General features: G+C 46.4%; 4 protein-coding genes across 6 annotated transcripts in view; 3 read left to right on the top strand and 1 right to left on the bottom strand.

Moving 5' to 3' along the window:
• Positions 1 to 2,449: 2,449 nt before the first annotated feature.
• AKAP5 (A-kinase anchoring protein 5) lies at positions 2,450 to 4,975 on the top strand. Its single transcript, XM_040332183.1, has one exon. It carries the CDS (start codon positions 2,571 to 2,573, stop codon positions 4,107 to 4,109), a length of 1,539 nt encoding a protein of 512 aa, XP_040188117.1. The 5' UTR covers positions 2,450 to 2,570; the 3' UTR covers positions 4,110 to 4,975.
• A 16,112-nt stretch (positions 4,976 to 21,087) lies between these two features.
• Positions 21,088 to 33,449, bottom strand: ZBTB25 (zinc finger and BTB domain containing 25). 2 transcript variants are annotated; one of them, XM_040332260.1, is made up of 3 exons: positions 33,344 to 33,449; positions 28,356 to 28,533; positions 21,088 to 22,357 (listed from the first exon to the last, which is right to left on the bottom strand). In XM_040332260.1, exons 2-3 carry the CDS (start codon positions 28,526 to 28,528, stop codon positions 21,247 to 21,249), a joined length of 1,284 nt encoding a protein of 427 aa, XP_040188194.1. In that variant the 5' UTR covers positions 28,529 to 28,533; positions 33,344 to 33,449; the 3' UTR covers positions 21,088 to 21,246. The 2 variants fall into 2 exon arrangements, with proteins under 2 accessions (XP_040188194.1, XP_040188195.1); XM_040332261.1 differs by having other exon boundaries at positions 33,362 to 33,426.
• Positions 33,450 to 41,020: 7,571 nt separating this feature from the next.
• Positions 41,021 to 49,640, top strand: ZBTB1 (zinc finger and BTB domain containing 1). Its single transcript, XM_040331931.1, has 2 exons — positions 41,021 to 41,251; positions 47,311 to 49,640. The coding sequence occupies exon 2, from the start codon at positions 47,330 to 47,332 to the stop codon at positions 49,394 to 49,396; it is 2,067 nt and encodes a 688-aa protein (XP_040187865.1). The 5' UTR covers positions 41,021 to 41,251; positions 47,311 to 47,329; the 3' UTR covers positions 49,397 to 49,640.
• A 19,232-nt stretch (positions 49,641 to 68,872) lies between these two features.
• HSPA2 (heat shock protein family A (Hsp70) member 2) overlaps positions 68,873 to 72,089 on the top strand; it is a 15,829-nt gene continuing 12,612 nt past the window's right edge. Inside the window, exons 1-2 of one of the 2 annotated variants that reach the window (XM_040333324.1) lie at positions 68,873 to 70,386; positions 70,433 to 70,518. In XM_040333324.1, coding sequence (XP_040189258.1) covers positions 68,945 to 70,386; positions 70,433 to 70,439 — 1,449 coding nt within the window. In that variant the 5' untranslated portion in view covers positions 68,873 to 68,944 and the 3' untranslated portion in view covers positions 70,440 to 70,518. Of the gene's footprint in view, positions 70,387 to 70,432; positions 70,519 to 72,089 lie in introns of those variants that run through there. The other variant, XM_040333323.1, reaches the window with a different exon arrangement.

The following is a 72,089-nucleotide window of genomic DNA, read 5'->3' as shown; positions in this document are numbered from 1 at the left end:
AAGGGCTCTAAGTGGAAGTGGCAGTAATGTGTGCGGCCAGTGGTGTGATTAAATTCCTGGTCATCCTTCTGAGACGAAGCTTCGAGTGGTTGAGTTTTAGTGCCAAGTTTGAAGAGTTCACACTGCAAGGTGAAGTTATTCCACACATAGCCCCATTTTTACAAGCATAGCCCAGTTTTTCGAGTAATGGTCAGAGATACAGGGTGACCCTGTTTTACCTGTCTATGATGCTGGTCCAGGCTTTGCCCCTCCTGGCAGGCATATCCCTGAAGGGGTATTCAGGGTCTTGGTTCCATAGGACCACAGCCTTGGACCTCTATAGCATCCCGCAGCTAACTCAATGCTTATCACCAAGTGAAAAAGTGAGTGCCAGTGTAGGATTCAGTTCTAGAAGCAACATCACAGGCTGTCCTCACAGCTTGAGGCCCGGGTTAGGCTTCCAATGTTTTACTGAGGCTGCTTTTAAGTTGGCAGTAGAAGACAGTGAGGGGTTGATTGAAGAAATCAAAAATAAAATATTGACGGAAAAAAAAAATAGTTAAGCTAAAGGAGATTTTCTCAGTGAAGGAGAAAAGATCCATCACCTTCAGACCCAAAACTGAAGACAAACAGAGTAAGGTAGAGTTTTAGGGGAGGCGCTCAGGGGGGACATGTCCTCTAAAGCTTGGCCAGTGACCAATCACCTTGAAGGTATACGTCTAAAACCCATGGTGCATAAATACTCTGCCTGTGCTGTACTGTACTGCCTGATTAAAATAATATTTTTAATGATGTATTCATGAATACAGAGCTGCATTAATTTGTGTCTTTTATATCTGCCAAGAGTTCATCCCTTACAAAATATGTTATAGTTTTTCTTTTATTATAGCCCTGGTGATCATAGGGATAGACTAAAATAAAACAACACTGACGGCTAATGATATTAAGATGTTTATGGTGCCAAATCAACACTTTGGCAAGAATTTGGTTGTCATGGCTGTACAGCTAAACAATCGTTTCCTACCTGCAGGGGATTGTTTTTGCACATATGGATTCTGCAACATGTTGGAAAATCTTTGAGCAACCTGGATGCTCATTTACTCTTTTTATTGGGAAGAGGCCACTAACAGAAAGTCCTTGTGTGATAATGGACAGGTAGATGTCTCTTTATCCATTCCATCATATGTTGTACTTGGGTAGGCATCTGTCTATGGCCAGGCATTGTACATGTCTATTTTCAGACATTTTCATACATGAGGCTGAATGTTATTGTTTCTACATCAAATCAGAGTATATCAAAAGTTGGATTACTCTTATCCCCGAAGGGCCGGAACTCTGACCCTACCCCCAAATAAAAACTGAGCTCATTTTAAACAAACTATGGCATTAGGTGGTTAAACATGTGTTTCAGAGAGTTATTTGCTTTTTTAAAGCTGCTTAATGGGTGAGAGGGGATCGGAAGGATTAGGAGAGGGGTTACAATCGCCCAGAGATGGGCTTTGAGTTTGATCCCAAATCTTCACATGCTGTCATAGAAGCAAGGGGTTGTGGTTTGGGGTCTGAATTTCACCATGTTAGGCTGGGTTCACACCTATGCGAATTGGATGTGGCTTTCCTCTGCATCTAATTCGCATAGCAGGTAATTGTGACCGACTCTCTATGGAGCCGGTTCACGCATCTCTGCAGCGGCTCCAGTGCAAATTGCACTGGAGTCCTGTGCGTCTTTTGTTCCGTTTCAGGTCCGAATTCAGCCAAAAATACAAGCTGAAATTGAACCTGAAACGGTAAATGGAGACGCACCAGACTCCTGCTGTGAGCCGCTGCGATCTCCAGTGTGAACCCAGCCTGACACCCTAAATAGGGGTCTAATACAGTATGTAACATGCTCCAATAGGTGGAGTTAGCCTTTAATCAAGAGATTACCTTGGTGGAGGTTCTGGTTTCACCTGTTGATAAGATGATATCCAAATTCCTGCAAATTGAGTATTTTCAGTTTTTCGACCGCATTACCCAAACTGTAAAATAAATGAAAAATGAAAGGAAGAGATAGTGGGGGGGATTTACTAAAACTGATTCACTCAGAATCTGGTGCAGCTGTACATGGTAGCCAATCAGCTTCTAACTTCAGCTTGTTCAATTAAGCTTTGCTAATAAAAACTGGAAGCTATTGGTTTCTATGTAGAGCTGCACCAGATTTTGCACCCTCCAGTTTTAGTAAATAACCCCAGTATGCCTTGAAATAAAGGACATATCTGAAAAATCAAGTGCTGGTCTCACTTCCAAAGTCACCAAGAGATACTGTATAAAAAGGAAGGTGTGTCATTCAAATAATAATACATCTATAACACTGGTCAGTTTTGGTTGGTCTGGTTCTTCAAAATGTAACATCCTATAAAGCTCTCTCGGTGACATATTTCTAATGGATATGACTGACCACTATTTTTCTGTGCTTTGTCTCTTTCATAGGGTGTGGTTATATACTTTGGAATGGAAAAGATCCAAACGCAAGAGGAATTACTTAATAGTGGATTGCTTTTCTACAGCTAATGCAGATCTGACAGAGTTTTTGGCAACTCTCCAGATATATTAAAATGTCGGGATGTAAAGCAGAATCTTCTGGTTTATCTAAAGAAAAGCTACAGTCTCAAACATGCAGTGACAAAAGCCAAAGTGATCCAGTTGGCAAGTACTTCAAAGGTTACTCCTCAATGGTGTTCCTTAAGAAGGGTAAACACAAAAGAAGGCAAAGCCGAAGCAATCTTTGTAACCTTTCTAGGGAATTACAAGAGAGTGAGAAAAAAATCCCAAACGTTGCAGCTAGGAAAGGTGAGGTTCTGGGTTTTGAAGAAGTCTCCAACGAATTTACTTGCGACTCTTCCCTTGTGGAGTCCTACCATCTTAATACAACCAAGGAGGCGAAGTTCAGTTTCCGAAAACTAGAAGATGGCACCTTTGCCTTAGAAACCAAAAGCTCTAATGAGCCAGAAAAGTCTGAATCTGGACTATTGAAGAGGTCTTTAAAATCACGCCACAAGCAGGGCCGTTATTCACATAAGCCATTAAAAATTTGCTTCAAAAAAAGAAGCAAAGCCCTTAAGAAACTTTCAGATTCAAGTGAAGACAACAAAAAAGAAACAGTAAAACAAGAGGGCATTACCTATGCTGCAACCAATGAAAAAGAAGATTTGGTACAAGGTCATTCAACAGGTAAGACCTGGGAAACTTTTAAGAGGCTAGTTACTCGTAGAAAGAAATTAAACTCCTTAAAAAGACAATCGCAACTCAGTGCTCGACACCTTGAAACCAACACAAGTGGCACTTGCAGTCAAAGAGTTCCACAAAAGAAAAGGTTCTCCAACCTCAGGATTTCATGCATGAACTTTTCTAGAGGGAAGAGGTCTGCAAACACAACTTTAACCTCTGAAGACCCTCTCGTTGCAATAAATTCACCAGAAAACTGTGCAAGGGAATCAGGAGCTGATAGTGAAAGAAGTGATCAAGTTTTAGCAACTAAATATAGACTTCAAAGATCTCTAGATGTAGAGGATAGGGTAAGTGATAGCAACCTTGATACTTGTACTGAAGTATGCCTAATATCTGAAAACAACTTGGACCAAAAAGATTTAAAAAATTGTGAGCGTAATTACCTAAGTGAGCAACATGACGAGAAAGTAAATTCTTCTCAAGAAAAAAAACGTGATTTTCAACAAATTCATGGTAGTGAACAAGATCTCAAATTAAAAATGAATTTAACGAGACAGTCTCGGTCTCCTGTTGAGGAACAAGAGCTAATCTGTGACATTTCTGTCGATGATACGAATATACAAAACACTGGAGTTACAAATGGGCCTCTAGGTAATATAGACATACCCACTCATGAAGATACCAACGGTCATATAACAAAGGTCCAAACTGATGATGGAGATACCGACAGTGAAAATGAACTGCCTATGGTCAATGACATTCCTGATATAGTAGAACCAACATCTGATATATATGAGTTTCTCCTAATGAGAACAGCTGCCTCACTTGTAAGTAAGGTTATTCAGTCATCCATTCAACAGATAGTTACAGAAGATGATTTACATAACCATGTCCCATGCAAAGCCTCAGAGAGATTCTACATTTAAAATATAAACAGCATTAAAATAGGGCTGTGGTTTCTGTCTCTTGATCTTCTTCTTTTTCTTCATCTCATGCCTCCAAAAGTAAGCCTGTTGCAAATCTTGGAAATGCAGTTTAAGCATAAGTGGGGAAAAATGCCTAATCAGTGTTCTCATTCAGTGGAAACGTTGTGCCAAGACATTCAGTAATAGATCCAAGGATAGAGGAGGCTGAATTCCAAAATCTTGCGTAAGCTTTAATATGGCAATGTAAATTCAACAGTCGTTATTTTTAAATTTGTAGCTTTCAGCAATACCTGGTAATCCTGCAATGAAGGTCCGTGTCTATGTACTTCCTTTCATGGGGTGACAGCTGTTGCCACGCTATCATATGTACCTTTGGTGGATACTACGACAGTTGTGCTAAGACAGAAAGTAGCTGAAAGAGGCTGGTGGAGATCAACAGAACTGAGATGTAACAAAACGTATGGAAAAGTAAAGAAAAAACACCCGGGGCAATAGTTTACAATACACAGTGCGTAAAGTTGAAGTTTAGATATGGCAATTTTTACATAGCTACATTGGTCTAGCTTGGACCAACATAAAGATGCATGTGCCATACCCGTGGGTTCCCCCACGGAATCACTGTAGTATGCACCGCTACTACAGTGATAACTGCTAGCTTCCAGGCGCCATTCAGATTGTGACTTTATCACCTCACCATGGTGCCAGTGCTGAGCAAGCAAACTCCTGTGTTTACAATACAGCAGGGCAGCCGTTCAGCATAGAACCTGGAGGCTGGTGGAAATCACTCTAGTAGCAGTGCCTACTACAGTGATTTCCATCTTCCATGGGCTAGATTCAAGTAGCTGCGCTTGATGTTACGGTGGCGCAGCGTATCATATTTACGCTACGCCGCCGCAACTTACAGGAGCAAGTGCAGTACACTTCCTCCGTAAGTTGCGGCGGCGTAGCGTAAATGGGGCCGGCGTAAGCCCGCGTAATTCAAATGTGGAAGGGGGGCGTGTTTTATGTTAATGTGTGATGACCTGACATGCGCCGTCCGTGTACATATCCCAGTGTGCATTGCTCCCGAGTACACCGCAACGACGTATTAGTTTTGACGTGAAAGGAAATTACGTCCAGCCCTATTCGCGAACGACTTACGCAAACAACATAAAAAATTCAAAAATCGAAGCGGGAACGACGTCCATACTTAACATTGCGTGCGCCTCATAGAAGCAGGAGCAACATTACACCGAACAAGCCTTACGCAAACGACGTAAAAAACTACCGCCGGGCGCACGTACGTTTGTGAATCGGCGTAACTAGGTAATTTGCATACTCTACGCCGAAAATAATGGAAGTGCCCCTAGCGGCCAACGTAATATTGCACACAATTATACACCGCAACATTCAAGTTACGTCGGCGGAGGAAGCCTATTTTTTAGACGTATCTGCCTTGGAGAATCGGCGTAACGATACGCCGACGCAGATTTGAAATTACGGCGGGGTATCTCCAGATACGCCACCGTAATTTCAAATCTGCGTCAGCGTATCGTTACGCCGATGCTTGCTGAATCTAGCCCCATATTTTTTATATGTGCATTTACCTCTGTTTTTCTTCATGTTAATTTTCACATTTGTTAGGTTTATGACAGCTTTATTTTAAGTGGCTTCTTCACACATGTGTACCTTGCCTTTATAGTTTCCTTGCCTCTAGAAACAGGTGTAAGCCCTTTCCTGACAATAGATTCCATGGTGGACAATCTGTGCAGCATTTTGTGACTTTCTTCAAGGAACACATTTATCAAGATACAAGTTCTAGTAAACCTATATAATGCCATAATATTTGCATCGGCTACTTTTTTGGGGCTGTGCGTTGCAGTAGACTTTACAAATCAGCCCTCCACAGCTGCGGGTAATTTCCTAATAATTTATAGAGTGACAATGCTGGGTGGAAATGCACCGCGTGCGATGTAAGTTCATTGTTCATTGGTAACAGAAGCAGGATGATGTCCAAAAGTAAAGTTGGCTGAACAGCTATTCACTTTGCAGAATAAAGACATTTATTTATTTATTTATTGCTTGATTGCTTGCTTCAAATCCTTCTTTAATTAAAGGGAATCTGAAATCACAGAAGAGTAGGATCCTGGATGGTTCTGATGCCTGGAATTATTAAATTAAAATGAAAGGGAGGACTTGTACATCTTAAAAGTATAAAGGCTCATACACACGGTCACACATCCAACAAACTTTCCCTTGGATTTTTATCTTAATTGATTTGTCCGGTCACACCCATAGCACACACATGGTCAGACTTTTCTGCAAACTTTTCAAAAAATTACCCACAATCAAGTGGTTTTTCTGCTCTTTACCGCCACCCTTTGGTTAACTTCTGCTATTGTTGGTTAATTTTAACATTGGTTCTGAGCATGCGTATTTGCACTTTGTACAAAAGTTGGTTGGCTTGCTGTACACACAGTCAGACAAGGCACCATCGGACTTTTGTTGCCGGAAAGTTGGTCCGTTTGCAGACCCAACTTTTTGTCAGATGAAACCCGAAAAAGTTGGTCCGATGGAGCGTACACACGGTCACACGAATTAGAAAAGTTGCCGATTTTGAAGTTGGTTGGCAAAAAATGTGTGACCGTGTGTATGGGGCTTTAGAACTTGTGAAACCACCAGACAACATTCCATCAAAAAAAAAAAGATTGGGTCCTGTAAATAATTTTAACAAATAAAAAATAACTAAACCGATGAACAAAAAATGTGTACGTTGCGACTTAGCAGTCCTTCGATGTGGCATCTGCATTCATTTTTTCAGGCTAAGAACATAACTGGGCATATAATATCTGTTAATGTTGTCAAAAATGCAGTGTCCTTGTCGCTTCCTGTGAGCTGAACACCCAAAAGCAGACATTTATTATATAGCAGTTTACCAATTTTGCAATGGCTGTATTAGACCCCTTTCAAACTGAGCTGCCCATAGCGTCGGCGGTAAAACTCCGCTATTTTTAACGCAGACCGCTATCGGAACAGTTTTACCCCCCGCTAGCAGCCGAGAAAGGGTTAAAACCCCCCAATAGCCGCGCTGTCCCATTGATTTCAATTGGTTTCAATGGGCAGCAGCTGTGAAGGAGCGGTAAACACACCGCTTCAAAGATGCGGCTAGCAGGACTTTTTTTTACCATCCTGCTAGCGCAACGCTCCAGTGTGAAAGCCCTCTGGCTTTCACCTTGGAGACAATGGAGCAGCTGTTTGAGGGCGGATTGCAGGAGCTATTTTTAACGCTATAGCACCTGCAATACGCCCTTAGTGTGAAAGGGGTCTTAGGCTCCATTCACACCTAGGCAGACAAATTTGCGGCGTTTTGTCGCCGCAAATCGCGGTACAAATAGCAGCGTTTTGTACCGCGATTTGCGGTGACAAAATGCCGGTATTGTCCGCCTAGATGTGCCCCAGATTGACCCCCTCTATGGAGATGGTTCCCATCTCCTAGCCGAACGCCGAAAGCCGCCTGAAAAAAAGGCCCGGGACCTTTTTTCTGGCGGCCGGCGTCCGGCGTTCAGCGTGGAGATGTGAACAATCTCCATAGAGGGACATGTGTTTTCATCCCTCTGACGGCAGCGGCGTAGCACTACAGGCGTAAAAACGCCTAGGTGTGAATGGGGGCTTAGTGTCCCTTTTTAGGCTTTCCTTCTTCTATTTTCATCTGGTGATCTAGCCAGCAAGTCTATAGTTTTCACAAATGTATTCTCTCCAGCAGAGTGTATCAGTTTACTTGGATGAGACAAACCAGGGTGATATAAATGATAAATAAAGGTTTCTAAAAGTTTCTGCAATAAAAGTAGGATTCCAGGCAAAAAAAAAAAAGGTTTATTACAGAATCTCTAATTTACACTCAGCGGACACTTTATTAGGTTCACCTGTTCAATTGCTTGGTAACACAAATTGCTAATTAGCCAGACACATGGCAGCAACTGAATGCATTTGGGAATCTAGACATGGTGAGGACGATGTGCTGAAGTTCAAACTGAGGATCAGAATGGGGAAGAAAAGAGAAAATATCCAGTGAGCAGCAGTTGTGTGGATGAAAATGCCTTGTTCATGTCAGAGGAGAATGGGCAGACTAGTTTGAGATGATAGCTCGTTTAAACCATGGCATGCAGAATTCCATTCATCCTGCCTTGTATCAATGGTTCAGGCTGGTGGTGTAACGGTGTGGGGGATATTTTCTTGGCACATTTTGGGCCCCCTAGTACCAACTGAGCATCGTTTAAAATGCCATCTGAGTATTGTTGCTGACTATGTCCATCCCATTATGACTGCAGTGTACCCATCTTCTGATGGCTCCTTCCAGCAGGATAACGCACCATGTCACAAAGCTCAAATCATCTCCCCGTTGGTTTCTTGAACATGACAATGAGGTCACTGTACTCCAATGGCCTCCACAGTCACCAGATCTTCATCCAATAGAGCACACTTGGGATGTGGTGGAAGGGGAGATCTGCATCATTCAGCCAACAAATCTGCAGCAACTGTATGATGCTATCATGTCACTACGGACCAAATGTCTAATGTCGCGTACACACGATAATTTTTCGTATTTTTTTCAATTGCGGTGGCTCAACGCGATTGGCACTGCGCTGACAAGCCATTCACCTCTGCAGCTAGGGGTTCGGATCCTGGTCTCAGCTACATGTGAATTGAGTTTGGTGGTCTCAGCCCAGCTCCCGGTGGGTGTGCTATGCGAGGTAAGCCTGCGCCTAGTACGCCCACCCCCCTCCCACAAAAACCACCACACTTACGCGCACTCGAAATTGGGTTTACATGCACACACTTTGACCACGTGGTCTCTAAAAAGAGAGGCGAAGGACTAACGGGGCTGGTTGAGCGGGCTAGATCCTCTCACTCCCTTATAGGGAGTCCCTCTGCCCCATTGGGCTTCAAAGCGGAGCAGGTAGGGCGGGCTGTGTGGGAGGACCCCCTCACACACCCACCATTGCCACCCGGGGCATGGAGAAAGGTGGCAGATTGCCTCTGGGGGAGGCCTGCCTACTCCCAACTCCTGCAGTCCGGCTCCTCTCTCGAGTACAGGCACAAAAAAAAAAAAAACTGTGCAATGTGCCATGCAATAAATGTGCTGTTAAAAGTTATATAAAAACAGATTTCAGGTACTCATACTAGCACTAAATAAAAGAAAATATGTGTATATACATATATATATATATATATATATATATATATATATATACACACACATTATATATATATATATATATATATATATATATATATATATATATATATATATATATATATTACATAACTGAGCTAAAGTTTGTTTTTCAAATGTGTTTGAAAGAGCTATAGGAAGAAATGAGGGGGATAATGGAAAAATGTAGTTGTTTAGTCCAAGGGTACATTTGGTGAAAAACCTCCATTAATAGAGATGCCTGCTGTTCTTAACATACAGTAAATAAGCTTTCACTTGGAGTTTCTAACATTAGACAGTATAATAGTCATTATGGCACAGAAGTATAGCACAGCAAGCTTTTAGGCTTTTTCATCATGTAGCTTTAGAATCTCATTACTTATGAAGGTAGAAAAGGAGAAATGCACATTTTCATATAGAGATGAAATAAGCAGGGAAGCTTTATCCAAATAAGTAGCAAAAATAGATCTGAGCTAAAAATAAAGGTGCAGATAGATTATCAAAACCTGGGAATGTATTAAAGGAGAAGTCCAGCCTGGGCTCGTTTGGTTGGGCTTCTCTGGGTCACAGGAGTGAAATCATTTTTGCTCTCCTGTGACCCGTTTTGAGCAGAGAGCGGTCTGAAGTCCGCTCTCTGCTGACGTCACACAGTTGAGTCCAGGCACCGACTTCGGAAGTCTGGATCCGTCAGGTGCCTGGACTGATGGCAGTCTCAGCCTCTTAGTGAGCTGCTGAGACAGCCTCTCCCCGCCCCTCCACAGCTCAGCGCTCCAGTGAGCGCGGAGGAGCAGAGCAGAAGAACTGCTGATTGACAGGCAGCAGCTCTCCTCTCGAGGAGCTGGGAGAACCGAGCCATCGGTAGTGTTCGATCGCTCGGTTCTCAGTGCAGAGATGTTGGGATAAAAAAAAGATACTTCTAAGGTCCAGGTCATTTCTAGTCTATTCACATTGTTATAACACAAGCCCTAAAAAAAGGGGCGCTCCTGGACCCCTGAAACGCCTTGGGTACTTTTTAAATTGCCTCCTTGACTTTTTGCTTTCAAGTGTGTTTTATTGAGAAGATAATAAACAGCGGGCAATAAGCTTCCTTGCAATAAAAAGCACTTCCTGTAAAAAAAAGTATACCAAACTTATCATCTTCTGGCTTTAGGGAAGAGACCTAACAGACACAAATCTGGGTCGATTGTCAAAAGGTGAGCCGATCTTGTGAAGGAATTGAACCACTTGAGACCAGTAATCGTGTATAGCCGGACAATCCCGTAGCATATGGAAAAAGGTCCCTTGGGGGTCAAAACATATGAGACACATAGGGGAGTGAGAGGGGCGATATCTGGCAGCGTGTACTGGGGTCAGGTATGCTCTATGTACTGTAGAATAAAAGGTCGTGTAAGGCCGCGTACACACGGTCGAACATGTCCACTGAAACCGTCCGACCGCGTGTACGGCCTAGCGGACAGGTTTCCAGCGGACAAAAGTTTCTTAGCAAGCTAAGAAACTTGTCCGCTGGAAACATGTCCGTCGGACATGTCTGATGGTTAGTACACCTAATCGGACATGTCCGCTGGTTATGACGTGTAACCAGCGTCCCGAAATCCCGCGCATGCGTCAAATTGATTCAATGCATGCGTGGAAGCATTGCACTTCCGTGTTTGAGAACGTCGGTGTCTTCTACGTCACCGCATTCTCTGTCCGCGGGGATTTTGGTCTGATGGTGTGTACACACATCAAACCAAAAGCTCCCAGGAGACATGTCTGATGAAAACGGTCCGCGGACCGTTTTCATCGGACATGTCTCCTCGTGTGTACGGGGCCTAAGGCAACCTAAGACCTTAGGAAACACCTGCTTGCAAGCATCCAGTATCTCGTCCCAGTCCTTATCCTCCATGTCCCCGATATCTCGCACCCATCTGCATTTAAAGGGTAAGTTCACCCTTACAGAAAATCTGTAAGGTGAACTTACACCGGATCCCCCCCCCCCCCCCTATGGCCTCAGTACTGGAATCCCGCAATCCCCCACTGCCAGCCATCAGGATGTCGCTTCACAGGTCCGGGGATCTGCAACCCTCCTGGCTTTCTCTCCTCTCTGCCAGCGATGACAGGAGGGGCTAGGCAGATTCTGACTGGTCAGCCCCATCCATGTGACGGTGCTGACCAATTAGAATGCTTTCTATCCATACACACTAAGAGGAATGGTTGGGAGATTAAGCCTTGGGGATTTCAAAGCCCTGGACCTGTGACATCAGAGGATCAAGGCACTCCAGTACAGCAGGACTGGGGGGATGGAGTCCAGTGTAAGTTCACCTTACAGAACTTAAACTTCAAGCTGAAAAGGTGAACTTACACTTTAAGCTGATAGGCCAATCTAGTGGGCGAGGGAGTGAGAAGATCATTATAAAATATTAAAATCAGTTTCTTTGGATCTGTTCCTAGTACTGTATCCAGGGTGGGGAGGACCAGGAATTTTGGTTTATATTGCATGCCGTAGTTGTAAATAGCGAAAGAGCATATGATTGGGAAGGGAGCACTCATCCTTAAAGGCTAAGTTCATCTTTGTTCACAATTTTTTTTATAAATTCCAGCGCCCCTATGTACTTTTTTTTTATCATTGATGTACTTCTTTTGCAAAAATAAAACAGTTTTCAATTTATTCTACACACGCTTACACCACTGTCTTCATTAAAAACACTTATCCAATACTTCTGCCCTACTTCCTGGTCAGACTTTAGGTCATGAAACAGGAAGGAGTTGACCAGGTGAGGGTAGATGATGCAGGGTGTGTGCTAATGAGATCAGCTGGTCAACTCCTTCCTGTGTCATGACCTAAAGTCTGTCCAAGAAGTAAGGCAGAAGTAATGTATAAATGTTTTAAAGACAGTGTGGTAAGCGTGTGTAGAATAAATGGAAAGCTGTTTTATTTTTGCAAAAGAAGTGCATTAAAGCGGTTGTATATCCTTTTTTTTAACTTTGACCTACAGGTAAGCCTATAATAAGGCGATTTAGGAGATATTCCCCTTGCATGCAGCCACTGACTTCAGCGGCGCATGTGCTCTGCGTTCCCGGCTGAAAGGTTCTGCAGACGCCGGACCTTGCTGGAAAGAAGTCTCCCGCGCGCATGCGGTGCATACTAGCTCATTATGCTTTTTGCCATACAGACTTAGAAAAAAAAATCAGCAGGTTTACTACTGCTTTAATGCTATATTGTTACATAGGGGAGCTGGAATTTAGAAAAAAAAGCCTTTAACCACTTGCCACCCGCCAAATAGCAGAATAATGGCGGCAAAGTGGTTTAGTTATCCTGATCGGACGTCATATGATGTGATCAGGATAACAAAGCCGGCACGCGCTCACGGGAGGTGCTGTGTGTCAGTCTAATCCAAGTAGTAAAGGGTAGCAGGGTACTTTCAGGGAAATTAGCAACTTTATTGCATGAGTTATATTTCGGAGAGGAGCTGCCCACCTTTGTAATTTGTTAATATACTCTTTGCTAGTCCAGCAAGCGTCCTGCTACCACCAAATCAAGTATTGTCATCAATATTTCAAGACAGTAGCAAAAACTTTATAGTACCAAATATTACCACCAGATGTCAGCACACTTCAAAATCCATTACTAATGTAGGAGGTGTGCTGAAAAAGGTGCACAACATTGCATTGTGAAAAAATGATGCAAAAAAAAAAGGTTATGTACGCACAGAGCTTTTTTTCTCAGAAAATAGGTGCAGGAACTCAACCACGACCTGTTCAGATTTCACAAACAGTAGGAGGGTCTTAAAGGGGCATTAAATACCAGAATTGCATTACATACTGAGTGCAGAGTTCAGGGGGTTACAAAGCTGTCACTTGTAAACACAGAAACCAGACTTCTGTGTTTACAAGTAAGTGATTGTGGTGAACAGGCACCAAAGGGTCTGAGCCAGAGGTGGTGGAACTGAGTCCCCCCCCCCCCCCCCCCCCCGAAAAAAAGCCCTGTGTACGCAGTTTAACATTTGTATATGGTTGGTACCTGAAATCTCACATTTTGTCATATTACAGTTATACTAACACTGGAGGCTCACATTAAAGGGTTTGTAAAGGAAAAAAATGTTTTATCTTAAAGGGTCACTAAAGGAAATTTTTTTTTTTTTAGCTAAATGGCTTCCTTTACCTTACTGCAGTACTGGTTTCATGTCCTCATTGTTCGTTTTTGCTCTCAAGTTGCTGTAATTCTTCTCTGATCTCCACACTTCCTGGTTGTCTGTTTCCTGATAACCACAGTACTGAGAGCTTTCTCTCTGTGGTCATTAATCAAGGAGGTGTGATTAAAAACCCCTCAGCACCAATCAGTTTCGTTTTCCAAACCATCAATGCCCTGTATTGGCTCTGTGGCTCTGTACATCACAGAAGCAGGAAACAACATGCAAAAACGAGACTAGAAACTGCGGGTACATTATATGATTGATTTTTATCTATTTTTAATCATTTTTAAAAGGAATCAGTTAACTATTATGTCCCTATACCCTGTAAACAGTCATTTCAGCAAAACATTTTTTTTCCTTTACAACTCCTTTAAGGGTTAAGAACACAGTGAGTTTTATGTTCTTTAGAACATTCATAATTAGTTTTCCTGGGTAATTAGTGAAGTGACCTTCTTTCTTATTTGTCAAACTTCCCTGCAGAGTTTTCATCTAACACGAGGGAGCATACCTTGAAATAAATACAAAAATAAATTTGGGTTAATAAGATAATGAGAGTCAGATATCCGATCGTGTGTACAGGGTTTTAGAGGCAGAGCTGGCAGAAAAAAGGCCTGTGACAGGTAAAAAAGGAGAAGTTTCTCCAACAGGGTCAAAGAAAATGATAAAGACATTTTCTTTCTTTTAGCCCTGGTTCACACTGGGCTGCGGGAGTGAAGCCGTGCGAGTTCAGCTGAACGCGCACGGCTTCACTCCCGCTGGCAGTCCCGATTTCGGCCGCGATTTAAGAGACATCTGTGCGGGTTTCTGCACAGATGTCAATGTAAATCGCGGCCCGAAATCGCAAAAAGTAGTACAGGAACTACTTTTTTAAATCGGTGCAGCGCCGCAGATGCGACGTCGCACCGATTAGGACGGTGTCATTGCCGACAATTTGAGATGCGATTTCACATGTGAAATTGCATCTCAAATCGAAGAAAATCGTACCCAGTGTGAACCTGGGCGAAGAAGAAAAAGGTTAGAACCTTTTTATGTGTCATTATTGGACAGACTTTTCTTTTTTTGTTTTATAACCAACCACTGTAGGAAGCGAGGAGAAATCTTCTTAACAGGGAGACAAATAGCAGTAAAAACCTAAAGAGACTAGCCCTTTTTAATGCTAGCTGAAACAAAAAAAGTCAGCATTTCACTTTAAGCTATATATATATATATATATATACATACACACACACACACACACACACACACACACTATACTATATACATGCGGGAAATCAGTACTGACCCATGTATTATGTCCATCACAATTCAAATCAATTTAACAAACACAATACCATAATAATAATAATAATAATAATAAAAACACAAACACAGCTTCAGATACAATTACAGCAAGATCTTACACGTATGTATCTTGTGTTACAAAATAAATGATCTGTGCAAGTGTATTTTTATTCAATCTGCATCAAAACATCACACAAACCTGGATAATCAGAGAAGAATTGGTTATGTAGGACCTTGTCACAGTGGAGATTCAGACAAATTTCCACACAACAGGCACAAAAATGCACGCAAACTAACGCTAGAAGGTGAAAGTCTGGTTTCCTAAATACATTGCATTGAAATCCCCAAGCAGTTATGCGACACAGTGGGCAAAGTACCTAAACAAGAATCCCAAACATACATAAAAAAAAATATATATATATATGACATCTATCAGATCTAGCATAACAACTGCACCAAGAGTTGGCCTTATATTACTCATGACGAGGGACATTGGCTGACCATCATCATTGGTTGATGAATGTCAAAATTGCAACATATGGACAATAAGGGGGAGGCCCGACAAAACACAACTTTCTTTTTTTCAGTCAGTCAGCTTGATCTCTTAGGCCCCATACACACGACCGAGTTTCTCGGCAGAATTCAGCCAGAAACTCGGTCGGAGCTGGATTCTGGCGAGAAACTCGGTCGTGTGTACACTTTTCAGCGAGGAACCCGTCGAGGAACTCGTCGGGCCGAAAAGAGAACATGTTCTCTATTTCCTCGTTGTTCAATGAGGAAAGTCGGCCCGCCGAGCTCCTCGGCGGCTTCCACACTGAACTCGACGAGGAACTCGATGTGTTTGGCACGTCGAGTTCCTCGGTCGTGTGTACGGGGCCTCAGTTCCATCTCCAACATTCTGCCTGCAACAGCTCCAAAAACCTCCCAGATGTGCAGAAGCTTACTTTCACTTCATAAGCCTTGTACACACGCTCGGTTTTCCCGGCGGTAAAAAGTCTGCCGGGAAAAGCCGAGAACCTGGCAGGAAAACTGCCATGAGAGCTTTGGCCAGGAATTCGGGCCCTGTGTATGCTCCATCGGCACTGCCTCACAGTGTTTCCCATAGGAAAGTATTAGTAAATCTGGCGGGGAAAAAAAAACGCTGGGAATCCTGACGGGAAAATAGAGAGCAGATTCTCTATTTTCCAGCCGGGATTCCTGGCTGTTTTCCTGTCGGGAAAACTGCGAGGAAGCATACACACGTCCGGTTTTCCCGGCCAAAAGCTCTCATCGCAGTTTTCCCGTCGTGTGTCCGGGGCATCACACTTCTCAACAGGATTCCTGCAGAGTTTGCTAGGGGTTCCTTGAGCAGTGTTAGATCATTCTCCCACCTGATGGTCTCTGCAGTATCAATTGCACTCAACAGATCCAGTGGTGTGAGACAGATGGGGCCTTTCTTCTCGGTTCTCAAGTAAGTAATTACTGATCACCAATGGGCATTCTTTTCACTGACCACTAAAGAGGCATTAATCTTGTTTATCCTAAAGAGGAACTGCAGTCTGCTCACATAATCTGTAATAAAAACATCTTTGCCATTCTGAAGCTTCCCTCCAACCACTTTGCATATTATTTTATATATACTGTGATTCTGTAGTTGCCAAATATGCTGCAGAAATCTCCCTCCACTGTCTGGCTGCAGCCATTTTAACTGTGGGCAGCTGAAGCTGCTGCCTGTTCACTTTCTGGATTTACACAGAGACACACCTCCAGCTCTGCAGCTCTCATTGGCCCTCTTATGACTTATCCCCCCCCTCCTGGCAAACTCTTAGAAGAGTGAGAGAGAGAATTGTGTATGTTGTCATAATCCTAGGCTTTTTCCAGACAAGAAAGAGGAAGTAAGCTGTGTAAGGTATTTACTGGCAGAAAAAAAATGTTTTACTATCCAAAGTTAAAACAACAAGGGCAGAAGATTTAATAGATGAAAAAAAGACTGAAGTTCCACTTTAAATATAAGGCATTCTTCCCAGTGACCATCGATGTAAGGGTCCTTCTTCTCACTGACTCCAAATGTAAGAGGGCTTTCTTCTTACTGTCCATCAATGTAACAGGGCACTACATTAACCATCAATGTGCGGGGGATTCTTCTCACTTACCCCCAAGATAAGAAGGCAGTCTTCCAATGCCTTGTACACACGATCAGAATTTCTGATGAAAAGGCGATCGTGTGTAGCCCCATCTGAGTTTTTCACTGGAAATTCCGATGAATTCCATCAAAGTTTAGATATGTTCTATTTTTCTCCGATGGAATTTTATCAGAATTCCGTGATTTGGCCAGGCAAAAGCCTGATCGTGTGTACGCGGCATTACTGTCCCAATAATGTGCACTAAACCACTGACCACCACTGTAGCGAGCAATCTTCTTTACAGACCAACAGTGCAAGGGTGGTCTCTCAGTGACCACTAAAAGAAGAAGGCACCTCTTTCACTGAGCACCAATGGAAAGGGAGACCTTCTCCACAGACCACCAATGGAAGGGGGAACCTTCTCCACAGACCACCAATGGAAGGGGGAACCTTCTCCACAGACCACCAATGGAAGGGGGAACCTTCTCCACAGACCACCAATGGAAGGGGGAACCTTCTCCACAGACCACTAATGGAAGGGAGAACCTTCTCCACAGACCACTAATGGAAGGAAGAACCTTCTCCACAGACCACCAATGGAAGGGGGAACCTTCTCCGCAGACCACCAATGGAAGGAGGAACCTTCTCCACAGACCACCAATGGAAGGGGGAACCTTCTCCACAGACCACCAATGGAAGGGTGAACCTTTTCCACAGACCACCAATGGAAGGGGGAACCTTCTCCACAGACCACCAATGGAAGGGGGAACCTTCTCCACAGACCACCAATGGAAAGGGGAACCTTCTCCACGGACCACCAATGGAAGAGGGAACCTTCTCCACGGACCACCAATGGAAGGAGGAACCTTCTCCACAGACCACCAATGGAAGGGGGAACCTTTTCCACAGACCACCAATGGAAGGAGGAACCTTCTCCACAGACCACCAATGGAAGGGGGAACCTTCTCCACAGACCACTAATGGAATGGGGAACCTTCTCCACAGACCACCAATGGAAGGGGGAACCTTCTTCACAGACCACCAATGGAAGGGGAAACCTTCTCCACAGACCACCAATGGAATGGAACCCTACATGGATCAATTCTTTATGTTATGATTATTACAGAAAATAAATGTTGTCATATAATTGGGGGGTGGGGTGAAAAGTTGATCAGTTCTGGGTGTCAGATACGTTGTATGCCACATTTAGTTATTACTCAGGGGTTCCTCTATTGCAAAGGGTTAAAAAAGGCTGATAAGAAGTTAGAGGAAATACCCGCTTACATAGTTGTCACCATTGGAAGAATTTCCCTCACCTCTGTCTTCTGAGATTTTGATATACTTTAACAATGACTAGGTCAGTGATGGGGAGAGGCGGGAAAATGTTTTACTAGATCTCCATGCTTCCGTTATACAAAGGAGATGCCATATATTGTGGATGCTGTTCAAGCCGCCTCCGCTTTCTCTTTGGTTGCTGGGCCCAAATTATTCAAAGCAGTTCAGTTAGTGGACACTCCCAAATATTACTAACTACAAGCCAGCTGAGAACTACTTTCTAATCTTCAGTACAGGTTATGGAATTTTTAAAAGTACATTTTATGCCATTACAGTGCCTTGAAAAAGTATTCACACCCCTTGAAATTTTTCACATTTTGTCATCTTACAACCAAAAACATAAATGTATTTTATTGGGATTTTATGTGATAGACCAATCATTGTGTCCAATTGTAAAGTGGAAGGAAAATGATAAATGTTTTTCAACATTTTTTACAAATAAATATCTGAAAAGTGTGGCGTGCAATTGTATTCAGCCCCCTTTACTCGGATACCCCCAACTAAAATCTAGTGGAACCAATTGCCTTCAGAAATCACCTACCGTATTTTCCAGCGTATAAGACGACTTTCTAACCCCTTAAAATCTTCTTGAAAGTCGGGGGTCGTCTTATACGCCGGTAACCTAACCTTACCTCCGTGATAGGCAAACACTGAACACAGTGCCTCCTGGGAAGCTGACTGTTCCGCCTATCACGGAACAGAAGACATAGGAGGCGCGGCTTTTGAAAAAACGTACGGCCGCGATTCTGCATGTCTTAGGATAAGGTAAGGGCACAGCTAGGGGGGACACGGAGCGGAGCGCGGACGGGGAGAACAGCACAATGGAGGGGTAATGTAATGTAATGGGGCACAGTCTGGCATGTAATGGGGCACAGTCTGGCATGTAATGGGGCACAGTCTGGCATGTAATGGTGGCACCGTGAGGCGAGGCATGACTAGTAGGAAGGGGGTAGTCTTATACGGTGAGTTTATCCCAAAACCAACATTTTGGCTGGAAAATTAGGGGGTCGTCTTATACGCCGGCAAATACGGTAATTAGAAAATGGAGTCCACCCGTGTGTAGTTTAATCTCAGTATAAATACAGTTATTCTGTGCAGCCCTCACCTTCCAGCAGAAAAACAACCTTAAACATACAGCCAGAGCTACAATGGAATTGTTAGATCAAAGCATATTCATGTGTTAGAATGGCCCAGTCAAAGACCAGACCTAAATCCAAATGAGAATCTGTGGCAAGACTTGAAAAGTGCTGTTCACAGATGCTCTCCATCTCCATCCAATCTGACAGAGCTTGAGCTATTTTGCAAGGAGGAATGGGCAAAATTGTCACTCTCTAGATGTGCAAAGCTGGTAGAGATATCCCCAAAAAGACTTGCAGCTGTAATTGCAGAAAAAGGTGGTTCTACAAAGTATTGACTCAGGGGGGCTAAATAGAAATGCGAGCCACACTTTCCACATTTTTGTAAATAATTTTAAAACCATTTTCCTTTCACTTCACATTTATGTGCCACTTTGTGTTGGTCCATCACATAGAATCCCAATAAAATACATTTATGTTTTTGGTTGTAACATGACAAAATGTGGAAAATGTCAAGGGGTATGAATACTTTATCAAGGCACTGTATTTGTCCTAGTTGCAGTTCCATTTACATAACAACTGCTTGAATAGCAGGATATTGTTTTAAAGTGAATAGTGAATAAAATTGCTATATACTGTATAAAAAACTACTATATCGGGTTTGAAACAAAGTCAAACCACTTAGGCCGTGTACAGACGACCAAACATGTACGATGAAAGCGGTCCGCCGGACCGTTTTCACCGTACATGTCTGGCCGGGGATTTCTGTACGATGGCTGTACTAACCATCGTACAGAAATCCGCGCGTAAACAATACGCGGGGCGTGTCCGCGGTGTCGCCGCGACGATGGCGCGGCGACGTGGGCGGGCCTGCCAGTTAAATGCTTCCACACATGCGTCGAAGTAATTGGACGCATGCGAGGGATGGCGGGCGCTCGGACATGTACGGTAGGTCTGTACAGACGACCGAACATGTCCGAGCGGGCAGGATTCCAGCGGACTGTTTTAAAACAAATCCAGAAATATTTGTTCGCTGGGAAAAGGCCCGGCGGGCAAATGTTTGCTGGAATCCTGCACGCTCGGGCCTACACACGACCGAACATGTCTGCTGAAACTGGCCCGCAGACCAGTTTCAGCAGACATGTTTGGTCGTGTGTACGGGGCCTTACTGGTTTTTCTTTTTTTTCCTGCAATGACAAATGCAGCTAAAATGCAGCCAGGAACTGATAATTAGAATGTATGTTCCTCTTTCTTCCCTTCATTACATCCTACTATTCCATTACTGGACGAGACAGTCCCTAGAGAAGAGGTAAAAAAAATAAAGCCTGTATTGAAGCACGGAGAAGGGCACTGCTGATTTCTCCATCAGAAAATACCAGTCTCCTGGCTGATATAATAATCCATTGGCTTACAGTACTTTCTGAGTTTCTGACCTGGAACAAGTAGCAGTAGCCAATTAAATGCTCTGACATCACACTGGTCTTCATAACTGTTTCAAGTAAACAATTAGTAAAGGATAAAAGCCAGAGACAGACATCCAGCATTTTCAAAAGCTCAGCATTTACAGCCTACTTATGATTTCCTTTTAAGAAAATTCCTAATGCATTATGGGAGCTAAGCATCTTTTCTTAGTCCAGATTTCCTCACCAGACAGGATAAACAATTGAAGTTCCTGCATAAATAAATGGTAGTTAAAGACATGTAGATGCCATATTGTTCCCATTTTATAAACAAATATTGTTTAGTGCTGTTTTGTGCTGAACCTAAGATGAATCAATGGCACACACAAAATAAGATCTTCACCAATAAATGTGGTCACACTCATAGTACAACTGAGTAAATACCCTTTAAAAAGTTATTTTCATACAGCTAACACAAAGAACTATTTAAATACAGTATAACAAATAGCAAAAACCCCAAAAAACTAAACAATCATAAAAAACAGCCACCAACAAATATCCAGTCCAACATGAATAATTATTATTCAACTAGCACAGAGTCCTCATTTTCTTGTGAGTTTGTGTCTTCAAGGTCCTCAAGGAATGGGGGTTCTAGAGCTGTATCGTCATCCTTCTGATTGTTATCAGTCAGATTGTTACAGTAATTATGTAAGGAAAGATCAGCCTGATTGCTTGACCTTTGATAGCGGCTGAGCTTGTGGGATTTTGTTTTGTGTGTGTATAAGTGTTCCAGTAATAGGCTCCTCCGTGCAAATCTGTGTCCGCACACCGTACAAGTGAATTTCCTCTTCCGTAAGAAGGAAAAGTTACAGTTCAGCTCTATGGGTTCAGCATCCTTTGACAAAAATGAAAGCTGGTTGAGTTGCAGCTGTTCGGATTGGGTGGCATTCTGAAGAGCCTCGTAAGGGTGGCAGCTCTCGATGTTCTGAATGTTTTCAAGTATGGGGCGGACTTCCCCCAGGTCATCGCTTTCTAAAATGGAGGTAGGGACCCCGAAAGGGAGAGACTGGGATACGTGGATATGCAAATGATCCCTCAATGTGCTACGGGAATCAAAATGTTCACCACAGTAGTGGCAGGAGTATGTTTTGCTGTCTGCCTTAACAAACGTTGACTCAACCTCTTCTTGCGACAGCGACGAATGCTGCGGAGATTTTACAGATTCAGTATCAAAGGCTTCTTGCTTTATAGTCTTTACAGTGTTCTGAATGTCTTCTATGGATTTAACTGCGGTGCCCACCTGAGCAGGGAAATGTGAACTTTGCTGTTCAGGGCCTACACCTTCAAGGCCAATCGCAAGAGACAGCTGTAGTTGTGTCTGCTCTCCTTGTGGTGCAGACCTTGCACCAGTTGATGGAATGTTTCTTCGATTAAGAGTTTCCTTATTTGTTTTCTGAGCTGATGAGATCTGAATTCCATATAAATTGGAGGACTGCATTGTTTCTGAAGTCAAAACTGGACTTGGCTCATTAGCTGATGTGGAAAGGAAGTTAGCATGAAGAAACCTAACTCCTTCCTCTAATCGAAAGTGGTCCACACTTTGCTTGGGGGTTTTCCCTGTATACATGACGTGCAGAAGGTAACTAAAAATGTCTGGTTGAATGTCTGTTGGCTGGATCTTTATACATTCACTGTTAAAAGAAGGAAAAGGAACAATTTGAATCAAAAGTGTAGGCATTTCTATCACACTAAGGGTTCACTTAACACCAGCAAGGCAATTTAAAATGGGACTAATGGAGGACCCGATGTGCACTGGGTGTGTTAGAGATCACAGGGATCTAATCCACCTTTTCTGGAGATGTCCAAAGTTACACCTATATTGGTCTGGAGTGCTCAATACTATAAATAGAGTGTTTCAGGTCACCATTCCGACGGACCCTAAGCCCTGTATTTTGGAAATCCTAGATGACCTTCCCATTGAAGACATTCCCAAACAAGCCATTGGTAGAGCTCTATTCCAGAGCCGTAAGGTAATGGCACTGGAAGGATGCTGAACAACCCTCGCTGAAGAAGTGGATTGCACAAATGGGTGATACGTTGAGATTAGAGAAATATTTTTTTCAGCACAGAGGTTACACGGGCAAATTTGATAAACTGTGGTCCCCGTGGCTTGATACCCCGGGACTTTCTCCTGTAGAATTAATTCTGAACCACATTCTACTTTAAGGTACTACTGTTTGTTGCTAATGTTAGCGTCAAGATTAACCATATATATCTAAGCTGGTATTAGAAAATGTTGTGGAGACCATGCTTTTTCTGAGCGAGAGGTATACGTGAAGGTACTTGGATCCATTGTACCTTTTCTATGTATAAGTACTGTACATGCTCTGGAACGTGTATTGTTTTGTGTACTTTTTCTTTGCTTCACTTTAATAAAACTTTTTTGGAGATAATTAAAGAAAAAGTGTAGACAAATATAAAATACACCCAGTTATGTATTCATTATCAAATCCTTATAGTAGCAGAGTGTCTGAGGGAGCCTGGAAAAGTCCTGCTCGTGGTTTACACATCTGCCAGGCTCCACCCATACAACTTTTAGAGACCTCTGATTTTATACCCACCTTTCCCTTTTGGCAATTTAGACTCACCTGTAAGTCAGAGTCAGTGCTCTTGGGCCTGGGGGAACAGACAAGTTGTGTCTGTGAGATGCAAGGTTGGTGAAATCTGTAAAAATGCACATGTGGGGACTAACAAGCATTAGGCCCTTTTCACACTGGGGGGTTTGCAGGCACTATGCAAACCGATCTGAAACAGCGGCTGCTGTTTCTCCAGTGTGAAACCCAGAGGGCTTTCACAATGAAGCGGTGCACTAGCAGGGCCGCTCCAAAAGTCCTGCTAGCCGCATCTTTGAATCGGTGAAGGAGCAGTGCGTTTACCGCTGCTCCACCGCTTCTTTCCATTGAAAGCAATGGGAAACCATAGCTATACCGCCGGTAATGCCGTATTAACCCATTTTCGGCCGCTAGCGGGGGAGGGTAAAACCACACCGCTAGCAGCCAAATACCGCCGCAATTCCGATGGTAAAGCGCCGCTAAAAATAGCTTTACCGCTTTACTGTGAAAGGGGCCTTAGGCTTGCTCGGCCTGTTAGTTAAAATGTGGATTTGTATAGTTAGAGCTGGGACATGGATAGGATTTTGTTTTGGAGTTTTTGCCCTATTTATTTTTTAGGACACTGTATGACATGTGTAAAAAGCACCAATAAACACTGCACTGTTTGTCACTACATCATTGGACTGGTATTTTTGCCTGAAACTGTGCTCACCCCAGGGAACTTTGTACCAGCTACCTATCCCCAGATCACATTATATATACAGCACATCCTCCTTAGCATTATATTTTCCCCTGGGGAAAAAGAACATTAAAAAAAAAAAATCTGTATTCAAAATGTTTGTTCAAATGCAGGTTTTAGGCCTGAAAATTACCGTACTTAAAAATGTTGTATACTTTCAGAAAGTGGAGACTCTGCAAAACAAAACGATGGTAGTTGCAAATTTTTACATTGCACAATATTTGTGCAGCTGTTTTTTAAAACAATATTTTCAGAAATGTTTTTGCTAAATTACAGTTGCAATATAACAATCCCGCTATAAGTGGCTGATCGCCATCATTACTAGTAAAGAAAAAAAAAATCCTATAGTTTGTAGACGGTATAACTTTTGTACAAACCAATCAATATACGCTTATTGGGAATTTTTTTTGCCAAAAATATGTACCAGAATAAATATTGGCCTAAATTTATGAAGACATTTTTGACAATTTTTTTTATTGGATATGTTAAAGTAGAAACAAAACAATATTGGGCCAGATCCACATAGAAATGGACAGGCGCAGCGTATCAGAGATACGCTACGCCGCCGTATCTTACCTGGCTCTAAGTCGAATCCTGGAAGATTTTGCACCGTAAGTTACGGCGGCGTAGTGTATTTCTGGCGGCGGAATTCAAATCGGTGGGTAGGGGGCGCGATTCATTTAAATGAAGCGCGTCCCCGAGCCGATTGAACTGCGCATGCTCCGTTTCGAAATTTCCCGCCGTGCTTTGCGCGAAATGACGTCGCAACGACGTCATTTTTTTAACTTAGACGTGACTTACGTCCATCCCTATTCACGGACAACTTACGCAAAAAAAAAAAAAAAAAATTCAAATCTCGATGCGGGAACTTTAACATGGCAAGTCTATCTATACGCCACAAAATAGCAGCTTTAACTATACGCCGGAAAAAGCCGACTAGAGACGACGTAAGAGAATGCGACGCCCGCGCGTACGTTCGTGGATCGTCGTAAAAAGCTCATTTGCATACCCGACGCGGAAAACGACGCGAACTCCACCCAGCGGACGCCGAAGTATTGCATCTGCGATCCGAAGGGGTACGAAGCCGTACGCCTGTCGGATCGAAGCCAGATGCCGTCGTATCTTGGTTTGAGGATTCAAACTAAAGATACGACGCGGGAAATTTGAAAGTACGCCGGAGTATCAGTAGATACGCCGGCGTACTTCGTCTGTGAATCTGCCCCATTGTTTTTTTTTTTCAGAATTTTCAGACTCGCTTTACGGAGAGACCTATGATGTCTCCCGTGTACTATCATTCACCTGGGGTGCCTAGACATGTTGCATACATTTAAAGGGTATTGTGAAGGAAACAAAGGTGAAGAAGGGCTGCTTTATCCACAATACAGAATAAATAAGATCAGATCCTAGCAGTGCTGTCTGACAAGGAGGATAGGAGAAAACTCATGGGGGAAAAAGAAACTACACATTTTTAGTATGATAGCTCACACTCAGCTTTTCAATTGATAAGTGCCTTGAAAAAGTATATAACCCTTGAAATTTTCCACATTTTGTCATGTTAAAACCAAAAACGTAAATGTATTTTATGTGATAGACCAACACAAAGTGGCACACAATTGTGAAGTGGAAGAAAAATGATAAATGCTTTTCAAAATTGTATACAAATAAGCATGTGAAAAGTGTGGCCTGCATTTGTATTCAATACTTTGTAATTACAGCTGCAAGTCTTTTTGGGGATGTCTTTACCAGCTTTGCACATCTATAGAGAGACATTTTTGCCTATTTTTCTTTTCAAAATACCTCAAGCTCTGTCAGATTGGATGGAGAGTGTCTGTAAACAGCAATTTTCAAGTCTTGCCACAGATTCTCTATTGGATTTAGGTCTGGACTTTGACTGAATATGAATATGCTTTGATCTAAACCAGTGGTTCTCAACCTTCCAGTGCCGTGACCCCTTGATAAAATTTCCCAAGTTGTGGGGACCCCTAACAGTAAAATTATTTTCATAGCGTGGGTTGAAAGCACCTAAGGCAAGACAAGTATTTTGCGCCCCTAACCCGCGGACATTTAGTGCTCCCCGAGTCCCTTCCACTCCTACAGTATTAAAACCCCTTATAGTACATTTTAGGATGTAACACTCTTTCTCTTTGTTCTCCTTTCTTTCCCTTTCATCTCTCTATCCGAATTCCTTGTTTTTTCCCCCATCCCTCCCTCTGTCTTTCTTGCTCTCTTTTTTTTACTTTCTCTCCCTTTTTCTTTGTTCTTCCCCCCTCTTATCTCCCTTCCTGGGAGAATAGTGCGGGCTTCAGGAACAGCCCAGGATTTGGTGACCCCTGGCAAATTATCATTTGACCCCCGAGGGGGTCCCGACCCCCAGGTTGAGAACCACTGATCTAAACCATTCCATTGTAGCTCTGGCTGTATGTTTAGGGTAGTTCTCCTGCTGGAAGGTAAATCTCCACCCCAGTCTCAAGTCTTTTGCAGACTCTAACAGGTTTTCTTCTAAGATTGCCCTGTATTTGGCTCCATCTATCTTCCCATCATCTCTGGGCAGCTTCCCTGTCCCTGCTGAAGAAAAGCATCCCCACAACATGATGCTGCCACGACCACGTTTCACGGTGGGGGTGGTGTGTTCAGAGTGATGTGCAGTGTTAGTTTTCCACCAAAGATAGCATTTTGCTTTTAGGCCAAAAAGTACAATTATGGTCTCATCTGACCAGAGCACCTTCTTCCATGTTTGCTGTGTCCACCACATGGCTTCTTGGAAACTGCAAACTGGACATTTTATGGCTTTCTTGACACTCTTCCATAAAGGACAGATTTGTGGAGGGCACAACTAATAGTTGTCCTGTGCACAGATTCTCCCACCTGCATATTTTACAGTACCTTCGTATGCATCTGCTCCTGATAAGGTAGTACAATCCCCGAAACACTTAGAGCTTATTTAAAAAGATGCAGATTTGATATGTTTCAAGTACATGATGTAATTTATGCTATGTAATTTTGTCCTTTTCATGATTTTGTATATAGCAACATTGGCTCATGCCATTACATTCGTGCAATGCTATGTTGTTGTTTAGCTACATAGTTGCAATTGACTGGCCAATGGTCACTATAAGAGACATTTTTCCTTCAAGCATTTATTCAATAAAACATTGTTTTTTTACACCTTTCAAAGCCCCAACCCTTTCTATTCGTCATTAATAGGGATAGAGGCGCTTCCCCTTTCCAGGTGCCTCATTTAAAGTTCCAAATTTTTCCCTTCCCATTTCTCTTCTCTGATGAATGCTCTCCTTGCCCAGTCTGTCAGTTTAGGTGGATGGCCATGTCTTGGTAGGTTTGCAGTTGTGCCATACTCTTTCCATTTTTGGATGATGGATTGAACAGTGCTCCGTGAGATGTTTAAAGCTTAGGATATTTTTTATAACCTAACCCTGCTTTAAGCTTCTCCACAACTTTATCTGTCTGGTGTGTGCCTTGGCCTTCATGATGCGGTTTGTTCACTGCCGGCGTATCTTGCTTGCGCCAGCGTATGGTGGGCGCACATTTAGGCTGGGCGCATGGTGCCGCTCCCATTGATTAGCCACTCAAACATGCAAATGAGGGAAATACAGTGATTCACAAACCTGCGTGTGCCCGGCGCATGCTACATGAGATGCGCGTAAGTTGTATGTCCGGCGTAAAGTTATTCCCCATAAAGGAGGCGCAACCCAGCAACAGACATGCTCAGGTCTGCAACAGGGAACACAAGCCGGCGTATTGTGCGGTGGACGTGTGTCTGATTGGGCGTACGTTACGTTCACGGCGTACGCAGTGATCCGGCGTAGCTTAGGCAGTTGTGCCGGCGTGGTTGTGAGCAGGCGCGGGGGGTGTGCGCATGCGCAGTTCGTGATACGTACCTGCCTGGCGCTCGGCCCATCATTTGCATGGGGTCACGCCTCATTTGCATGGGTCACGCCCACTTCCACCTACGCCGGCGTACGCCTTCCAAACCCACGCCAGCGCAGCGTTGGGAGCACTGGCTTGCTGAATTCAATGCTTGCCTCTCTGCGCTGCGTTGGCGTAGCGTACGGCGGTTACTCTACGGTGGCGTAATGTGCGCCTTGCTCTCTGTGAATCTGGGCCCTAGTGGTGGATATAGTTACAATTGATGTATGCCATAAAATATTCCCATTATAAACACTCCAGGCATTTAAGACTCTATTTCCATCACTCAACTTAATTTTGAAGTAGTAGAATTCTATTATTTAAACCCATTTCCCATATGCTGTGAAAAAAATATAATGCATTTCTCATTCCTGCAAACAAAATGCGATTTAAAACACAAAGAGATGCTGGCACCTGGTCTGGTGAATGAAGATCATCTTAAAATAGTTTGAAAAGGCAGCAAGCACGGCTCTGTGTGCCTTGAAGTACACGTCCCCGATGGCGACAGTGCAGTCACAAAGGAAACCAAACTCGCGCTGCATGTTCAGTTGCTGCAGTAGAACCAGGCTGTGCATTGACTGATCCATTTCTCCTGAAAAGAACAAAGGTAGATATTTATCAAATGAAACAGAATCTTACATTTGTTCAATTGTGACTCCACATTCAAAAGCACAATAAACCAAACAGACACTGTACATCATTGTCTCTTAAAGTGTTACTAAACCCACAACAGTAAAATCAGTCTGTATATGCTTTTTATTCTCACTGTAGAACCTAAGGGGTTAATCCTCTGCATTGTGTAAAAAGGCTGAAGTTACTGGAGTCAGTCTGCACATGCTCAGTTTAATGTGTATTGCTAGAGAGTTTATTTTTGTTTGCTCGGAGGGTGCATGTGATTAGCACAGAGGGTCAGGGGTCCTGCATCCTAATAGGACAGTCAGAGCAGTATAACAACTCCTCCTGCAAGCTTTAAGAAGACACTGATATAAATCACAAGACTGCTATATACTGCTGGTGAGAAAAGGGATTCAGCAGTTTATATTTACTAATATAATTGCATTTCCATGTTCTGTGTACTGTGGGAGACAAGGCATAGTGAATGCAGGGTGCTGGGTTTAGTAACACTTTATGTGAATGTCAGGGCCACAAACATCATGAAGTGGCACCATGGGATTGTGAACCCTGGCACCCCTTGTTAAAGCTAAATTAATCTGGAGGAAAAACCTGCACCCAATTGGGAGTCTTACCTACCTTTAACCAGTTCCCACCCAGGCCAATTCTGACATTTCTCTCCTTCATGTAAAAATCAGATTTTTTTTTGCTAGAAAATGACTTAGAACCCCCAAACACTATATATTTTTTTCAGAGATCCTAGAAAATAAAATGGTAGGTGTTGCAATATTTAATAGGTAACATACAGAGAAAGTATGCCCACAATATACCAGATCATCTAAGGTCTGTAAGTATCGGGCACATTTTTTTTAAAATAAATTGGTGTTGTCAAACCATAGTTATAAATACCCCAACATAGTAGAGGGCAAGACATCCCCATTCCGCTGCCCACCACTGCCAGACATTCTCAAACTATAGATTCTTCTGTGTTCACCGCTGGTTCCACGTAACCAGCGTGGAACGCAAATGGCGCCGATATAGAAACCGACGTCAGCAGCCTGCGCCGCTGGATGGATGCCTGAGCTTCTCTCACAGTTCTGTACAACAGTAGTTTGTATTCATGCGCCACCCAGTGGTTGCCGGCGGTACTGCTTCTGATGTATTAATCCTTCTCACAGTTCTGTACAACTGTGTGTATCCATGCGCCACCCAATGGTTGCTGGCAGTACTGCTTCTGATGTATAAAAAAAGAGACCAGTGATATGTCTATAATGTTAAAGACCATATAACTATGAAAAAAGCAGAATCAAAGGCTCTTCACCGCGCCTGCACAGTCAGCTCCTAGTCTGTGCGCAGGCGCCGTGAAGAGCCGAGTCCTACTCCGGTAATTTTCAGGAAGCGTGACGCGCCATAGCCGGCCGTCAATCATGTTCCCCTTGCATAGGAACGGAGTCTAAAACTTAACTACGGGATTAAACTGTGAGTATGGCGCAAAAAATAAAAATAAAGGCATACTGTAGCTCACGCTAGTATGCTGGATTTAATGGTAGAAACTTGTTTTTAAGGGTGAACCACCGCTTTAAGTGGTTAAATACCGGGGTTATGGCAGCAGACAGCTGCCATATCGCCGAAATTTTCTTAAACGGCGGGCGGTCGGCTTCAAGATAAGTGTTGTCTTCACGGCGCATTTGCAGCGAGATCACTTTTATCGGAGGGGGGGGGGGATTGTGATTTTTTTTTTAAAGGGACAGTGTAAAACAAATAAGATTTTTTTTTTAAAGTGCCCCCATCCCGCTTGTGCGCAGAAGCGAACACATACGTAAGTTGCGTCTGCATATCTAAATGGTGTTCAAACCACACATGAGGTATCGCTGCGACCGTTAGAGCGACAGCAGAAATTCTAGCAAAAGACCTCCTCTGTAATTCAAAACTGGTAACCTGTGGACATTTTTAAATGACACCTATGGAGATTTTTAAGTGTCAAAGTTTGTCGCCAGTCCATGAGCGGGTACAATTTTGAAGCGTGACACGTTGGGTATCAATTTACTCGCTGTACCATTATCTTTCACAATACAGGCGGTCCCCTACTTACAAACGACTCCTACTTACAAACGGAGGGAGACAACAGGAAGTGAGAGGAAATCTACCCCTAGGAAGGGAAATTCTCTTCTGTAAGAGGTGTCTCCTGTCCACTGATGCTTTATCACCAATCCTTGTTTCACAAAAAAAACCAACATTTAAAAAAAAATCATTTGTCATTGGAACAGAAAGTGAGGCGCAATCTTCTGAACAGATGCACACAGACAGCAAAACACATGTTACAGGGGTGATAACCCTTCTCTATGTTTTCCAAAAAGCTTAAAAATAGATTTTATGTCTGGAGCTAAACTTTAAAAAAAGTACCAGTTCAAAATCACAAACAGATTCTACTTAACAACAAACCTACAGTCCCTGTCTTGTTTGTAACCCGGGGACTACCTGTGTAGAAAAAAATTGGGATAACTTTACTGTTTTCTTTTTTTTAATTCAAAAGAGTATTTTTTCAAAAAAAAAATTGCGCTTGTAAGACCGCTGCGCAAATACAGTGTAAAGGATTGCAACAACCGCCATGTTATTCTCTAGGGCAGTGATGGCGAACCTTGGCACCCCAGATGTTTTGGAACTACATTTCCCATAATGCCCTTGCATTCTACAGTGTAGTTCAGCATCATGGGAAATGTAGTTCCAAAACATCTGGGGTGCCAAGGTTCACTGCTCTAGGGTGTCTGAAAAAAAAAAAGATAGATATAATGTTTGGGGGTTCTAAGTAATTTTTCTCATAAAAAAAGAATGTTTGAAAAATAGGCTGCAGTGTGGATGAGTCCTATACTAATTAGTGCTAAAAATATGCACTGTCACTGTACTGACACTGTCACGGAAGTGGGTAAGCACCAGGTGCAATCAAAGGGTTAAATGTGTGCCTAACCTGTGTTTTACTATACCGTGGAAGGTGCTTTTTCTAGGGGGTGACATGGAATGTATTCCCTGCTTTGCAGAGACGCAAACTCCATCCCTTCCCCCACCCTCAGAGCGGTAATCTGCCTTGTTTGCATAGGCAGATCGCAGTTCTGTGTCCCTGCCTGACGATTGTCGGAGGCAGGGCCGGGACAAGGGGTGGGCAGTTGCCCTGGGCGCAGTGTATCAAAGAAAATGGTTACAGGGTGGTACACCTATTCTAGGGCATGTATTATTGGGGGGGGGGGGTGTAGGGGTGCAATTCTGCATCCTCGCCCTGGATGACCTTGTCCCTGTAGTCACCAGAGGACATCAAGGCCTAGATTCTGGTACGGCCGATCTAGGTTTGCGCGGGCCTAGCGTACCGTATTTACGCTACGCCGCCGCAACTTAGAGAGGCAAGTGCTGTATTCACAAAGCACTTGCCTCCTAAGTTACGCCGGCGTAGCGCAAATGGGCCGACGTAAGCGCGCGTAATTCAAAGTAGGCTGTAGGGGGCGTGTTGTATTTAAATGAGGCTTGACCCCATGTAGACGCATGGCCGAACGAACGGCGCATGCTCAGTATCACGTCGTATTTACGCCCAAAGATATGTCGGCTCAATGCCTGTGACGTGAACGTAATTTACGCACAGCCCTATTCGCGTACGACGTAAAAAGATACGCTTGTTCCCGACGTCCATACTTTGCATGGGATGCGCCACCTAGAGACCAGCTTTAACTTTAAGCCGGCGTATCTCTAACGTAAACGGCGTAACTAATTGCGACGGGCGCACGTACGTTTGTGAATCGGAGTATCTAGTCATTTGCATATTCTACGCCGAACTCAACGGAAGCGCCACCTAGCGGCCAGCGTAAATATGCACCCTAAGATAGGACGGCGTAGGAGACTTACGCCGCTCGTATCTTAGCCTAATTTAAGCGTATCTGGTTTCCATAATACGCTTCAATTTACGACGGCGCAGATTCAGACTTACGGCGGCGTATCTACTGATACGCCGACGCAAGTCTCTGAGAATATGGCCCCAAGTACCTGCCGATTGGCGGTGCAGATGTGCGCCTCTGACCCGGAAATGTCATATCATGTATATATACATGTGATCCGGCACAGAGGTGCCATCCTGGAACAGTAAAACTGCCATAGGGTAGACCTGAAGCAATTAATGGCACCCCTTTGTGTCTGCAACATGTATGATTACATGTGTGTTCCTAACCCGTATTAGTGAGCAGCCGTGTCACCAGGAACAGGGAGGGGGGGGATCCAATATTCTGGGTGGTCACCAGAACAGGAAAACTTCTAATGGCGACACCTTTTCCCCATGGCAACATGGCTGACTTCCTGTTGACACCATCAGACAGGAAGTGAAGGGAAATCTCCCCAATGAGACACAGGTGGCTAAAAACAAATACTGACAGCAGTTTAACCCTTCTCATTCCATTGATAATGTGACATGACCCATAGAGAGCAGCTTGTGTGCCTAGAGCACAGCTATAGAGTCTATAGACCAGGACTTTTCTATAATCATCATCAGATAGATCATAATACTGGAGTACACCGGGCCCTGCTGGTCTCCTATGTCATTATATATGTACGTGTGGAGGGCTCAGGCTGCGCTGGCCCCGGGTGTCAGTGATAAATAAATAAATGAGGGGGGGGAGGGGTGCCCCGGCTCCTCTCCCGTACATGATTGTCTGCAGCGACTGCTAGCCCCGCCCCCCTCCTCCTCGGCGCGCGCGCTCCCCACCCGCCTGGAAAATTCCACAGGAAGCGGCTGATAAACGGCTCGCAGCTCTTACCCACAATGCCCCGCTCACCGAGCACAGCACGCGCCTCTCCTGTCTGCCGCCCAGATACAGGCCGAGGCTGGGGACGCCGGGCGAGTGGGCGGGACTCTGCTCGCTCTGACGTTCTCACGCACAGAGTAGGGGGGGAAGGGGGAGGAGTGTCACATGACTGGCAGGATGGCGCCAGGAGAGCAGAGAGAGAGAGTGTGTGTGGTCATAACTGTCCTTCCTCTGATACCAAGGCGACAAGAGAAGGGGGAGGGGGCGGTGTGCGGAGGAGTGTGTGTGCTGAGGGCGCCATCACCTGGAAGTGTCTGCTCTCTACACATGTATAGGGAGTGGGACCCTTATAAATATGTGTGGTCAGCGTTCCACATCCTGCCCACAGCTTATAATGTCACCTACACTGAGAACACTGACAGCTTCATGTCAATTCAACTCACCCTGAGGTACACGGAGATAATGACACCCCCCCTACATATGACAGTGCGCACACCCCAAGCCGCCCACCCCCCATGTGATGGCGCACAGCCTGAAGGATCCTCCCCCACGTGACGGCGCACAGCCTGAAGGATCCTCCCCCACGTGACGGCGCACAGTCTGAAGGATCCTCCCCCACGTGACGGCGCACAGCCTGAAGGATCCTCCCCCAGTGACGGCGCACAGTCTGAAGGATCCTCCCCCAGTGACGGCGCACAGCCTGAAGGATCCTCCCCCACGTGATGGCGCACAGCCTGAAGGATCCTTCCCCACGTGACGGCGCACAGCCTGAAGGACCCTCCCCCACGTGACAGAGCACGGCCTGCAGGAGCCGCCCCCACGTGACGGCGCACAGCCTGAAGGATCCTCCCCCATGTGACGGCACACAGCCTGAAGGATCCTCCCCCACGTGACGGCACACAGCCTGAAGGATCCTCCCCCACGTGACGGCGCACAGCCTGAAGGATCCTCCCCCACGTGACGGCGCACAGCCTGAAGGATCCTCCCCCACGTGACGGCACACAGCCTGAAGTATCCTCCCCCACGTGACGGCGCACAGCCTGAAGGATCCTCCCCCACGTGACGGCACACAGCCTGAAGTATCCTCCCCCACGTGACGGCGCACAGCCTGAAGGATCGTCCCCCACGTGACGGCGCACAGCCTGAAGGACCCTCCCCCACGTGACGGCGCACAGCCTGAAGGATCCTCCCCCATGTGACGGCGCACACCCTGAAGGACCCTCCTCCACGTGAGGGCGCACAGCCTGAAGGACCCTCCTCCACGTGAGGGCGCACAGCCTGAAGGACCCTCCTCCACATGAGGGCGCACAGCCTGAAGGACCCTCCCCCACGTGATGGTGCACAGCCTGAAGGACCCTCCCCCACAGGACAGAGCACGGCCTGCAGGAGCCGCCCCCACATGACAGTGCACACACCCCAAGGGCCCCACCCCCCATGTGACGGCGCACAGCCTGAAGGACCTGCCCCACGTGACGTTGCAGAGCCTGAAGGACCCGCCCCCACATAGCGTTGCAGAGCCTGAAGGACCCGCCCCACGTGACGGCGCACAGCCCGAAGGACCCTCCCCCACGTGACGGCGCACACCCTGAAGGACCCTCCCCCACGTGATGTCGCACAGCCTGAAGGTCCCTCCCCCACGTGAAGGCGCACAGCCTGAAGGACCCTCCCCCACAGGACAGAGCACGGCCTGCAGGAGCCGCCCCCACATGAAAGTGCACACACCCCAAGGGCCCCACCCCCCATGTGACGGCGCACAGCCTGAATGACCCGCCCCCATGTGACGGCACACAGCCTGAAGGACCTGCCCCATGTGACGTTGCAGAGCCTGAAGGACCAGCCCTACGTGATGGAACATAGCCTGAAGGATCCTCCCTCACATGATGGCGCACAGCCTGAAAGACCTTCCCCCACGTGACGGCACACAGCCTAAAGGAGCCGCCCCCGTGTGATGGCGCATAGCCTGAAATACCCGCCTTTTCATGACAGTGCATAGCCTGATGGACCCGCCCCCACATGACAGCACACAGCTTGAAAGACCCGCCCCCATTTGACAGCGCACGACCTGCAGGAGACGCCCCCACGTGACAGCGCACAGCTTGAAAGACCCGCCCCCATGTGACTGTATTATGAGAGCCTGTGATAAGTATGCCCATACCAGGTACTTCCAAGGAGTCTGGCAGGCAGGACAACAGGGAAGGGACTGGTAGCGGCAGACGTGGGCTACACACACAATCTGTTACTATCAAGTGAATGGGCTGCCCTGTGTGACACGGAAACCCAGGTGACTTTAAAGTGGGAACCCGCGAGAATGAGGCTTAGAAATTAGATGTATCAGTAATGGGAGCTTGTTTGTTCCATAAACTGACAGGTCTGATCATCAGTGAAACGAAGGGAATGAAATGTTTTATTGCACACAATATATTAGGTATATTGTCTGGCCCTGTCAGTATACTCTGTACAGAGACATTCATGGATGTCAGCTGATTGAGAAGTTTATCATCAGCTGGTATCAGCTGAGTAATGTATTTAGGGTGCCCCCTGCTGGATTCCCCCTGGAAATACATGAAAACCTGGACTGAGATCTACAAAATCACTTCACTCTGTATAAAGCTGGTCATACATGTATAGATTTTAAAGGCTGAATGACTACTTAAGCCCTGGACCATTATGCAGCTAAAGGACCAGGCCCCTTTTTGCGATTCGGCACTGCGTCACTTTAACTGACAATTGCGCGGTCGTGCGACGTGGCTCCCAAACAAAATTGACGTCCTCTTTTCCCCACAAATAGAGCTTTCTTTTGGTGGTATTTGATCACCTCTGCGGTTTTCCTTTTTTGCGCTATAAACAAAAATAGAGCGACAATTTTGAAAAAAAAAAACAATATTTTTAAGTTTTTGCTATAAAAATTATCCCCCAAAAATATATAAAAAAAAATGTTTTCCTCAGTTTAGGTATATGTATTCTTCTACATATTTTTGGTAAAAAAAAATCGCAATAAGCGTTTATTGATTGGTTTGCGCAAAAGTTATAGCGTCTATAGAATAGGGGATAGTTTTATGACATTTTTATTAATATATATTTTTTTTTACTACTAATGGCGGCAATCAGCGATTTTTATCATGACTGTGACATTATGGCGGACACATCGGACACTTTTGACACATATTTGGGACCATTGTCTTTTTTTACAGCGATTCGTGCTATAAAAATGCATTGTTACTATGAAAATGACAATTGCAGTGAAGGGGTTAACCTCTAGGGGGTGCTGTAGGGGTTAAGTGTGCCCTAGTGTGTAATTTTTACTGTTGGGGGGCGTGTGACGTCACTGATCGTCTGTTCCCTGTCATAGGGAAAGACGATCAGTGACGTCACACGCCCAGCCACGCCCCCCTACAGTAAAAAGCCACGACCCCCTACTGACAAGCCACTAGGAAGAACAGGAAAAGGTTTGTTTACACTCACCTCTCCCCGTTCTTCAGCTCTGTGACCCGATCGCGTGACACCGGCGGCGATCAGGTCCACGGGTGCAGTCACGGAGCCTCGGACCGAGTGGCGAGCATGCCGTCGGCGGCACCCTCGGCAGCGCGCTCGCGACCCACGGCTGGGTTCTTAAATTGGAATTACCTGTACGACCTTGTGCCCAGCCGTGCCATTCTGTCGACGTATATCGTCGTGCGGCTGTCCCCAAGTGGTTAATTGGCTCCAGTTTCCAAGATACAGCTTCAGGTCAAAATTGCATCAAAATAATTAAAAATTATGAGGGGGCATGGGCATCCGCTGAAATTATTTCGGGGGGGGGGGCGCTTCCACAGTGGCAATACACAGTCCCATTTAACCCTTTCTTTAAACGCTAGCAGGGGTTAAAAGCACCCTGCTAGCAGCCAAATAGCGCAGCTAAAACAATGGTAAAGCGGCGCTTTACCGATAACGCGGCCAGCTGGCAGTGTGAAATTTCTCTTGAGATAATTCAGCTTCACTCCATGCTCATATAAATATAGCCTAGAGAATGTACAGACCCCCCTTCAGCACAGACATACCCCCTTCAGCACAGACCCCCCCCCTTCAGCACAGACCCCCCATTCTGCACAAACCCCTCCATTCAGCACAGATGGACCCCCCTTCAGCACATCCCCCCATTCAGCACAGACCCCCCTTCAGCACAGATGGACCCCCAATCAGCACAAACCCCCCCTTCAGCACAGACGGACCCCCCTCCCCCATCCCATTCAGTACCTCAGATCAGCACGGCATGGGCACAGCAGGTTCCCTCCCCCTGTGTACACATAAACACTGGAGGGGGAGGCGGCTTCACTCTGCTCGCTGTGTCTGTGTGACATCCGGCCCGGGACTGCTCAGACAGCCCACAGCCGCGAGACTCTTCAACACCTTCTCGATTTTCCAGGGGGGGTCAATTGCCCCCCTTTGCCCTATGGAGCGGACGCCCATGTGAGGGGGGTGAGCAATTATCCATAACTTTTGTGTAAAATGTGATATAGCAATGAGAATGGCGCCTCTCCAATCATTATAAATGTATCTTGTATTGATACTAAAAGTTAAAGTTTGGGTCCGCTGACATTGAGGGCCCCCGGATCAGCTCATCGTCTTTATCACCATCTCCCTCATGATTCCCAATGGTAACCATTCATATCTGTGCGACTGCACTACTTTGGTCTGACTTTGATGCGACTAGAGGTCCATAGACCTCAAGATTACACAGGCATTGCTTCAAGTCGCACGACTTTCAGGTCATACAAGTGTGAAAGGGGCCTTAACAGACGGAACTGTCCAGCAAAATTGTCAGTAAGTGGGTTGAGACAAACCACATCCTGCCACATAAGTCCTTGTTCAGACACTTCCTGTTACAGGGTGACAGTGCGTTGTCCTTCAGTAAAGGATTTTGGGGCACTTCCTGAGTGTTGCAGTGATCAGCGACGGACGGTTTTGCGCACGTGTTTGCAGATGTCTGGGGGTGCGATTAACAATTAGCGGCGCCGCTACACATCTGCTAAAGGGCAGCTCATTTCTCTGTGTCGGAAAAGCGTGCGATTTTTGACACGCATTCCCGACACACAAAGGTCTGAACCTAGTCTAGGGACCAGTTCACATTTGCAGTTGCCATCTGAAGAGCAATTCATGGTGGATCACATTTCAGAGGGTGTGTGAGGAGGTTTTATGTTGCTGATTAACCTCTAAAATCCCACACCAGCGTGCCACAACGGAGGACTGTGTCCTGACCCCCAAATGAATGGAAGCAAGCAAACATTCCCTGCTTTTCTGCTTGATCCGATTGATCAGTCACCAGTGACCTGTGATTGCTGTCAGTGACGTGACCACAGCCAGCTCTGCCTCTCTGCCTATACGTGATTCCTAATCCTGTGTCCCCCTGGCCCCGCCCCTGCCTGTGGTAGAGGCCACTCTTCCTCCTGGCCTGTCCTGAACATCTCCGCCAGCGTCACTTCAGTGCCACAACACCTGGCGGTGGCCCTCCGCGCTTGGTGACAGGTGGAGACTGCCTGGAGGAGGCACCAAGGCACTGCACGCAGAGTTTAAAATTGTTACCTGCAAACGCGCTGGCAGGGTTGCGGCGTCGGATGGATGCAGAGCAGTCTGCAGAGCCCCACACCTGGTGAGTAAAATATTGTCACTGTCTGAGATTGCAATATCGCAGATTCACATGTAAATAGATGTATTTGGTGTATAAAGACTGATCTGTCCATGCACCGAGGGTTCGGGTCCCACCCCCTCCCTGCCTGGTAGGCTGCATTGATGGGCGCTGGTGAGGCTGCATTGATGGGCGCTGATGAGGCTGCATTTATTGGTCGCTAGTAGGCTGCATTGATGGGCGCTGGTGAGGCTGCATTGATGGGCGCTGATGAGGCTGCATTTATTGGTCGCTAGTAGGCTGCATTTGATGGGTGCTGGTAGGCTGCATTTGATGGGTGCTGGTAGGCTGCATTTGATGGGCGCTGGTAGGCTGCATTGGATGGGCGCTGGTAGGCTGAATTTGATGGGTGCTGGTAGGCTGCATTTGATGGGCACTGGTGAGGCTGCATTTGATGGGTGCTGGTAGGCTGCATTTGATGGGCGCTGGTAGGCTGCATTTGATGGGCGCTGGTAGGCTGCATTTGATGGGCGCTGGTAGGCTGCATTTGATGGGCGCTGGTAGGCTGCATTTGATGGGCGCTAGTGAGGCTGCATTTGATGGGCGCTAGTGAGGCTGCATTTGATGGGTGCTGGTAGGCTGAATTTGATGGGTGCTGGTAGGCTGAATTTGATGGGTGCTGGTAGGCTGCATTTGATGGGCACTGGTGAGGCTGCATTTGATGGGTGCTGGTAGGCTGCATTTGATGGGCGCTGGTGAGGCTGCATTTGATGGGTGCTGGTAGGCTGCATTTGATGGGCGCTGGTGAGGCTGCATTTGATGGGTGCTGGTAGGCTGCATTTGATGGGCGCTGGTGAGGCTGCATTTGATGGGCGCTGGTAGGCTGCATTGGATGGGCGCTGGTAGGCTGCATTTGATGGGCGCTGGTGAGGCTGCATTTGATGGGCGCTGGTGAGGCTGCATTTGATGGGCACTGGTGAGGCTGCATTTGATGTGCGATGGTGAGGCTGCATTTGATGGGCGCTGGTGAGGCTGCATTTGATGGGCGCTGGTGAGGCTGCATTTGATGGGCGCTGGTAGGCTGCATTTGATGGGCGCTGGTAGGCTGCATTTGATGGGCGCTGGTAGGCTGCATTTGATGGGCGCTGGTAGGCTGCATTTGATGGGCACTGGTAGGCTGCATTTGATGTGCGATGGTGAGGCTGCATTTGATGTGCGATGTGCTTTTCATTAAAAAGGTGGGGGTATACAAGGGCAGGGGAAATGGGGTGGAGTCAGGGGTGAAGCCAAGGGGGGGGGGGGAGCTGCAAAATTAGGTTTTTCCTAGGGTGTCAAAAATCCTTGCACCAGCCCTGAGTGGAGAGCATTCTGCCCTCCTGTGACCCGTTACAGCAGACAGCGGGCTGAAGCCTGCTGCCGGCTGAAGTCACTGCTCTGCCCTCCAGGGGGAGGGCAGAGCAGACAGTGGAGACAAATGTCCTCAGACACAGATTTTTGGACTTTGTGTTACGGATCTGAACGCAATATTTACGCACCTTCTGCGTTCAGATCCGTAAGGCCTGGTTCCCACTAGTGCGATTTCAGATGCGACTTGTGTTCACACAGAATCGCATGACATGACGCATTGTGCCTGTTGACATCAATGTGACTCAACTGCAATGTGTAAACTTGCGTAAACTTGCACTGTGTATAGATTATAAACAAATACGGATATATGTGTACACCAAACTCCCTTGATTAAAGAAAGCTTGATTACTTTATGATCGAATACGCAAATGTGTGCGTGCGCTAGACAGCCCATCCTCTCTTTTTTCTGCCAGGAATATCTGATGTTCATACATCGGCACCACGTGGAATTACGACATTTTTACTTTTTTCTTCACAGAACTTTATTAAATCATTGACGTTGCGACAATTTGTAGCACTACGGGCTGCACTGAAAAAGTAATGCATGTGTGCTGAGAAGCAACATGATAATGTCTGCCAGGAGCACATGTGATGTGAATGAGCCCCAGTCAGTCCTATAAGTCGGTGTGTTCGGGGAGGCCGGGCTGTGCTGGTTATGAAGAGTCCCCCTTTAGGCGGTGCAGTGCTGTGTGTGTCCAGCAGGTGTCGCTCGGTGAGATCTCCGCACAGACGGAAGAAGCTCGGTGCAGCGTCCTCTCCCGGGGTGGGGAGTCGGTGCCGCTTCATTGATCGGGGGCGGTCAGGCCGGACGTTGTACAGAGCCTGCTCCGGGCCGCACCCTCCTCCGCCACCACCGTGCACAGCGGGCTCCGGACACACACATCTGTATACAGCCCCGGCCCAGCAGCGAGGTATGTCCGCTCCGTCCTCCCTGACAGCCGCTCACACCCCCTCCCCCACTATTCCCCGGGGCTGGGGGAGGAGTCCCGGTGTGCGGACAGGTCCCGGTTCTGGGCTTTGATTGACAGGCCGGGGTCACACAAGTTGCAACTCATAAAAGCTCTGTGATTGGCCTACCGGGGGATGTGACGTCACATGATGACAGCTCGAGCTGAACCATGATCATAACGCTTCATATGTCTGCATTGTACACGGGGGACGTCACCAGTGTGGTGTATACACAGAGGGGGGACGTCACCAGTGTGGTGTATACACAGAGGGGGGGCGTCACAGGTGGGGTATATACACAGGGGGGGACGTTGCCAGTGTGGTGTATACACAGAGGGGGGCGTCATCAGTGTGGTATATACACAGGAGGAGGGGGACGTCACCAGTGTGGTGTATACACAGGAGGGGGGCGTCATCAGTGTGGTATATACACAGGAGGGGGACGTCACCAGTGTGGTATATACACAGAGGGGGACGTCATCAGTGTGGTATATACACAGGAGGGGGGACGTCATCAGTGTGGTATATACACAGGAGGGGGACGTCATCAGTGTGGTATATACACAGGAGGGGGGACGTCATCAGTGTGGTATATACACAGGAGGGGGACGTCATCAGTGTGGTATATACACAGGAGGGGGGGACGTCACCAGTGTGGTATATATACACAGGAGGGGGGACATCACCAGTGTGGTATATATACACAGGAGGGGGACGTCATCAGTGTGGTGTATACACAGGAGGGGGGACATCACCAGTGTGGTGTATATACACAGGAGGGGGGACATCACCAGTGTGGTATATATACACAGGAGGGGGGACATCACCAGTGTGGTATATATACACAGGAGGGGGGACATCACCAGTGTGGTGTATATACACAGGAGGGGGGACATCACCAGTGTGGTATATATACACAGGAGGGGGGACATCACCAGTGTGGTGTATATACACAGGAGGGGGGACATCACCAGTGTGGTGTATATACACAGGAGGGGGGATGTCACCAGTGTGGTATATATACACAGGAGGGGGGACATCACCAGTGTGGTGTATATACACAGGAGGGGGGACATCACCAGTGTGGTGTATATACACAGGAGGGGGGACATCACCAGTGTGGTATATATACACAGGAGGGGGGACGTCACCAGTGTGGTGTATATACACAGGAGGGGGGACATCACCAGTGTGGTATATACACAGGAGGGGGGATGTCACCAGTGTGGTATATATACACAGGAGGGGGGACATCACCAGTGTGGTGTATATACACAGGAGGGGGGACATCACCAGTGTGGTATATACACAGGAGGGGGGATGTCACCAGTGTGGTATATATACACAGGAGGGGGGACATCACCAGTGTGGTGTATATACACAGGAGGGGGGACATCACCAGTGTGGTATATATACACAGGAGGGGGGACATCACCAGTGTGGTATATACACAGGAGGGGGGATGTCACCAGTGTGGTATATATACACAGGAGGGGGGACATCACCAGTGTGGTGTATATACACAGGAGGGGGGACATCACCAGTGTGGTATATACACAGGAGGGGGGACATCACCAGTGTGGTATATACACAGGAGGGGGGATGTCACCAGTGTGGTATATACACAGGAGGGGGGACATCACCAGTGTGGTGTGTGTATATATACACAGGAGGGGGGAGGGGGGCGTCATCAGTGTAGTTAATAGACAGGGGGGGGGACATTACCAGTGTATAACACACCTGAACAATGCTTTTCCAGGGAACTTGTACACTGATCATTTGAATGGATTTGCATTGCCTTTGTTTTTTGTTTGCATCTGAGGACTCTTATCATAGAGACAATCAGTACTGGGAACCCGAGTGCACGTTGTGGCATTTCACTTCTCTAAGCACACCTGAACAGAACACCCCACAGTCAGACTTATTTTAGAACCCCTAGGCTTGGTTTCCACTAGTACAACTTATCATGCGACTTGGGACTGCAAAGTCGCATGACAAGTCGTTCCCAATGATTTCCAATCAGTACCGTTCATATCTGTGCGACTTCAAGTTAGTCCCTGCACTACTTTGATGCGACTTGAGGTCCATAGACCTCAAGAATACACAGGCATTGTTTCCAAACGCATCAAAATTGCGCGACTTTCGGGTCGCAATATTGTAAACAGAGCTTAAGTGATACACAAGAAGTATGTGTAAATTCATTGTTGCCAGGATGCATGTTTTAGGCAGGGGTTACCTTAATTAATGGCTGCACTACAAAGTCTTCAGAATGTGGGTGAATGTTGCATGCATAAGTCAAGTCACCAAGCACTCCACATCCTGAGATAGTCATCTCCTTCCTTAACCACTTGCCTACCGGGCACTTTCACCCCCTTCCTGCCCATGCCAATTTTCAGCTTTCACTGTCGTACTTTGAATGACAATTGCGCGGTCATGCAGCACTGTACCCAAACACGATTTTTAAAATTTTTTACACGCAAATAGAGATTTAATTTGGTGATATTTAATCACTGCTGGGTTTTTTTATTTTTTGTTTAACAAATGAAAAAAGACCCCCAAAAAAAAATATATATATAATATAATATATAATTTTGCAAACAGGTCATTTTTCTCCTTTACTGATGTGCACTGAAGAGGCGGCACTGGTAGATGACACTGGTTGGCACTGGTAGATGGCACTGGTAGGTGACACTGATGAGGAGGCACTGATTTGCAGCACTGTTGGGACTGCACTGAAAATCGGTGCCCTGATTATCTGTGCCGATGTCCCTTTAACACAGGCCGGTTATCGGCTCTCCTCTCCTCAGGCTGTTGGCGGGTGGAAAGAAAAGCAGATAACCAGATTGTGTTTACAGCCGTGATCAGCTGTTATTGGACACAGCTGGTCACGTGGTAAAGGGCTGCTGTGATTGGCCCTGTACCCCAATCTGTGATCAGCTGTTATCGGACACAGCTGGTCACTTAGTAAAGGGCTGCTGTGATTGGCCCTTTACCCCAATCTGTGATCAGCTGTGTCCGTGCGTTTACGGGAGGACATACTTGGATGTAGGGTTGCCACATCATCCCTTTAATCCAGGACACATTAAAGCAGATCTCCACCCTAAAGTGAAGTCGCGCTGATCGGCACCCTCCCCCCCTCCGGTGTCACATTTGACACCTTTCAGGGGGGAGGGGGGTGCAGATACCTGTCTACAGACAGGTATTTGCGCCCACTTCCGGCCACACGTCAGGCAAAAGACGGGTTTTTTCCTGGCATCCCGTCCGTCCCCCGTTGTATGCTGGGAACACTCAGCTCCCAGGACACAGCAGGAGCCAATCGGCGGGTGCAGCGCGACTCGCGCATGCGCCGTAGGGAACCGGGCAGTGAAGCCGGAGCGCTTCACTTCCTGGTTCCCTCACCGAGGATGGAGGGGGGAGCAGCAGGGTGACGAGCGATCGGCTCGTCATCTGCTGCGATCGGCGCTGGACTCCAGGACAGGTAAGTGTCCTTATATTAAAAGTCAGCAGCTGCAGTATTTGTAGCTGCTGGCTTCTAATATATTTTTTTAGTGGCACATCCACTTTAATAAATTACACAGGTTCTGAGGCTGATTTAATGCAGATAAGGCACCAAGTGAGTTTAATTACCACCTTAAAGTGGTTGTAAACCCGATTAATAAAAAGAAAAACCTGCAAGACGAAGGCATAATGAGCTAGTATGCATAGCATACTAGCTCATTATGAATTACTTACCTGGGATCGAAGCCCCCGCAGCCATCCTCGTACACCGCTCCGGCGGCCGACATCACTCCCGGGGGTTACTTCCGGGTATCGCGGCTTCGGCGCTGTGATTGGCTGGAGCCGCAATGACGTCACTCCCGGGCATGTGTGCGGGAGCCGCCGGTAACGGCACACGAACTGAAGCAACGGCACATACGTGCCATTGCTTCTGTTTGCCCCAGTGTGCATGTGCCGATGGCATCGGCACATGCAGGGGATATCTCCTAAATCGTGTAGGTTTAGGAGATATCCTGGGTAGCTACAGGTAAGCCTTAATATAGTCTTACCTGTAGCATAAAGTGTGTTGTAAAGGGTTTACAACCACTTTAATCAGCCACAGAACCTCTGTAATTATTGTGTGTCCTAGAATAAAGGGATGATGTGGCTACCCTACTTGGATGCCGTCCCGGCAAAGTAAGCCCGGGCTGTATCTGTCTTTCAGTGGTTAAAGTGGTTGTAAAGCCCTTACATATACCCAGTGAAGTGACTGGCCCCAGGTGATACACAGAGATTAAACAAATCCTCTTTTATAAGTTGTACCTGGTTATCTGAGGTCTCCTCTTCTCTTGATTAATTCAAAGTGCAGACTTTATACAGGATCTCTCAGCTCTGAAAAGCAGGGGGCAGGGAGCTGAAGTTACATCAGTGAGAGCTGATTGGAGGGAAGGGATACACCCTTTCCAAACAATTGGGTATTATATTGTGTTTTTGTGCATGAAAATTCATTAAAGTTTATTTTTTCCCCCCAAAAAATGCATTTGAAAAACTGCTGTGCAAATATGACATCAGAAATTGCACACCCACCCACCATTTTATTCTCTAGGGCAGTGATGGTGAACATTGACACCCCAGATGTTTTGAAACTACATTTCCCATGATGCTCGTGTAGTTGACCATCATGGGAAATGTAGTTCCAAAACATCTGGGGTTCTAAGGTTCGCCATCACTGCTCTAGGGCCTCTGCTTACAAATATCTAAAGTTTTGGGGTTCTAAGAAATTTTCGAGCAAAAAAAAATACAAATTTTGAAATGTAGGAGAGAAGTAGGGTTGTCCCGATACCACTTTTTTTAGGACTGAGTACGAGTACCGATACTTTTTTCCAAGTACTCGTGGATACCGAATACCGATACTTTTTTTTAAATGTGTCCCCAAATGCAGCCATGTCCCCCCCATATATGCAGCCATGTCCCCCCCATATATGCAGCCATGTCCCCCCCATATATGCAGCCATGTCCCCCCCCATATATGCAGCCATGTCCCCCCACATATGCAGCCATGTCCCCCCCCCATATATGCAGCCATGTCCCCCCTATATCCAGCCATGTCCCCCCCACATATGCAGCCATGTCCCCCCCCCCATATATGCAGCCATGTCCCCCCTATATCCAGCCATGTCCCCCCCCCCATATATGCAGCCATGTCCCCCCTATATCCAGCCATGTCCCCCCCATATATGCAGCCATGCCCCCCCTATATCCAGCCATGTCCCCCCCATATATGCAGCCATGTCCCCCCCCCCATATGCAGCCATGTCCCCCCCCCATATGCAGCCATGTCCCCCCCCCCCATATGCAGCCATGTCCCCCCCCCCATATGCAGCCATGTCCCCCCCCCCCATATGCAGCCATGTCCCCCCCCCCCATATGCAGCCATGTCCCCCCCCCCCATATGCAGCCATGTCCCCCCCCCCCATATGCAGCCATGTCCCCCCCCCATATGCAGCCATGTCCCCCCCATATATGCAGCCATGTCCCCCTTACCTACATGCTGCCGCATCCCCGCTGCCGCCGCCGCTTGGTTAATACGGGCGGCGAACATTACAGCTTTCATTTGAATAGCTGTAGTCTTTCGCGCCGCGCTGCGTATAGACACTCCCCCCTGCTCGGGATTGGACAGTTCACCCGAGCAAGGGGGAGTGTCTATACGCGGCACGGCGGGAAACACTACAGCTATTCAAATGAAAGCTGTAATGTTCCCCGCCCGTATTAACCAAGTGGCGGCGGCAGCGGGGATGCGGCGGGATGCAGCGTAGCGTTGGCGGGGGGGGAGTATTCTATTTAGGTATCGGGGGCATTTGCGGGAGTACAAGTACTCCCGCAAATACTCGGAATCGGTCCCGATACAGATACTAGTATCGGTATCGGGACAACCCTAGAGAGAAGTGTCAGAATAGGCCTGGTCTTCAAGTGGTTAAATGTTTTACATTTTTCAGTACTGGTCCCTTCATAAACATTTTTTTTATTTTTCTTTATTTTTTTTAAGGCTTTGTTGGAAAACCAAGATGATGGGTAAATCAAGCCATTGTAGTTATGTGCTGCAGCAACTCTACAATCAGAGAGAATGGGGATTTCTCTGCGACTGTTGCATCTCCATCAATGACATCTACTTCCAAGCTCACAAGGCGGTCCTGGCAGCCTGCAGCTCCTACTTCAAAATGATGTTCATCAATCACCAGCATAGCGTGGCGCAAATCAACCTCACCAACACAAAGATCAGTCCGGATTGTTTTGACCTCATCCTGCAGTTCATGTATCTGGGTAAAATAATGACTGCCCCAGACAATTTCGACCAGCTAAAGCATGCCATGACTTACCTGCAACTGTATGTTATCCCAGACTGCTTGGAAGAAATACAGGATATGGATTCCTCCATTAAATGTTCCTCTTCTGCATCTAGTAGCCTAAGTAGTAAAATGGTCTTTGGAGTGCGTATGTATGAAGAAAACACGGCAAAGACTGAAGAGGAACCAGGCAAATTGACCTCAGAGTCGGCCTTATCGACAAACGCGGTGCCGGAAAAACAGGCTGAAAACAATCTGCCACATCACAGCCGGCAACCAACTAGGAGTTTGTGCAAAAAGACGCCTTCGCCAAAAGTGCATAACACCAGAGAACGTGGAACAAGGCGATTTGGACGTAGCTATACTTGCGAGGGTTGTGGATTTGTATTCAGTTGCGAAAAGCTGCTGGATGAGCACGCTCAAACCTGCACCAACAGGCTCTTTTTTCACGGCAGGGAACAGAATAGCAACGAGCAGAGCCAGAGCGGAAGCGAATCGCCGGTGTCAAAGTTTTCACCTTCGCAAGACAACGTGAACAAAGTGGACTCTAGTCAACCGATGGACGAAGCTGCCGAAAGTACAAAAGACTCCGGAGCCACGTTGGACCAGATGAAGAGCGACGCGACAGACACTACCAAGAAAAACCCAGTTATCATCAAAATCGAATCTGATGAGAATTCCTTGGCAGAAATGGATGACATCAATATTGTAAAGATCTCTGACAAAGATTATTTGGAATCTTCTGATATCGATGATTTAGATGATGAAGCTGATGAAGGAGCTTACTACATTGGTATACCATGTAACCAAAGGAACGATAACGTGGCTATGAACTCCCAGACCATGTTTGCGGGCTATAGAAAAAATTTGAAGTGCTTAAGTAGGAAAAGAAGTAACGCCACTGAGCGCACATCAGAGATATCGTGTGAACTTTGTGGTTTGACTCTTAATGAGCAGGACCTCTCATCTCATTACCTAGCCAAGCATATAGAAAATATATGTGCGTGCGGTAAGTGCGGCCAAATTCTGGTGAAAGGTAGACAGTTGCAAGAGCACGCTCAGAGATGCGGAGAACCCCAGGAGGCTTTTGAGAATCACGAGAGGAACATGGATGACCGAGTTCATTTTGAAGATGGCATGGAAGAGTCCTCTGCAGTCGGAGAGGTATTAGTAGACATGTGGGATGACTTAAACGAGGGCGCTGCCAGTACAGCAAAACAGGTCTATAAACATTCCTCCTGCCCTTATCGTTGTCCTAATTGCGGCCAACGTTTTGAGTCTGAAAACCAGGTAGTAGAACACGTGTCCCAGTGTATGGAGCACGACGTCTACAGGAGTTCAGTTTCTGAAGACAACGATCGGGACCATCGGAGAAAACACTTCTGCGACATCTGTGGCAAAGGCTTCTACCAACGTTGCCACTTACGGGAACATTATACCGTGCACACCAAGGAAAAGCAGTTTTCATGCCAAACCTGTGGGAAGCAGTTTTTAAGGGAGCGGCAGCTCAGGTTACATAACGACATGCACACTGGCATGGCTAGATACGTTTGCTCGCTTTGCGACCAAGGAAATTTTCGTAAACATGATCACGTACGCCACATGATATCCCATTTAGCGGCTGGAGAAACTATATGTCAGGTGTGCTTTCAGATTTTCCCAAGTAACGACCAGCTGGAGCAGCATATGGACAGCCACCTCTATACTTGCGGAGTTTGCGGTGCAAAATTTAACTTAAGAAAAGACATGAGGGCGCACTATAACTCTAAGCACTTCAAGAAAGCCTAGACACATGTGATTGGACCTCCTTAGAGTATATACCAAAGCTTTAATTATTAACATAGGACTTATATAAACATAGATTTAACCCAGGAAGCCCACACTTCTCTTAGATTTAAATATGAAAACTTTTTTTTCCATATTTTTGTTGGTGGGGAATGTATTTAAGCATCCTTGCAAAGTACAGGTAGCATCCTTCTGACAATTTAGCACCAGACATGTACTTTTATTTATATATATATATATATATATATATATATATATATATATATATATATATATATATATATATATATATATATATATATATATATATATATAGCCAGATTCATAAACGATGTACGCCGGCGTATCTCCAGATACGCAGCCGTAATTTCAAATGTGCGCCGTCGCATCTTTACGCCGATTCACAAAGCGAGATACGTCCAAAAACATGGCTTCAGCCGCCCGACGTAACTTGCCTACGCCGGCGTATCGTGGGAGCAGAGTTACGCTGGACGCATTCGGCGTTCCCATTATAAATATGCAAATTAGCTAGATACGCCGATTCACGAACGTACTTGCGCCCGGCGTATTAATATACGCTGTTTACGTAAGTCGTACGACCGGCGTAACTTTACCCCTCATAAAGCAGGAGTAAGTCATGTTAAGGTATGGACGTCGGAAACAGCGTCGTATTTTACGTCGTTTGCGTAAGTCGTACGTGAATGGGGATGGGCGTAGGTTACGTTCACGTCGACTAAGCATTGAGCCGGCGTAACTTAGGGAGAAAATTCGAGGTGATACTGAGCATGCGCGCGGATGCGCCGTTCGTTAGGCGCGTCATTTACGTGGGGTCACGATTAATTTTTATACAACACGCCCCCTACCAACCTACTTTGAATTAGGCGGGCTTACGCCGGCCAATTTACGCTACGCCGCCGCAACTTACGGAGCAAGTGCTTTGTCTAAGTTGCGGCGGCGTCGCATAAATAGGATACGCTACACCCGCACAAAGATGCGCCCAGGTACGTGAATCTGGCCCATATTTTTTTTCATTATATTTTATTTCTGACTGGTAGAGAATATATCAGGGTACCTTTTTCTAGGTTGCATAGCTACAACTGAATGTATTGCAGAACTCCTGCTCTTTACATATTCTTACTTCGCATGAATTCTTGTTATGTTTTGGAAATTCAAATGGTGGTGATAAACTTCTGCTGCATTATCCAGTGTATGATTGCTGTAAAATATAGTCTATTTATATTGGTTTATTACAAATAGTAATCATAAAGTAGATCAAACACTGTGTCATTTTGTAGTATTCCTGTACTCGTCTATGCAAGTCTTACCAATTACACATCTTAAAGCGGAGGTTCCACCCGCAATTTTTTTTTTTTTTTTTTTTTTTTTTTTTATAAAGTCAGCAGCTACAAACGCTGTAGCTGCTGACTTTTAATAAAGACACTTACCTGTCCTAGGCGCCCACGATGTCGGGGCCCCCCCAAGACCGATCGCTCGATCCTGGCAGCTCCCGTCACCGTCCTCCTCCGCTTTTGTGAATGGGCGGCTGCTTTCTGGGATACACACAGTTCCCAGAAGACAACGCGGGGAGGATGAGGAAGAAGACCTGCCACAGTATGGGAAGAGGCAGATTAGGAACTTCCGCATAGCAACCACCATTTCTGGCAAGTAAAAAATATTTTTTTTTTTTTTTTTTTTTTTTTACAGGATTTTGCTGTATTTTTTTTTTTTTTTTTTGAGTGGACCTCCACTTTAAGGGCTTTAATGGGCTTAACTGGGTTTTCCACTTTTTTTTAAGTTTATTAAAAGTCAGCAGCTACAAAAAGTGTAGCTGCTGGCTTTTAATAAACTGACACTTACCTGCTCCATGGCTCCAGCGACGTGCTGGCCGGGGCTCCGCTCCTCGCCCCCCCTCGCCGGCCGGCGTCTTCATTCTTAGTGTGGGCACCCGGCAGTGACAGCTTTCGGCTTCACGGCCGGGCACCCACTGCGCATGCGCGAGCGGCGCCGTCCGATTGGACAGGCGCTCGCCTACAGGGAGGGGCTGTAAAAAGGCGATTAAGCTAATCGCCTTTCCAGCCCCTCGGCGGAAGGAGGAAGTGGGACAGGAAGTCCCCTTCTCCTGAAGCCCCCACTCCCCCCCCAAAAAAAATTACATGCCAAATGTGGCATGTAAGGGGGCGAGGAGTGGGTTAAGCGGAAGTTCCATTTTTAGGTGGAACTCCGCTTTAAAGGCATATTCATCCTTTTGTATATAAAAAAAAATTGCACCAATATTGCAAACAAAAAGATGCATGTATTATTTTTTTATTTTTTTTCTGCATTGAAGCCTGCAAACCATCCTTAATGCTCCCAACCCCCCCCCCCCCGCTATGTAATCTGGGCTCCACTTGCTCACCCTTGGACCCGGGATTAGCATAGCGAGTGCCACCGGGTAGAGGGGAGGGATGAGAATGGACACACGTTCGCTCTTCTCCCCCTCTAGTTTGATGGCCGGGGTAACTGTCAATGGGAACCCGGAAGTGACGTCAGCCATAGTGATATCTTCAGTCATAATCTCAGTAAACCACTTGCAACTACAACATATACAGTTGTGCTCAAAAGTTTGCATACCCTGGCAGAAATTGTGAAATTTTGGCATTAATATTGAAAATATGACTAATCATGCCAAAAAACTGTCTTTTATTTAAGGATAGCGATCACATGAAGCCATTTATTATCACATAGTTTTTTGGATCCTTTTTAAATCATAATGATAACAGAAATCACCCAAATGGCCATTTAAAAAAAGTTTACGTACCCTGGAATGTTTGGCCTTGGTACAGACACAGAAGGTGGCACACACAGGTTAAAAAAATGCCAATTAAAGTTCAATTTCCCACATTTTTGGCTTTTTAAATCACAATAAATAATCAATGAGTTTGTTAGCTCTCACATGGATGCACTACGCGGGCTAGACACTGAGCCACGAGGAGGTAAAAATGAACAATCAAAAGACCTGCGTAACAAGGTAATGAAACATTACAAAGATGGAAAAGGATATCCAAAGCCTTGAATATTCCAGTCAGTACTGTTCAATCACTTAAGAAGTGGAACATTTGGGGATACCTTGATACAAAGCCAAGGTCAAGTAGATCAAGAAAGATTTCAGCCACAATTGCCACAGGAACTGTTCGGGATACAAAGAGAAACCCACAGGTAACCTTGAGAGAAATGCATGGTGCTCTGGAAAAAGATGGTGTGGTTGTATTTAAGGAGCACAACACAATGATACTTGAACAAAAAAGAGCTGCATGTTCAAGTTGCCTTTACTGTACAATTCCCACAAAAAAGTCCGGTTACAACATGCCCAACAACACCTTGACATGCCTCACTGGCTTTTTTGTGGCATGGGCGCAGTAAAGGTTTCCTTCTGGCAGCTCCACCATGAAGCTCTTTTTTTGTTCAAGTATTGTTGAATTGTGCTCCTTATAAACAACCACACCGTTTTTTTCCAGAGCTGCCTGTATTTCTCCTGCGGTTACCGGTGGGTTTTTCTTTGTATCCTGAGCAATTCTTCCACCAGTTGTGGCTGCAATCTTTCTTGGTCTACCTGACCTTGGCTTGGTATCAAAAGAGCCTGTAATTTTCCACTTCTTTTATAAGTGATTAAACAGTACTGACTGGCATATTCAAGGCTTTAGATATCTTGTTATATTCTTTTCCATCTTTGTAAAGTTTCATTACCTTGTTACGCAGGTCTTTTGACTGCTCTTTTCTACCTCCTTATGGCTCAGTGTCTAGCCTGCTTAGGGCATCCATGTGAGCGCTAACAAACTCATTGACTATTTATACACTGACACTAATTGTGATTTAAAAAGCCACAAATGTGGGAAAATAACCTTTTAATTGTCATTTTAACCTGTGTGTGCCACCTTCTGTGTCTGTACCAAGGACAAATATTCCAGGGTACGTAAACTTTTTATCAGGGTCATTTGGATGATTTCTGTTATCATTATGATCTAAAAAGGATCCAAAAATCAATGTGATAATAAATGGCTTCATGTGATTTCTATCCTTAACCACTTAAGACCCGGACCTTTATGCAGGTAAAGGACCTGGCCAGTTTTTGCGATTCGGCACTGCGTCGCTTTAACTGACAATTGCGCGGTCGTGCGACGTGGCTCCCAAACAAAATTGACGTCCTTTTTTTCCCACAAATAGAGCTTTCTTTTGGTAGTATTTGATCACCTCTGCGGTTTTTATTTTTTGCGCTATAAACAAAAATAGAGCGACAATTTTGAAAAAAAAAATATATTTTTTACTTTTTGCTATAATATATATCCCCAAAAAATATATACATTTTTTTTTCTCAGTTTAGGCCGATACGTATTCGTCTACCTATCTTTGGTAAAAAAAAATCGCAATAAGCGTTTATCGATTGGTTTGCGCAAAATTTATAGCGTTTAAAAAATAGGAGATCGTTTTATTGCATTTTTATTGATATATATTTTTTTTACTACAAATGGCGGCGATCAGCGATTTTTTTTTTTTTTTTTCGTCACCGCGACATTATGGTGGACAATTTTGACACATTTTTGGGACCATTGTCATTTTCACAGCAAAAAATGCTATAAAAATGCATTGTTTACTGTGAAAATGACAATTGCAGTTTGGGAGTTAACCACTAGGTGGCACTGAAGGGGTTAAGTGTGACCTCATATGTGTTTCTAACTGTAGGGGGGGCGGGGCTGGACGTGTGACGTCATTGATCGTGTTTCCCTATAACAGGGAACACACGATCAATGACAGCGCCACAGTGAAGAACGGGGAAGCTGTGTTTACACACACCTCTCCCCATTCTTCATCTCCGGAGGGCCGATCGCGGGACACCGGCGGCGATCGGGTCCGCGGGTCCCGGGGCTTCGGACCGGGTCGCGTGCACGTACGTGGATGTTCCCAGGCGTGTCATTCTGCCAACGTATATCGGCGTGAAGGGGTCCTTAAGTGGTTAAATAAAAAACAGTTTTTTGGCGCGATCAGTCATATTTTCATTATTAATGCCACAATTTCTGCAAGGGTATGCAAACTTTTGAGCACAACTGTATATACCGTATTTATCACGGTATAACGCGCTCCCGCGTATACCGCGTACCCCTAAAGTGGCCCCCAATCCTGTGAAAACATTTTTTTTGTACTTACGGTTTTGGTGTCTTGCGCAGCGTCCATCGGCGGCCTCGTCGGGTCCGGCGTCCTTCTGCGGCTTCGGGTGTCCTCTTCGGCGGGTCCGGCGTCCTTCTGCGGCGAGTCTGGTGTCCTCTTCGGCGAGTCTGGTGTCCTCTTCGGCGGGTCCGGTGTCCTCTTCGGGGGGGCCGGCGTCCTCGCGTCCTTCCCGCCACGAGTTTGAATACTGCGCCGGCATATACCGAGCGCAGTACACTCGTGAATCTTCGGGCAGGCTCGGCACGAAGATTCACGAGTGTACTGCGCTCGGTATATGCTGGCGCAGTATTCAAACTCGTGGCGGGAAAGCGGGTATCGGCGTATATCGCGCACCCACGATTTTGCCCTGATTTTCAGGGCAAAATAGTGCGCGGTATACGCCGATAAATACGGTACGTATTGCGGTTGGCAAGTGGTTAATTAAACACGCTGAAGTTGGCAGCTGCTTGCCAACCATGCACAGCGGCACCAGATTTTGTACTCTCCAGTTTTAGTAAAGCAATCTCGGTGTCACACAGAACAGGAACAAAGGGAAATCGCCCCAGTAGGGGCCACACAGCTATAGAGGTTTCAATCCTTTCCTAAAAGGGAACAGCAGGGCTTCAATTATTTATTACTCAGCATCTGCTTGATGAAAAGCATTTCAGGGATTTCATCTTAAAAGAGAGTTCTAAAATGAGACCTCCCCAGGGGACCTTTTGGTTTTCAGTAGAGGATTGCAGGAGAGATGGAAGTAGGTCAGGTAGGGACCGGAGAGAAGTGGAGGAGGGATTTGGGTTCTGTAGAGACACAGAATAATCATTTGAATTCCATTATCAACCACATTATTAAAAGAAAGTGTGAAATAATTGTTTGCGACTTCTGAGTGCCAAACGTGATGAATACTCAACGCAGTAAAGAACTGTGAAATAGCCGATCTCTGAAAACGCAAGGGCTGCTTTCGATCTGTGGTTATACATGCTTTGATAAATGATCGTTTTATTTTCCGTTTGATTGCTAAGCCATACACAGGTAAGTGGGGTTTGATGGATAGTTAACTGCTTCCGGACCCGCCGCCGCAGTTATACTGCGGAAGGCTGGCCCCCATGTGCGAGCTGTCGTAACTACGTTGGCTCCTTAACCACTTAAGGACCGCCTCCTGCACATTTACGTTGGCAGAATGGCACGGCTGGGCACATGCCCGTATAGGTACGTCCTGTGCTAGTACCCAGTCGCGGGCGCCCGCGAACCCGGTCCGAAACTCCGTGACCGGCACCCGCGGACCCGATCGCCGCTGGAGTCCCGCGATCGGTCCCCGGAGCTGAAGAACGGGGACAGCTGTGTGTAAACACAGCTTCCCCGTTCTTCACTGTGGCGCTGTCATCAATCGTGTGATCCCTTTTATACACAATTGATGACGTCACACCTACAGCCACACCCCCCTACAGTTGTAAACACACATGAGGTCACACATAACCCCATCAGCGCCCCCTTGTGGTTAACTCCCAAACTGCAATTGTCATTTTCACAGTAAACAATGCATTTTAAATGCATTTTTTGCTGTGAAAATGACAATGGTCTCAAAAATGTGTCAAAATTGTCCAAGTGTCCGCCATAATGTCGCAGTCACAAAAAAAAAAACGCTGATCGCCGCCATTAGTAGTAAAAAAAAAAAAAAAAATTATAAAAATGCAATAAAACTATCCCATATTTTGTAAACGCTATAAATGTTGCGCAAACCAACCGATGAACGCTTATTGCGATTTTTTTTTTTACCAAAAATAGGTAGAAGAATACGTATCGGCCTAAACTGAGGAATTTTTTTTTTTTATATATTTTTGGGGGATATTTATTATAGCAAAAAGTAAAAAATATTTAATTTTTTTCTAAATTGTCGCTCTATTTTTGTGTATAGCGCAAAAAATAAAAACCGCAGAGGTGATCAATTACCACCAAAAGAAAGCTTTATTTGTGGGGAAAAAAGGACGCCAATTTTGTTTGGGAGCCACGTCGCACGACCGCGCAATTGTCTGTTAAAGCGACGCAGTGCCGAATCGCAAAACCTGGCCGGGTCCTTTAGCTGCCTAAAGGTCCGGGTCTTAAGTGGTTAAGGCGCCTCCGGTGGCGCGTGCCCAAGGCGTGTCCCTGGAGCCGATGCGAGTGCCCGCTGACCCCTGGGCACCTGCGATTTTTCGTTACAGAGCAAAAACGGGGGTATGTGTGTGTAAACACACACATCCCGGTTCTCTCAGGGGCGAGGAGACTGATCGTGTGTTCATACTATGTATGAACACCGATCAGTCTCTTCCCCTAGTCAGTCCCATCCCCCCTTCATTTAGAACACACTTTACTGAACACATTTAACCCCTTGATCGCCCCCTAGTGTTAACCCCTTCCCTGCCAGTGACATTTTTACAGTAATCGGTGCATTTTTATAGCACCGATCGCTGTATAAATGTCAATGGTCCCAAAAATGTGTCCGCCATAATGTTGCAGTCCCGATAAAAATTGCAGATCGCCGCCATTACTAGTAAAAAAAATAATAATAAAAATGCCATAAAATTAAGCCCTATTTTATAGGCGCTATAACTTTTGCGCAAACCAACCAATATACGCTTATTGCGTTTTTTTTTTTTTTTTTTTTTTACCAAAAATATGTAGAAGAATACACTAAACTGAGGAAACTTTGACCTTGGATGGAGCCTGAGCAAAGATGACTGTTTAAACCTTTTGCATCAAAAACTTTTACATTTGTATGTTCTTTGTGCACAAAAGGTACAATTTCTGTGTTCAAGACTACATGATGCCTTCGATTTTCCTGCTAAAGAAGGAGCTTCTGTTACTGCTGGCTCATGTAAAATCTCTGATCCGCTCTGAGCTACAAATTTTTGTGGGCAGTCAGAGGAATCCGTGGGAGTGGCAGGATGAGCAACTGCAGAAGCTGGCCAAAACCCAAGCAGGGACCAGCCATGGAAAGCCATCAGGCCGGGGATTACAAATGCCGGGGGTTATGTTCGCTGCGGTGTGTATCATTGTGGATGGGACATGACAGGAGTTCCTTTTCATCACTGATGGTTTCCAATACATAGCTAAGCAATATGCATAGTGCTAAGGGACTACAAGTACAGCAGTGCTGGCTGATTTTGAGCTGCAGAAATGCTAATGCAGCACTATTTTAAGTATTTTGGGCCAGATTTACGAATATCTACGGCGGCGTAACGTATCCTCTTTACGCTACGCCGCCGCATGTTTTCGGCGTAAGTGCTTGATTCACTAAGCACTTGCCTGTAAACTTGCGGCGGCGTAGCGTAAAGCCGTCCGGCGCAAGCCCGCCTAATTCAAATGGGGCGTGCACCATTTAAATTAGGCGCGTTCCCGCGCCCGAACGTTCTGCGCATGCTCCGTTTGGAAATTTCCCGCCGTGCTTTGCGCGAAATTACGGCGCCCCGACGTGTTTTTTTGAACGGCGATGTGCGTAATGTACTTTCGTATTCCCGGACGTCTTACGTAAAAAAAAAATTAAATTTGACGCGGGAACGACGGCCATACTTTAACATGGATGGTGTAATTTTACACCATCTAAATAGCACTCTTAACTTTACGACGCGAAAAACCGATGTAAGAGAATGCGACGAACGCGCGTACCTTTGTGGATCGCTGTAAACAGCTAATTTGCACACTCGACGCTGGAAAACGACGCAAACTCCACCCAGCGGCCGCCGGAAAATTACACCTACGATCCGAAGGCGTACGAAGCCATACGCCTGTCGGATCTTTGCCAAAAGCCGTCGTATCTTGGTTTGAGGATTCCAAATCAAGATACGATGCAGCAAATTTGAAAATACGCCGGCGTATCAGTAGATACGCCGGCGTATTACTGCTGTGAATCTGGCCCTTTTTTTTTTTCTATACAGATTCCAGAAGTGTGCTATTTGCGGAAAGAGATGGACGATGGATAGAGTCAAATATTGACGTGAAATGTATAAATAGCGATTCTGGATCATAAGAAGCCTTTGATGTGCTTTTGGGGCATCCTTTGACCCCAGGCCCACACTGACATGAACTTCAAGTGAATCCTAACCACTTGGAGCCCCAGCCATTGTACAATGACGGCCACAAGGTGGCTCTATAATGCTGAGAGGACGTCCATTGTCGTCCTCGGCTCCTCTGGACACTGGGGGGACTAAGCACTAGTTTCAGTGCGAAACGCGTCAGGGTCGGGTTTTTATTTAATTTTACTGTGACTTGTAGTGCTGTCCTTCTTTTAATAAAGGCTACAATTTGTTCAGAGTGCGGCTGTCCAGAGACAATTTTTGTTCCTGGGGCACGCGCGCGCCCGCCGCATCACTGAAGTGCCGATGCGCGTGCTTGGCAGCCGCAATGTCTGCCAGGTACCCGCAATCGGCCGCTACACAGACAAGGACGTGGATCTCTGTGTGTCCTGTCAGGGAGAGGAGACCGATGCTGTGTTCCTTGTACATAGGGACACAGATCGGTCACCTCCCCCAGTCAGTCCCCTCCCCCCACAGTTAGAATCACTAGTAGGGAACACATTTAACCTCTTCCTCGCCCCCTAGTATTAACCCCTTCCCTGCCAGTCACATGTATACAGTAATCAGTGCATATTTATAGCACCGATCGCTGTATAAATGTAAAAGGTCCCAAAAATGTGTCCGATTTATCCGCCATAATGTCGCAGTCCCAATAAAAATCGCAGATTGCCGCCATTACTAGTAAAAAAATAAAAAAAATGTCATAATTATGTCCCCTATTTTGTAGGCGCTATAACTTTTGTGCAAACCAATCACTATACGCTTATTGCGATTTTTTTTTTTTTTTACCCAAAAATATGTATAAGAATACATATCGGCCTAAACTGAGAAAAAAAAGTGGAATATTTATTATAGCAAAAAGTAAAAAATATTGGGGTAGATTCAGATAGAATTTACGCCGGCGTATATATAGATATGCCGCGTAAATTCAAATCTGCGCCGGCGTATCTACTTTCTGTATTCAGAAAGCTAGATACGCTGACATTTGCCTAAGATACGACTGGCATAAGTCTCTTACGCCGTCGTATCTTAGGGTGCATTCTGCCGCTGGCCGCTAGGGGTGCTTCCGTTGTTGTCGGCGTAGAATATGCAAATTACCTAGATACGCCGATTCACAAACGTACGTACGCCCGGCGCAATGTATTTACGTTGTTTACGTTAGGCTTTTTCGGCGTAAGGTTGTTCCTGCTATTAGGAGGCGCAGCCAATGTTAAGTATTGACGTCGTTCCCGCTTCGAAATTTGAATTTTTTACGTCGTTTGCGTAAGTCGTTCGCGAAAAGGGCTGGACGTCATTTACGTTCACGTCGAAACCAATATGTCGTTGCGTTGCTGAGTCGCCTGACGAGTCGCCCCAGTGTGAACCGGCTCTTAATGTCGCTACTTTAATTAATATAAGTAAGAAAGTGCAATGCAAATAATGTGGGTAGTGATGTTATAAAGAGTATAATAAAGTGCACCTGTGCTTATTGGTGAAAGACCATATATAATAAAAAAAATCAAATGTAATAGTGCACGTTAATAAATCTTTGTGCTGAATATACAAATCTTTGGTGCTACGTATGGATTATGGATTCCCAATCCAAACGTGTACATGGAATAAATAACAGAAAAAATCTGATCACTATAAAAACAGAAAAATTATTCAGAAAAATAAGTGCTTGGTGCTTTGTGAGCTTCTAATTCCTTATTTCACACAGTGACTACCTCAAACTGTGCTCCAATGTGGCCCGCTCTCACCCGATTTTTGCCCCCTCTTGGAGTCTACAGCATTCACAGTATATGCCACTCCAGTACATTGCTTTGCCCAGCCGAGCCATTCTGCCGATGTATATAGTGGTTAAGGGCAACCATAATGCTGATGTGGCCCGTAATGAAAATTGAGTTTGACACCTCTGTTCTAGACGTACATCCTGGAAAGGTGACCCAAATATTTATCTTCTTCCCAAACCATACAAAGACCCCAGGGATTGGTTGGGTTAGATACAGGGGTCAAGTCCTGGGGAAAAAAGTGTGGGAACTCCCACCCAAGATCCCCTCCCCCACCAAAAAATAAATAAATGATACACGCTCATATGCATAATTACTAAACCGCATGTTTTTTTTTTTTTTTTATCCACTGTACCTTAAAAATCCTTTATGTTACTGGTCACTTCCTGTATATGGATTTCATCGGGTAGTGTGCGGGTATTCCGTCACTTCCTGTATATGGATTCATCGGGTAGTGTGCGGGTATTCCGTCACTTCCTGTATATGGATTCATCGGGTAGTGTGCGGGTATTCCGTCACTTCCTGTATATGGATTCATCGGGTGGTGTGCGGGTATTCCGTCACTTCCTGTATATGGATTCATCGGGTGGTGTGCGGGTATTCCGTCACTTCCTGTATATGGATTCATCGGGTAGTGTGCGGGTATTCCGTCACTTCCTGTATATGGTTTCATCGGGTAGTGTGCGGGTATTCTGTCACTTCCTGTATATGGATTCATCGGGTAGTGTGCGGGTATTCCGCCACTTCCTGTATATGGTTTCATCGGGTAGTGTGCGGGTATTCCGCCACTTCCTGTATATGGATTCATCGGGTGGTGTGCGGGTATTCCGTCACTTCCTGTATATGGATTCATCGGGTAGTGTGCGGGTATTCCGCCACTTCCTGTATATGGATTTATCGGGTAGTGTGCGGGTATTCCGTCACTTCCTGTATATGGATTCATCGGGTAGTGTGCGGGTATTCCGTCACTTCCTGTATATGGATTCATCGGGTAGTGTGCGGGTATTCCGTCACTTCCTGTATATGGTTTCATCGGGTAGTGTGCGGGTATTCCGCCACTTTCTGTATATGGATTTATCGGGTAGTGTGCGGGTATTCCGTCACTTCCTGTATATGGATTCATCGGGTAGTGTGCGGGTATTCCGCCACTTTCTGTATATGGATTTATTGGGTAGTGTGCGGGTATTCCGTCACTTCCTGTATATGGATTCATCGGGTAGTGTGCGGGTATTCCGTCACTTCCTCGTTGCCGCAATGTCTTCTGGGAGCTTTTGTCATTGTTCTCAGGAGACATTGCGGAGGTCTGCCGCAAGTTATCACAGGATTTAGAAAGAAGTTGCTTAAAGTTCTTTCCAAATCCCTGCTGCTCTAGTCCTGCAAAGGGAACTGCGTTCCTGCTGTGAAAAAAGTGCAGGAACTCCGTTCCCACGCGTTCCCGCAGGACTTGAGCCCTGGTTAGATACATATATACAACTCACTGTTTTTCCTTGCCGTTCTGATTACTGGAATCCCTTTTACAGTAACAGGCAGAAGCAATCAACCCACTGAGTTTAGGGAAACCAGCAGAGCCTAGAAAAAATGTAACCAGAGCTAAGACTGCAAAACGCATTAGATTTAATTTGGTACACAATAGCACTGGGCAGGGTTCCTACACACGGATAACATTAACATCCCACCAGATAATCTGCTTGCTGCTTTTTGTTACTTTTGGATACAGTTGGTATTGTGAAGAGTTTTAATTTTCTTTTTAAACTAAGATAAATTACCGTTCAATAATTTCCTCAAAATGTGATGCAGACAGCTTTTTCAACAGAATGCAATTAGACCGAGTCGCCATGGTCCTGTGATATTGTAAATAGACGATTCATGTGACAGGATCACAGAACAGCTTGTTTCCATGGCACAATATTTCACAATAGCCTGCAGCATTTTTTGTTCTCTGCAAATCATTCTCCACCCTCGTCTGATGTGTTGGAGGAAGTCATTAAAAAGAGTGTAAAGATTTTTTGGGTAAAAGTGACACGTCGTTAAAAAAAGAGAGTAGCGCAAATGTCACTAAGGCTTGGCTTTTGCCCCTTTGACCAGTTGTCTTGTATCAAGCGCCCTCATACTAGGGTTGCCACCTGTCCAGGATTCACCCGGACAGTCCGGGTTTGGAATTATGTGTCCGGGGTTTCAGTCTGCCTGAAACCCGGACGCATTATTCAGACTGGGCTGTGGCTCCCCAAGTAACTGAGATAGTCACACACAAATCTGTTGCCATCTGTGAGCTGTGGCCTGCTGTCTGGCAGCAGGTTCGGCATCAATAGGGCACTTTGGGGGAGGGGGGGCCATGATGTCCGCAAGAGCAGTTTGGCCACACCCACTGTTTACCGCAAAGCGGTGCATTACCACTCTCCTTGGGGCACCCAAAGATGTCTCAGGTCTTTTATAATCCTATAGTGTATACTATGAAAAAAAAAAATGTGCCCTGTGCTGCTAAAGTGTTCAGGTTTGGCTTTAAAAAGGTGGCAACCCTACCTCATGCCCAGGTTGGCTGGTTAGCCTTAGTATTACAGTAACAAGATCAGATCCCATAGTCACACAGGGCAGGCTGAGGCTGGTGGTGGAGAGGTTGAAGACAGTTCACCCACTTTGAGACCTTGTTTATATAGGTGGGCAAAGGACAGTAAAGATAGCCATGGTTTGACCACCATATGACTCTCCAGTTGCAAGTTACCATGCCCAGTGGCTGCAGGGCTGCTGATAAGGCAGTACAACCAGCCCTGCACTGGGCCCAGTCAGTTTAAAAGGGGGGCTCAGGCACCTGCTGAGCAGGAGGACCGGCTGTACTGTCTTACTGCAGACACTAATCCTCTTCTGCCTCCCTCTGCAGTGCTGCCAGCTTCTCCTCCTATTTCTCCCTACAGCTGCACTGCAGGGGGATTGGTTCTAGCACATGCGCCCCTTTCCCCCACATCGCTGCTAGCTTCCCTCCTCTCCTGCCGGCAGCTGCTATAGGCACACAGGGGGATGTTTCAGGATGAAGAGCAGGTGGAAGGGGCTGGTAAATATGTCATTTACTGGCCCCTTCCTTTCATGAATGAACGCAGTGAGCAATCACTACCAATCACTTATGTGTCCATTTACCACTGAAGCAAAGTAAACTATGTTCTGTTTTTTTTTTTTTATTCATAACGAATGTTCATAATTGTTACAAAAAGTTAACGAAAATTCAGGGGCTCCCACCATCCCTGTGCTCAGTGTGCTGTGCTGACTTCCTCCTGGGGCTGTACCCCTGCTGTGCTAATTATGAGGGGCTCCCACCATCCCTGTGCTGTGCTGACTTCCTGGGTTTGCTTTTTAAATTCATCATAACGAATGTTCGTAATTGTTATAAAAAGTTAACGAACCTAACGGAAATTCAGGGGCTCCCACCATCCCTGTGCTGTGCTGACTTCCTCCTGGGGCTGTGCCCCTGCTGTGCTCATTATGAGGGGCTCCCACCATCCCTGTGCTGACTTCCTCCTGGGGCTGTGCCCCTGCTGTGCTCATTATGAGGGGCTCCCACCATCCCTGTGCTGACTTCCTCCAGGGGATGTGCCCCTGCTGTGCTCATTATGAGGGGCTCCCACCATCCCTGTGCTGACTTCCTCCAGGGGATGTGCCCCTGCTGTGCTCATTATGAGGGGCTCCCACCATCCCTGTGCTGACTTCCTCCTGGGGCTGTGCCCCTGCTGTGCTCATTATGAGGGGCTCCCACCATCCCTGTGCTGACTTCCTCCAGGGGATGTGCCCCTGCTGTGCTCATTATGAGGGGCTCCCACCATCCCTGTGCTGACTTCCTCCAGGGGATGTGCCCCTGCTGTGCTCATTATGAGGGGCTCCCACCATCCCTGTGCTGACTTCCTCCTGGGGCTGTGCCCCTGCTGTGCTCATTATGAGGGGCTCCCACCATCCCTGTGCTGACTTCCTCCTGGGGCTGTGCCCCTGCTGTGCTCATTATGAGGGGCTCCCACCATCCCTGTGCTGACTTCCTCCAGGGGATGTGCCCCTGCTGTGCTCATTATGAGGGGCTCCCACCATCCCTGTGCTGACTTCCTCCTGGGGCTGTGCCCCTGCTGTGCTCATTATGAGGGGCTCCCACCATCCCTGTGCTGACTTCCTCCAGGGGATGTGCCCCTGCTGTGCTCATTATGAGGGGCTCCCACCATCCCTGTGCTGACTTCCTCCTGGGGCTGTGCCCCTGCTGTGCTCATTATGAGGGGCTCCCACCATCCCTGTGCTGTGCTGACTTCCTGGGTTTTGCTTTTTAAATTCAAAACAAATGTTCTTAATTGTTACAACAGTAATAAAATAAAACGATATTAACGAACATTCTTATTTTGTCAGCATGACAAATTATCAGTCCCTGATATGTGCAGACAGCTGTAAAAATCACAGATTTTTACAAACTGTCTGTAAATTTACTGATGGTTGACAACGCAGGATAATACATATATTTATCTATTCCAGTGGATTGCCCCCTTCCAAGTACCCTGCAAATACTACAGTCTACACAAAAGGTAACACAACAGCACTGCCACTTTGGCCTTTCATTGCCATCAACGTTTGCCATACCGCAGCCAGGATTGTGTGTAAACCAGACAAGCCGACTGTCAGCTGTCAGAAGGGAATGATCCGGGGGCTGTACAGCCACCAGATCACTTCCACACCCCCTGGCAACGCCGTCCCCCCCCCACACCCCCCATGTGCACCCCAGCCATGTCTCCCAGGCTCTGTGTTCACATTGGCAGACCCACTCCCGGTCTCCGCTCTGACATCATGTGTGTCCACAGTGTGCAGAACATCTCCCCACCGCTCTCCGCCTCTGACATTTTTGTAGCGGATTCATTTAATGAGCACGGGTGAAGCGGCATTAATGGGCACAGGTGAGACTGCGTTTGATGGGCACAGGTGAAGCGGCATTAATGGGCACAGGTGAGACTATTTGATGGGCACAGTGGAAGCGGCATTAATGGGCACCGGTGAGGCGGTATTTGATGGGCACTGAGGCGGTATTTGATGGGCACTGAGGCTGTATTTGATGGGCACTGAGGCTGTATTTGATGGGCACAGGTGAGACTATTTGATGGGCACAGGTGATACTGTATTTGATGGGCATAGGTGAGACTGTATTTGATGGGCACAGGTGAGACAGTATTTGATGGGCACAGGTGAGACTATTTGATGGGCACAGGTAAGACTATTTGATTGGCAAAGGTGAGACTTTTCACAATTAGCTGGTCTAGCAAAGTGTTGCATGCAAAATAGTAGCAGTCATTAAAAAGGTGGGGTGTACATGGGCAGGGCAAAGGGGGTGGAGTCAGGGGTGGAGACAGGGGGGCGGCAAAATGAGGTTTCGCCTAGGGTGTCAAAATTCCTTGCACCAGCCCTGAATGCCGCGTACACACGATCAGATTTTCCGATGAAAAAATCAGATGGACTTGTTTCATCGTAAATTCCGATTGTGTGTGGGCCCCATCGGAGTAAAAAAATAGAACATGTTTTAAATTTTTCCGATGGAAAAAAAAAACGATAGGAAATTCCTATAGTCTGTGTGCAACTCCGACGAAGGAAAAAACCCACGCATGCTCAGAATCAAGTCGACGCATGCTCGGAAGCATTGAACTTAATTTTTCTCGGCTCGTCGTAGTGTTTTACGTCACCGCATTTTGGACAGTCGGAATTTCGTCCGACAGTGTGTATGCAAGACAGCTTGAAAGGAATTCCGATGAAAAAATCCATCGTATTTTAGACCATCGGTGAATCCGATCGTGTGTACACGGCATTAGAGGTGATTTATTCTTCCAAAGCAAATACGCTGTTGCACACCGGTACTGACTAGTTTTCCTGTGTTTCTCATTTTATCTCCCTAACTCAGTTAATATGACCCTAGTGGTGATGTAGAGGGGCAGGGGAGGGCCAAAAAAGGGCCTGACTTTCTCCTTATAACCGGATGACATCATTGGTTGTTTGGACGCCGGCAGCTAGAAAGTCGTAATAGCGCACAATGAAAACGTATAGCTTTGTTTAACTAAAAGGCAGGCTTGATACACTAACTGGCTTGTGTACAATTTTTGGGCATTTTTTTTAAGGCACCCCCGAAGAAACCTGAAGGCACCGGGGTTTCCAACCATCAGTAAATTTACTGACAGTTTGTACCTTAAAAAGAAAGTGCTATTTGTGGGAATAAAATGATAAAATGTAAGTTTGGGTACAGTGTAACATGACACTTTTCGTGTTTTGTCAGTAGAAAATGCTGTGGAAGGTTGGCAGCTGGGCTGGGCACATGCATCCGGCCCCCTAATCTACATGCGGGGCGTCGGACGCATGGATTCCAATGGGTATTTTTTTTTTTTTAAGCATGTGATTGGAGCCAGAGGCTCTAATAGACTTTAAAAAACGGTGAACTTGAGCGCAGTGAACACCTAGTTGTGACTATAGCGAATAAATATTCGCTAATGTCTTCCTGCTTCTCCTCCCGGCCAATCAGGAAGTGGGTCATGAGGCCCGTCACCAGATTGGCAGAAAGGAGAAGCGATCCTATTGGCCGCCTAGGAGGAGAAGGGAGGAGACGCACAGCGGAAGCCGCTGTGATGCAGAGGAGGAGACGCAGGGGAAGCCGCCGCCTGGAGGAAGCGCCGCCTGATAAGATGGGGAAGTGCGGGGCTGGTGACCGACCAGGCAGGGGTGGCAGCGGGTGCATTCAGGGCTGGACTGGGACAGAAATTTGGCCCTGGACTTCATCCAGACCGGCCCACTTTAATTTTAAGTGGCCCCCTTGCATCAGAGTCCCCCTTACATCAGAGCCCCCCTTGTATCAGAGTATCCCCCATCAGAGTCTCCCTTGCATCAGAGTGTCCCCCATCAGAGTCTCCCTTGCATCAGAGTGTCCCCCATCAGAGTCTCCCTTGCATCAGAGTGTCCCCCATCAGAGTTTTTCTTGCATCAGAGTGTCCCCCATCAGAGTCTCCCTTGCATCAGAGAGTCCCCCTTGCATCAGAGCCCCCCTTGTATCAGAGTATCCCCCATCAGAGCCCCCCTTGTATCAGAGTATCCCCCATCAGAGTCTCCCTTGCATCAGAGTGTCCCCCATCAGAGTTTCCCTTGCATCAGAGTGTCCCCCATCAGAGTTTCCCTTGCATCAGAGTGTCCCCCATCAGAGTTTCCCTTGCATCAGAGTGTCCCCCATCAGAGTTTCCCTTGCATCAGAGTGTCCCCCATCAGAGTTTTTCTTGCATCAGAGTGTCCCCCATCAGAGTCCCCCTTGCATCAGTGTCCCTCTTGCATTAGAGTGTCCCCCCTTGCATCAGTGTGCCCCCTTGTACCAGAGAGCCCCTTTGCATTAGAGTGTCCCCCCTTACATCAGAGTGTCCCCCATTGCATTAGAGAGCCCCCCCTTGCATCAGAGTGTCCCCCATTGCATTAGAGTGTCCCTCATCAGAGTTTCCCCCTTGCATCAGAGTGTCCCCCATTGCATTAGAGAGCCCCCCCCTTGCATCAGAGTGTCCCCCATTGCATTAGAGTTTCCCTCATCAGAGTTTCCCCCTTGAATCAGAGTGCCCCCCTCCCACATGTACTCATTCACAGCTCCCCAGAAAATAAGCATTGTTCCTCTCTCCAGTCATGTGATAAGTGATAGGGGAAGAGAGGAAGAAAAGTCTGCCGGCTGTCTATCTCCCCCTATAGGGCGGGAGGGAGCAGAAAGGCTAATATTCACTCCAGCAAGTGACGGCTGCTGCTTCTCTTGGCAGGAGTGAAATTGCGACTGTCAGAGAGGAGCGGCTGGAGGGCTGCACCTGACGGCCCACTGAGCCATCGGCCCACCGGGAAACTCCCGGTAGTCCCACTGGCCAGTCTGTGCCTGGGTGTATTGTTTGCTGCCCCCCCCTCCAAAAAAAATATACCACCAGCAGCCACTGCTAGCAACATTTTAACATGTTTGCAAATAAAGTAAAACATTGCCTTGGTAGACAAATGGTTAATTATAAAATGTATTTGGAATGGACTGTGTCTCCCTCCATGGATCTCCCCATCCCTGATCCCGCACATCACACACAGGGAGTGTTTGTCATACTCTTTAGCTGAACCAAATAAGGAATAATCTCTCCGCAGAAAGACATTTGGCATTTAACCGGACCCGAGGAATCCTAAACATCAGGCGGGGTGGCCACGCCCATCTGTTTAACGCGCCCGATGATCCGCCTCCTCGCACTTCCATTGGCTGCCTAAAATCCCAGGCGTACGCTGACCACGCCCGTTCTTGGCACTGGCTTCACTGCGTTGCCATGGCTCCGAGCAAGGACGTCCAGTCCACAATTATAATTGGAGGAAAACGCTGTCCAATCGCGCTACTGTTGGTGACAGCCGAGCCCGCGGGGCTAAAGCCGCCGATTGGATAGAAGTTTTAAGCCCGCTGGCGCCGTCGACCAACGATAGGGAAGGGCGGGGGAGTATAAAACACCTCACTGGCAGCATCGCGCAGCAGTCGCTGAGTAGCCTGTGAAGTGAACTGCTACGGAGATTTAACCATGTCTGCTTGTGGTCCGGCAGTGGGCATCGACCTGGGCACCACCTACTCCTGTGTGGGGGTGTTCCAGCTTGGCAAGGTAGAGATTATTGCCAATGACCAGGGCAACCGCACCACCCCCAGCTACGTGGCATTCACCGACACCGAGCGGCTGGTAGGGGATGCAGCCAAGAACCAGGTGGCCATGAACCCCAACAACACGGTCTTCGATGCCAAGCGACTGATTGGGCGGCGGTTCGATGACCCCACCGTGCAGGCCGATATGAAGCACTGGCCCTTTACCGTGGTGAATGAAGGTGGCAAGCCCAAGTTGCAGGTGGAGTACAAGGGCGAGATGAAGACCTTCTTCCCGGAGGAGATCTCATCCATGGTGCTCAACAAGATGAAGGAGGTCGCTGAGGCTTACCTGGGCTGCCGGGTCCCCAACGCCGTAGTCACAGTGCCAGCCTACTTCAATGACTCTCAGCGGCAGGCCACCAAGGACGCGGGCACCATCTCTGGCATCAACGTGCTGCGGATCATCAACGAGCCCACCGCCGCGGCTATCGCCTACGGCCTGGACAAGAAGGGCACTGGTGAACGTAACGTCCTCATCTTTGACCTGGGTGGTGGCACCTTCGATGTGTCCATACTCACCATCGACGATGGCATCTTCGAGGTGAAGTCCACGGCCGGAGACACCCACCTGGGTGGCGAGGACTTTGACAACCGCATGGTCAACCACTTTGTGGACGAGTTCAAACGCAAACACAAGAAGGACATAAGCAGCAACAAGCGGGCCCTCCGCCGCCTTCGCACTGCATGCGAGCGAGCCAAGCGCACCCTGTCCTCCAGCACCCAGGCCAGCATCGAGATTGACTCGCTCTACGAGGGCACCGACTACTATACATCCATTACCCGTGCCCGCTTTGAGGAGCTCAACGGCGACCTGTTCCGTGGCACACTGGAACCCGTGGAGAAGGCGCTGCGAGACGCCAAGCTGGACAAGGCGCAGATCAATGAGATTGTCCTGGTCGGCGGCTCCACGCGCATCCCCAAGATCCAGAAGATGCTGCAGGATTTCTTCAACGGCAAGGAGCTCAATAAGAGCATCAACCCGGATGAGGCGGTGGCGTACGGGGCTGCAGTGCAGGCGGCCATCCTGACCGGGGACAAGTCGGAGAAGGTGCAGGACCTGCTGCTCCTCGACGTGGCGCCGCTGTCGCTTGGCATCGAGACTGCCGGAGGAGTGATGACCGCGCTCATCAAGAGAAACACCACCATCCCCACCAAGCAGACCCAGACCTTCACCACCTACTCCGACAACCAGAACAGCGTGCTCATCCAAGTCTACGAGGGTGAGAGGTCCATGACCAAGGACAACAACCTGCTGGGGAAGTTCGACCTCAACGGGATCCCCCCGGCACCCAGAGGGGTACCCCAGATCGAGGTAAAATGGAGGGGGAAAGGGCGGTACAGGGTGGGTGGGTACACTGGATCCCACTGCATTGAATTGATTTAAATGAAAAGGTTGGGGTACATACAGAGATCAGTACAGATCAGAACCCATACAGAGATCAGAACCCATACATAGATCAGTACAGATCAGAACACATACAGAGATCAGTACAGATCAGAACACATACAGAGATCAGTACAGATCAGAACACATACATAGATCAGTACAGATCAGAACCCATACAGAGATCAGTACAGATCAGAACACATACATAGATCAGTACAGATCAGAACCCATACAGAGATCAGAACCCATACAGAGATCAGAACACATACAGAGATCAGAACACATACATAGATCAGTACAGATCAGAACACATACAGAGATCAGTACAGATCAGAACCCATACAGAGATCAGAACCCATACAGAGATCAGAACACATACAGAGATCAGAACACATACAGAGATCAGTACAGATCAGAACCCATACAGAGATCAGAACACATACAGAGATCAGAACACATACATAGATCAGAACACATACAGAGATCAATACAGATCAGAACACATACAGAGATCAGAACACATATACTGTAGAGATCAGTACAGATCAGAACACATACATAGATCAGAACACATACAGAGATCAGAACACTTACAGAGATCAGAACATATATACTGTAAAGATCAGTACAGATCACAACACATACATTTGTTTCTATGCAGAAGTGAGCCTCATTTTGTGCTTTCCAGCTTTAGTAAATAAACCTCATTTTTTTTTTTTTCTATTGAAAAGCCTGTGGCGTGCAAAACACAACCCAAAAACTCCACACGGTGCAGGAAAAAATGTGCACACACATAGAGAGTGAAACACAAAAAACTGCGACGGGTGCCATCGTCAAATGGTCCTCAAAAGAGGACCCAGCTCTGATTCCCCGGGGCGTTAGGCTCCTGACAGGAAAAAGAAAATAAACCTCATTGTGTACTTAAAAGTTGGGTATGCCTGTACAGAGATCAGAACACATACAGAGATCAGTACAGAGATCAGAACACATACAGAGATCAGTACAGAGATCAGAACACATACAGAGATCAGTACAGAGATCAGAACACATACAGAGATCAGAACACATACAGAGATCAGTACAGAGATCAGAACACATACAGAGATCAGTACAGAGATCAGAACACATACAAAGATCAGTACAGAGATCAGAACACATACAGAGATCAGAACACATACAGAGATCAGAACACAGAGATCAGAACACATACAAAGATCAGTACAGATCAGAACACATACAGAGATCAGTACAGAGATCAGAACACATACAGAGATCAGAACACATACAGAGATCAGAACACATACAGAGATCAGTACAGAGATCAGAACACATACAGAGATCAGAACACGTACAGAGATCAGAACACATACAGAGATCAGTACAGAGATCAGAACACATACAGAGATCAGAACATGTACAGAGATCAATACAGATCAGAACACATACAGAGATCACAACACATACAGAGATCACAACACATATAGAGATCACAACACATATAGAGATCACATAGAGATCACAACACATATAGAGATCAGAACACATACAGAGATCAGAACACATACAGAGATCAGACCACATACAGAGATCAGTACAGATCAGAACCCATACAGAGAGATCACAACACATATAGAGATCAAAG

This window comes from Rana temporaria, chromosome 13 (genome assembly GCF_905171775.1).
Source record: "Rana temporaria chromosome 13, aRanTem1.1, whole genome shotgun sequence".
In the NCBI taxonomy this organism is placed as follows: Eukaryota; Metazoa; Chordata; class Amphibia; order Anura; family Ranidae; genus Rana; species Rana temporaria.
The sequence above is the reverse complement of the archived record's forward strand: the minus strand, read 5'-3'. Positions and strand labels throughout refer to the sequence as shown.

Excerpts from the sequence above, each read along its gene's own strand:
- AKAP5 (XM_040332183.1), top strand. The coding sequence starts at position 2,571 with ATGTCGGGATGTAAAGCAGAATCTTCTGGTTTATCTAAAGAAAAGCTA.
- ZBTB25 (XM_040332260.1), bottom strand. The coding sequence starts at position 28,528 with ATGGATCAGTCAATGCACAGCCTGGTTCTACTGCAGCAACTGAACATG. Across the intron at positions 22,358-28,355 it reads ATCTTCATTCACCAGACCAG|TGAATGTATAAAGATCCAGC; the intron begins GTGCCAGCATCT and ends TTCTTTTAACAG.
- ZBTB1 (XM_040331931.1), top strand. The coding sequence starts at position 47,330 with ATGATGGGTAAATCAAGCCATTGTAGTTATGTGCTGCAGCAACTCTAC.